Genomic DNA, 72,089 nt, shown 5'->3' with positions numbered 1-72,089 from the left:
CTAACCCACTGCTCTCTGTACTGCCCCTCTCTAACCCACTGCTCTCTGTACTGCCCCTCTCTAACCCACTGCTCTCTGTACTGCCTCTCTAACCCACTGCTCTCTGTACTGCCTCTCTCTAACCCACTCTAACCCACTGCTCTCTGTACTGCCCCTCTCTAACCCACTGCTCTCTGTACTGCCCCTCTCTAACCCACTGCTCTCTGTACTGCCCCTCTCTAACCCACTGCTCTCTGTACTGCCCCTCTCTAACCCACTGCTCTCTGTACTGCCTCTCTAACCCACTGCTCTCTGTACTGCCTCTCTCTAACCCACTCTAACCCACTGCTCTCTGTACTGCCCCTCTCTAACCCACTGCTCTCTGTACTGCCCCTCTCTAACCCACTGCTCTCTGTACTGCCCCTCTCTAACCCACTGCTCTCTGTACTGCCTCTCTCTAACCCACTGCTCTCTGTACTGCCCCTCTCTAACCCACTGCTCTCTGTACTGCCTCTCTAACCCACTGCTCTCTGTACTGCCCCTCTCCAACCCACTGCTCTCTGTACTGCCCCTCTCTAACCCACTGCTCTCTGTACTGCCCCTCTCTAACCCACTGCTCTCTGTACTGCCCCTCTCTAACCCACTGCTCTCTGTACTGCCCCTCTCTAACCCACTGCTCTCTGTACTGCCTCTCTCTAACCCACTGCTCTCTGTACTGCCCCTCTCTAACCCACTGCTCTCTGTACTGCCCCTCTCTAACCCACTGCTCTCTGTACTGCCCCTCTCTAACCCACTGCTCTCTGTACTGCCCCTCTCTAACCCACTGCTCTCTGTACTGCCCCTCTCTAACCCACTGCTCTCTGTACTGCCCCTCTCTAACCCACTCTAACCACTGCTGCTGTCCGGACCAGAACCAGAGGACCAGCGCCTCCAAGGAGACGAAGGACAGAGGACCAGAGAGACAGATATAGAAACCACAGAGACAGGGACAGAGGACCAGAGAGACAGAGATAGAAACCACAGAGACAGGGGACAGAGGACCAGAGAGACATAGATAGAAACCACAGAGGCAGGGGACAGAGGACCAGAGAGACAGATATAGAAACCACAGAGACAGGGGACAGAGGACCAGAGAGACAGATATAGAAACCACAGAGACAGGGACAAAGGACCAGAGAGACAGATATAGAAACCACAGAGGCAGGGGACAGAGGACCAGAGAGACAGAGATAGAAACCACAGAGACAGGGGACAGAGGACCAGAGAGACAGATATAGAAACCACAGAGACAGGGGACAGAGGACCAGAGAGACAGATATAGAAACCACAGAGGCAGGGGACAGAGGACCAGAGAGACCGATATAGAAACCACAGAGACAGGGACAGAGGTCCAGAGAGACAGATATAGAAACCACAGAGACAGGGGACAGAGGACCAGAGAGACAGATATAGAAACCACAGAGACAGGGACAGAGGACCAGAGAGACAGATATAGAAACCACAGAGGCAGGGGACAGAGGACCAGAGAGACAGATATAGAAACCACAGAGACAGGGGACAGAGGACCAGAGAGACAGATATAGAAACCACAGAGACAGGGACAGAGGTCCAGAGAGACAGATATAGAAACCACAGAGACAGGGGACAGAGGACCAGAGAGACAGATATAGAAACCACAGAGGCAGGGGACAGAGGACCAGAGAGACAGATATAGAAACCACAGAGGACCAGAGAGACAGATATAGAAACCACAGAGGCAGGGGACAGAGGACCAGAGAGACAGATATAGAAACCACAGAGACAGGGACAGAGGTCCAGAGAGACGGATATAGAAACCACAGAGACAGGGGACAGAGGACCAGAGAGACAGATATAGAAACCACAGAGACAGGGACAGAGGACCAGAGAGACAGATATAGAAACCACAGAGACAGGGGACAGAGGACCAGAGAGACAGATATAGAAACCACAGAGGCAGGGGACAGAGGACCAGAGAGACAGATATAGAAACCACAGAGGCAGGGGACAGAGGACCAGAGAGACAGATATAGAAACCACAGAGGCAGGGGACAGAGGACCAGAGAGACAGATATAGAAACCACAGAGGCAGGGGACAGAGGACCAGAGAGACAGATATAGAAACCACAGAGGCAGGGGACAGAGGACCAGAGAGACAGATATAGAAACCACAGAGACAGGGACAGAGGACCAGAGAGACAGATATAGAAACCACAGAGACAGGGACAGAGGACCAGAGAGACAGATATAGAAACCACAGAGACAGGGACAGAGGACCAGAGAGACAGAGATATAAACCACAGAGGCAGGGGACAGAGGACCAGAGAGACAGATATAGAAACCACAGAGACAGGGGACAGAGGACCAGAGAGACAGATATAGAAACCACAGAGGCAGGGGACAGAGGACCAGAGAGACAGATATAAAAACCACAGAGACAGGGACAGAGGACCAGAGAGACAGATATAGAAACCACAGAGGCAGGGGACAGAGGACCAGAGAGACAGATATAGAAACCACAGAGGCAGGGGACAGAGGACCAGAGAGACAGATATAGAAACCACAGAGACAGGGACAGAGGACCAGAGAGACAGATATAGAAACCACAGAGACAGGGACAGAGGACCAGAGAGACAGATATAGAAACCACAGAGACAGGGACAGAGGACCAGAGAGACAGAGATACAGTGAGGGAAAAAAGTATTTGATCCCCTGCTGATTTTGTACGTTTGCCCACTGACAAAGACGTGATCAGTCTATAATTTTAATGGTAGGTTTATTTTGAGAGACAGTGGGCAAACGTACAAAAAACTGTGAGAGACAGAAGAACAACAAAATCCAGAAAAACACATGTCAAAAATGTTATAAATTGATTTGCATTTTAATGAGGGAAATAAGTATTTGACCCCTCTGCAAAACATGACTTAGTACTTGGTGGCAAAACCCTTGTTGGCAATCACAGAGGTCAGACGTTTCTTGTAGTTGGCCACCAGGTTTGCACACATCTCAGGAGGGATTTTGTCCCACTACTCTTTGCAGATCTTCTCCAAGTCATTAAGGTTTCGAGGCTGACGTTTGGTAACTCGAACCTTCAGCTCCCTCCACAGATTTTCTATGGGATTAAGGTCTGGAGACTGGATAGGCCACTCCAGGACCTTAATGTGCTTCTTCTTGAGCCACTCCTTTGTTGCCTTGGCCGTGTGTTTTGGGTCATTGTCAAGCTGGAATACCCATCCACGACCGATTTTCAATGCCCTGGCTGAGGGAAGGAGGTTCTCAACCAAGATTTGACGGTACATGGCCCCGTCCATCATCCCTTTGATGCAGTGAAGTTGTCCTGTCCCCTTAGCAGAAAAACACCCCTAAAGCATAATGTTTCAACCTCCATGTTTGACGGTGGGGATGGTGTTCTTGGGGTCATAGGCAGTATTCCTCCTCCTCCAAACACGGCGAGTTGAGTTGAAGCCAAAGAGCTCGATTTTGGTCTCATCTGACCACAACACTTTCACCCAGTTCTCCTCTGAATCATTCAGATGTTCATTGGCAAACTTCAGACAGCCCTGTATATGTGCTTTCTTGAGCAGGGGGACCTTGCGGGCGCTGCAGGATTTCAGTCCTTCACGGCGTAGTGCGTTACCAATTGTTTTCTTGGTGACTATGGTCCCAGCTGCCTTGAGATCATTGACAATATCCTCCCGTATAGTTCTGGGCTGATTCCTCACCATTCTCATGATCATTGCAACTCCACAAGGTGAGATCTTGCATGGAGCCCCAGGCCGAGGGAGATTGACAGTTCTTTTGTGTTTCTTCCATTTGCGAATAATCGCACCAACTGTTGTCACCTTCTCACCAAGCTGCTTGGCGATGGTCTTGTAGCCCATTCCAGCCTTGTGTAGGTCTACAATCTTGTCCCTGACATTCTTGGAGAGCTCTTTGGTCTTGGCCATGGTGGAGAGTTTGGAATCTGATTGATTGATTGCTTCTGTGGACAGGTGTCTTTTATACAGGTAACAAGCTGAGATTAGGAGCACTCCCTTTAAGAGTGTGCTCCTAATCTCAGCTCGTTACCTGTATAAAAGACACCTGGGAGCCAGAAATCTTTCTGATTGAGGGGGGGTCAAATACTTATTTCCCTCATTAAAATGCAAATCAATTGATAAAAAATTTTGACATGCGTTTTTCTGGATTTTGTTGTTGTTATTCTGTCTCTCACTGTTCAAATAAACCTACCATTAAAATTATAGACTGATCATTTCTTTGTCAGTGGGCAAACGTACAAAATCAGCAGGGGATCAAATACTTATTTCCCTCACTGTAGAAACCACCATGGCCTCTTTTAAGAAATATTTTTCTTACGTCTGAAGGGCTCCACGCAATCAGCAGCCAAGGGAGTCACAGAGCAGGTATGGTATGGAACTGGAGCTGTTGGGTTCGTTAGACCTACTCTGACAATATACAGTGGGGGAAAAAAGGATTTAGTCAGCCACCAATTGTGCAAGTTCTCCCACTTAAAAAGATGAGAGAGGCCTGTAATTTTCATCATAGGTACACGTCAACTATGACAGACAAAATGAGAATTTTTTTCTCCAGAAAATCACATTGTAGGATTTTTAATGAATTTATTTGCAAATTATGGTGGGAAAAAAGTATTTGGTCAATAACAAAAGTTTCTCAACACTTTGTTATATACCCTTTGTTGGCAATGACACGGGTCAAATGTTTTCTGTAAGTCTTCACAAGGTTTTCACACACTGTTGCTGGTATTTCGGCCCATTCCTCCATGCAGATGTCCTCTAGAGCAGTGATGTTTTGGGGCTGTCGCTGGGCAACACGGACTTTCAACTCCCTCCAAAGATTTTCTATGGGGTTGAGATCTGGAGACTGGCTAGGCCACTCCAGGACCTTGAAATGCTTCTTATGAAGCCACTCCTTCGTTGCCCGGGCGGTGTGTTTGGGATCATTGTCATGCTGAAAGACCCAGCCACGTTTCATCTTCAATGCCCTTGCTGATGGAAGGAGGTTTTCACTCAAAATCTCACGATACATGGCCCCATTCATTCTTTCCTTTACACGGATCAGTCGTCCTGGTCCCTTTGCAGAAAAACAGCCCCAAAGCATGATGTTTCCACCCCCATGCTTCACAGTAGGTATGGTGTTCTTTGGATGCAACTCAGCATTCTTTGTCCTCCAAACACGACGAGTTGAGTTTTTACCAAAAATTTCTATTTTGGTTTCATCTGACCATATGACATTCTCCCAATCCTCTTCTGGATCATCCAAATGCACTCTAGCAAACTTCAGACGGGCCTGGACATGTACTGGCTTAAGCAGGGGGACACGTCTGGCACTGCAGGATTTGAGTCCCTGGCGGCGTAGTGTGTTACTGATGGTAGGCTTTGTTACTTTGGTCCCAGCTCTCTGCAGGTCATTCACCAGGTCCCCCCGTGTGGTTCTTGGATTTTTGCTCACCGTTCTTGTGATCATTTTGACCCCACGGGGTGAGATCTTGCGTGGAGCCCCAGATCGAGGGAGATTATCAGTGGTCTTGAATGTCTTCCATTTCCTAATAATTGCTCCCACAGTTGATTTCTTCAACCCAAGATGCTTACCTATTGCAGATTCAGTCTTCCCAGCCTGGTGCAGGTCTACAATTTTGTTTCTGGTGTCCTTTGACAGCTCTTTGGTCTTGGCCATAGTGGAGTTTGGAGTGTGACTGTTTGAGGTTGTGGACAGGTGTCTTTTATACTGATAACAAGTTCAAACAGGTGCCATTAATACAGGTAACGAATAGAGGACAGAGGAGCCTCTTAAAGAAGAAGTTACAGGTCTGTGAGAGCCAGAAATCTTGCTTGTTTGTAGGTGACCAAATACTTATTTTCCACCATAATTTGCAAATAAATTCATAAAAAATCCTACAATGTGATTTTCTGGAGAAAAAAAATCTCAATTTGTCTGTCATAGTTGACGTGTACCTATGGTGAAAATTACAGGCCTCTCTCATCTTTTTAAATGGGAGAACTTGCACAATTGGTGGCTGACTAAATACTTTTTTTCCCCACTGTAGTGTCAGAGAACTTAACTTTAGTAGTATCCATGTAGAAGGGATGTCAACTATCTCCTTCTGTTGTGCATGCCATTAGATAATTACCATTGCACACCCACCTCGTTAACTTGATGTATTTGCTTAATGTTTTTAGTTGATGTTTCAATCTGGAGGATAATTAAAAAACAAAAACACATGGTCCACACCCTGGATGTAGTGTTCAGACCATAACCTACCTCTAAATTTTAACAGGTTGGATAATATCCATAACCCTACCTCTAAAGTTCATTAACTGTTTCTCAAGTCAGTAAATGCAAATGTTACGTTATAATTGCCTTATAAAGTGTTGAAATCATCAGTATTTTATTCTGTGAAGTTGGAGTGGATTGCTTTTGAATATCATTCCTCCTCAGCCAGAAACTCCTAATTGATAAAGCAGTCTGTGAAAATCCTAATTGATACAGCAGTCTGTGAAAATCCTAATTGATACAGCAGTCTGTGAAAATCCTAATTGATACAGCAGTCTGTGAAAATCCTAATTGATACAGCAGTCTGTGAAAATCCTAAATGATACAGCAGTCTGTGAAAATCCTAATTGATACAGCAGTCTGTGAAAATCCTAATTGATACAGCAGTCTGTGAAAATCCTAATTGATACAGCAGTCTGTGAAAATCCTAATTGATACAGCAGTCAGTGAAAATCCTAATTGATACAGCACTATGTGAAAATCCTAAGTCTTACAGCTGTTTTGAGTGGAAAGAAGAATAATGATTTCCCCTAGCAAACTAAACCCCTAGCTAACTATACCCCTAGCTAACTAAATCCCTAGCTACCTAAACCCCTAGCTAACTAAACCCCTAGCTAACTAAACCCCTAGCTACCTAAACCCCTAGCTAACTAAACCCCTAGCTAACTAAACCATTAGCTAACTAAACCCCTAGCTAACTAAACCCCTAGCTAACTAAACCCCTAGCTACCTAAACCCCTAGCTAACTAAACCCCTAGCTAACTAAACCCCTAGCTACCTAAACCCCTAGCTAACTAAACCCCTAGCTAACTAAACCCCTAGCTACCTAAACCCCTGGACTGAACACAACACATTAACTACTTAGCTAATCTTCAGTATTGTTGAAGGAGAATGTTGGGTAACACTATTTGAAGCATAATGTCATAACTGCTTATAACACAGTCATAACCATGTCATGACAGCTGACATAATGTGTCATAACCTGTCATAACATTGTCATAACACCGGTATGTGTCATGAGAGTGCTTACTACGTAGTTAATGTGTTGTGTTCAGTCCAGGCAGCTCCGGAGGCTGTACAGCAGGTGGCAGAGTCCTCCAAGGAAACAGCTAACATAGGTACAGTATACACACACGTATGCACGGACAGACTTTTCTCAGTTTGAAAAACACGTTGAGGCATTGATGAGAGATCTGTTTACCTCTCTAACAATAGGAACATATTATTATACGTTTTTAGTATCCTGTATTATTTAACCAAGGTGTTTCCCTCTCTCTCTCTCTCTCTCTCTCTCTCTCTCTCTCTCTCTCTCTCTCTCTCTCTCTCTCTCTCTCTCTCTCTCTCTCTCTCTCTCTCTCTCTCTCTCTCTCTCTCTCTCTCTCTCTCTCTCTCTCTTTAGCGGCCACAGAGGCCAGCCGACAGACACGGTCATCGGAACGGCAGCAGACAAGACAACTGACACTTTCAAGGAGTTTGGACAGACGCTCGGGACTAAATGATCCCTCCAGCCTTTCCTTCACAGAGGGAAATCGTCAGAAGTGGCACCCTATCGTGCACTATCTTTGACCAGGGCCTATAGGGAACAGGGTGCTATTTAAGACACATCCTTAGTCTGGTAACAATGGGAGGATGAAGGGATCCGGTCATTCATCCAAATACATGAAAAATAAAAGAAAATACATTTTCTTCCACAACGCAGAACAAACATTCCACACTGAAAGATGGTCTTGGAATCGTTTCCCAACAGCTTCTTGTCCACCTGAAGTCACGTGATGATTTCTTTTTGTTTTCTAGTGTTTCATCATATTAGATTATTTCCAAAGTTAATAAAGACATGAGTTCTCTTGAATCAGAGATATTCAACTTTCACAGGAACACCACACAAAGACTCGCTACTGTACAGTAATGAACACAGCAAGATATCTACAGTAACACATACTCCACTCTACCAAACACATCAAACAGCGCCTTCAGAACATATTCACACCACTTGACTTATTCCATATTTTTGTTGTGTTACAGCCTGAAATTAAAATGGCTTAATTTGATATTGTGTGTCACTGGCCTACACACAATAGCCCATAATGTCAAAGTGGAAATATGTTTTCAGAATTCTTTACAAATTAAGTAAAAATGAAAACTTGAAATGTCTTGAGTCAATAGGTATTCAACCCCTTTGTTATGGCAAGCTTAAATGGGTTCAGGAGTAAAAAATGTGCTACGTTGCATGGATTTTCTAATGACATCTCTAACCCACACATAAAATTATCTGTAAGGTCCATCAGTCGAGCAGTGAATTTCAAACACAGATTCAACCACAAAGACCAGGGAGGTTTTCCAACGCCTCGTAAAGAAGGGCACCTATTGGTAGATGGGTCAAAATAAAGAGCAGACATTGAATATCCCTTTGACCACGGTGACGTTATTAATTACACTTTGGATGGTGTATCAATACACCCAGTCACTACGAAGATACAGGCATCCTTCCTAACTCAGTTGCCGTAGAGGAAGGAAACCGCTCAGGGATTTCATCATGAGGCTAAGGGTGACTTTAAAACAGTTACCGAGTTTAATGGCTGTGACAGGAGAAAACTGAGGATAGATCAACAACATTGTAGTTACTCCACAATACTAACCTAAATGACAGAATGAAAAGAAGGAAGCCTGAACAGAATAAAAGTATTCCAAAACATGCATCCTGTTTGCAACAAGGCACTAAAGTAAAATTGCTAAAAATGTGGTAAAGAAATGAACTTTATGTCCTGAATACAAAGTGTTATATTTGGGGCAAATCCAACACAACACATCACTGAGTACCACTCTTCATATTTTCAAGCATGGTGGTGGATGCATCATGTTATGGGTATGCTTGTCATTGGCAAGGACTAGGGAGTTTATTTTAGGATTTAATAAAACAGAATAGAGCTAAGCAGCGGCAAAATCCTAGAGGAAAACCTGGTTCAGTCTGCTTTCCAACAGACACTGGTAGACAAATTCACCTTTCAGCAGGACAATAACCTTAAACACAAGGCCAAATATACACTGGTGTTGCTTACCAAGATGACGTTGAATGTTCCTGAGTGGCATAAACTTGACTTAAATCGGCTTGAAAATCTATGGCAAAAACTTGAAAATTGCTGTCTAGCAATGATCAACAACCAACTTGACAGAGCTAGAAGATTTAAATAAATTAATAATGTGCAAAATATTTTACAATCCAGGTGTGTAAAGCTCTTAGAGAGTTTCCCAGAAAGACTCAGAGCTGTAATCGCTGCCAAAAAGGTGTGTGATGGAAATTTTAATGTTGGCGCTTTTCTATTCTATACATTTCTATGTTCTATTCATGTGCTGTTCTAATAAACTATTTATGTGTTCCTGCAAGTGACTGATTGGACGAATCCTCACTCATCAGTATCTGCAATTTGGCAGTACGCCCAGAACCTTGTTTTGAGAACGAAAGATATCCCAGCCCCAGCAGAGCTTTTGACAGACGTTCACTATGGTGCATTGAGTTGGTTGGAACACTCCAGCACGCTGACAATAAAAAATGATTCATTTAAGATTGACTTCGAGTGTCCCTGTGTAAGAATTTCCCCGACAGGTGATTCTAACATGTACTCAGGGGTGTGAATACTTATGTAAATTAGGTATTTATGTATTTCATTTCAATACATTTGTAAAAAAAACTAAATAAATAAGAAATTGTCATTTCCGCAGAAAAAAATAAATATTGAATCAATTTTGAATTCAGGCTTTAACACAACAAAATGTGGAATAAGTCAAGGGGTATTGTCACGCCCTGACTCAGGGGACTCTTATATGTTGAGTCAGGGTGGGAATATTCTATGTTGTGTTTTCTATGTTGCAGTCTAGGTGTTGTATTTCTATGTTTGGCCGGGTGTGATTCCCAATCAGAGGCAGCTGTCACTCGTTGTCTCTGATTGGGGATCATCCTTAGGCAGCCTATTGGCACTAGTGTGTTGTGGGATCTTGTTCTGTGTATAGGTTTGTTGTGTGTTCAACCTCAGTACTTCACGTTTCGTTTGTTTATTGTTTTGTCGTGTGTTTATCAGTTTAATAAACATGTACGCATTTCACGCTGCGCCTTGGTCTGACCCGTCCTTAAACGAACGTGACAGGTATGAATACTTTCTGAAGGCACTGTATCTCACTACATTAAACACTTCACTTTCTCCATTTATCATGCAAATAAACTGTTGACCATTAACAATTCAGATAGGGACACACACAGTAAATATATATATATATATATATACACACACTGCTCAAAAAAATTAAGGGAACACTTAAACAACACAATGTAACTCCAAGTCAATCACACTTCTGTGAAATCAAACTGTCCACTTAGGAAGCAACACTGATTGACAATAAATTTCACATGCTGTTGTGCAAATGGAATAGACAACAGGTGGAAATTATAGGCAATTAGCAAGACACCCCCAATAAAGAAGTGGTTCTGCAGGTGGTGACCACAGACCACTTCTCAGTTCCTATGCTTCCTGGCTGATGTTTTGGTCACTTTTGAATGCTGGCGGTGCTTTCACTCTAGTGGTAGCATGAGACGGAGTCTACAACCCACACAAGTGGCTCAGGTAGTGCAGCTCATCCAGGATGGCACATCAATGCGAGCTGTGGCAAGAAGGTTTGCTGTGTCTGTCAGCGTAGTGTCCAGAGAATGGAGGCGCTACCAGGAGACAGGCCAGTACATCAGGAGACGTGGAGGAGGCCGTAGGAGGGCAACAACCCAGCAGCAGGACCGCTACCTCCGCCTTTGTGCAAGGAGGAGCAGGAGGAGCACTGCCAGAGCCCTGCAAAATGACCTCCAGCAGGCCACAAATGTGCATGTGTCTGCTCAAACGGTCAGAAACAGACTCCATGAGGGTGGTATGAGGGCCCGACGTCCACAGGTGGGGGTTGTGCTTAAAGCCCAACACCGTGCAGGACGTTTGGCATTTGCCAGAGAACACCAAGATTGGCAAATTCGCCACTGGCGCCCTGTGCTCTTCACAGATTAAAGCAGGTTCACACTGAGCACATGTGACAGACGTGACAGAGTCTGGAGACGCCGTGGAGAACGTTCTGCTGCCTGCAACATCCTCCAGCATGACCGGTTTGGCGGTGGGTCAGTCATGGTGTGGGGTGGCATTTATTTGGGGGGCCGCCATGTGCTCGCCAGAGGTAGCCTGACTGCCATTAGGTACCGAGATGAGATCCTCAGACCCCTTGTGAGACCATATGCTGGTGCGGTTGGCCCTGGGTTCCTCCTAATGCAAGACAATGCTAGACCTCATGTGGCTGGAGTGTGTCAGCAGTTCCTGCAAGAGGAAGGCATTGATGCTATGGACTGGCCCGCCCGTTCCCCAGACCTGAATCCAATTGAGCACATCTGGGACATCATGTCTCGCTCCATCCACCAATGCCACGTTGCACCACAGACTGTCCAGGAGTTGGCGGATGCTTTAGTCCAGGTCTGGGAGGAGATACCTCAGGAGACCATCCGCCACCTCATCAGGAGCATGCCCAGGCGTTGTAGGGAGGTCATACAGGCACGTGGAGGCCACACACACTACTGAGCCTCATTTTGACTTGTTTTAAGGACATTACATCAAAGTTGGATCAGCCTGTAGTGTGGTTTTCCATTTTAATTTTGAGGGTGACTCCAAATCCAGACCTCCATGGGTTGATAAATTTGATTTCCATTGATAATTTTTGTGTGATTTTGTTGTCAGCACATTCAACTATGTAAAGAAAAAAAGTATTTAATAAGATCATTTCATTCATTCAGATCTAGGATGTGTTGTTTAAGTGTTCCCTTTATTTTTTTGAGCAGTGTACATATATATTTACTGTGTATGTCCCTATATACAGTATCATTCTGTGTAAGCTAAGGGGTATTTAACAGATGCACTATCGTCACTATCATCATCACTATGACACCAGTCTTTGGGCATCAGACTGTTGTTTATTTGAGCTCTCCTCAAACACACTCACCTCCCTCCTTCCCATCACAGCACCGGTTGCTAGGAAACAGAATTCAGAGTGCTGTGAGGCGGCCAGGGATTGGCTGAAGCCTTGGAAAGTGATAGTGTGGATTCTGCCTGTGGAACATTGGAACAAGGTGTTCTGGCCAAGCTTGTGGCTCCAAAGAAACGATGCTGCCGCCTACACGATGTATTGATGCCTGTAGAAATTGTAAAGCTTGGCTTAGTTTTTTATTGGTAAAGCTTAGCTAGTTTATCACGTGCATGTTTCCACATAAGAAATGCAGGATTTGTTGGTTTGCTGAAGGAAGGAACATTTTATTTGTCACATACTTCGTAGACAACAGGTGTAGACTTACAATGAAATGCTGACTGACGGGTCCTTTTCCAACTCAGCGTTAAAGATAAAAAGTAAAATAAAAAAGAAATAGTGACACAGTTACTAACCATAATGATATAAACAGGATGTAGAATATAACATGGATATATACAGGAAGTAGAAAATAACATGGCTATATACAGGGAGTAGAAAATAACATGGCTATATATACAGGAAGTAGAAAATAACATGGCTATATATACAGGAAGTAGAATATAACATGCTATATACAGGAAGTAGAATATAACATGGTTATATATAGGGAGTAGGGCGGCAGGTAGCTTAGTGGTTAAGAGCGTTGTGCCAGTAACCGAAAGGTCGCTGGTTCTAATCCCCAAGCCGACTAGTTGAAAAATCTGTTGATGTGCCCTTGAGCAAGGCACTTAACCCTAATTGCTCATGTAAGTCGCTCTGGATAAGAGCGTCTGCTAAATGACGTAAATGTAACGTAAATGGAGTAGAATATAACATGGTTATATACAGGAAGTAGAAAATAACATGGCTATATACAGGAAGTAGAAAATAATCCAAGATGGCGTAGTAGTGCGGTCGTGTGTTGTGTCCTCGTGTAAATAGCCAGTTTTTTTGTTTTTTATTTGTATATATTTCTCTATCTCCCTTTCCATTCTTTAACTAAATATACTTTCTTGCAACCCGCCTCGCCCAATGTGGAACGGATTCTATTATTTCTTCATACCTTTTATCAAGAACCCACGGCTGAAACTAGCCTGCTAGCCAGCTAACTAGCTACTTGCTATTAGCCACCGTTAGCGGTCTTCACCACTGTCCGTGGCCTGCACTACCTAGCAGCCAGCTCTAGCCTGGACAATTATCGGCCAGTCTGCACAGCGCGCTATCGACCCAGAGCATATCGGATTTTCTGCCGGAATCACTGGACCATCGCAACTAGCTAGCTGCAACCGAATGGCTGTTGTTGGCTAATCACCACCACTTCCCGACGTACCAGTTAGCCTTGAGCTAGCCTCGAGCCAGGCCCATCTCCCGTTATCTACCTCTCTGTCAACCGGACAGGACCTCCTAGTTTCGACATGCCTCCTGCCTACCTCCTGCCTACCTCCTACCAGCCTCCTTCCTGCCTCCTGTCTACCTCCTGCCAGCCTCCTGCCTACCTCCTGCCAGCCTCCTGCCTACCTCCTGCCAGCCTCCTGCCTACCTCCTGCCTGTCTACCTCCTGCCTACCTCCTGCCTGCCTTCCTGCCTGCCTCCTGCCTACCTCCTGCCAGCCTCCTGCCTGCCTTCCTGCCTGCCTCCTGCCTATCTCCTGCCTATCTCCTGCCTGCCTTCCTGCCTGCCTCCTGCCTACCTCCTGCCAGCCTCCTGCCTGCCTTCCTGCCTGCCTCCTGCCTTCCTGCCTGCCTCCTGCCTACCTCCTGCCTGCCTCCTGCCTACCTCCTGCCTGCCTTCCTGCCTGCCTCCTGCCTACCTCCTGCCAGCCTCCTGCCTGCCTTCCTGCCAGCCTCCTGCCTGCCTTCCTGCCTACCTCCTGCCAGCCTCCTGCCTACCTCCTGCCAGCCTCCTGCCTGCCTCCTGCCCACCTCCTGCCAGCCTCCTGCCAGCCTCCTGCCTGCCTTCCTGCCAGCCTCCTGCCTTCCTTCCTGCCTACCTCCTGCCAGCCTCCTGCCTACCTTCTGCCTGCCTCCTGCCTACCTCCTGCCTGCCTCCTGCCTACCTCCTGCCTACCTCCTGCCTGCCTCCTGCCTAACTCCTGCCAGCCTCCTGCCTGCCTCCTGCCTTCCTCCTGCCTGCCTCCTGCCTGCCTTCCTGCCTATCTCCTGCCAGCCTCCTGCCAGCCTCCTGGCTACCTCCTGCCTGCCTCCTGCCTGCCTCCTGCCTACCTCCTGCCTGCCTCCTGCCTACCTCCTGCCAGCCTCCTGCCTACCTCCTGCCTGCCTCCTGCCTACCTCCTGCCTGCCTCCTGCCCACCTCCTGCCAGCCTCCTGCCTGCCTCCTGCCTACCTCCTGCCTGCCTCCTGCCTACCTCCTGCCTGCCTCCTGCCAGCCTCCTGCCTGCCTCCTGCCTACCTCCTGCCTGCCTCCTCCCTACCTCCTGCCTGCCTCCTGCCTGCCTCCTGCCTACCTCCTGCCCACCTCCTGCCAGCCTCCTGCCAGCCTCCTGCCTACCTCCTGCCAGCCTTCCTGCCTGTCTGCCAAACACAGAAACAGAAACACAGAAACAGATCCTTCTGGAATCAGAAACTGTAGCTCTCTGCAATCAGAATCTATCAACAACACGCAGGAGGGTAGAGGGAGCGATACTTAGCTTGATTCATTGAGATGATATGTGGCTGTGATAGGAGACCGGTACTCCGGACCACGGGAAGAGTTCTCTCTCTGTTGGACTGCTGAGGTATGTATTATTAGAGGTAGGCGACTGAGATTCCACTGTGTTGTGTGTCCAGCATCATATTCCCGAGGATAGATGTTCATGCTCCTCTCATGTACATGTTGAGTGCTATTCTTATCTGTATTGACTCTTAAGGTCTGGGTTTTACGATATCTGAGTACGTTCCTTTGCATGTCTCAAAGAATGAGGAGGAGTTATGGAGGTTTATGAAATGTAGACGCCAATTAAGATTGGAATCATTTAGACGTCTACATTGTTCTTTGAAGATACAATAAGATTTGAAAGACATCATTCCTATAAAAAATGCATTTCTTCTCACCAAGTTCCAGCACATTGAGAAGAGCTGTATCTGACGATAATAAGTACACGTGTTTTAATGTTTGTCATTTAGAACAAGAAACACTCCAGATACTTTGTAAATTTGGTTGTCTCTGTAGCTTTGATACGGCTTGTTTGGCAGGAAATATTCCCACGTGTATATCATATCACAGATTAAATATTAAAAGGAATATCAGCATCATTTGGATTGACATTAATGGATTAGTGATACAACGTAGTATAGGGACTAGTTCTACATTGGTCAGTTAAACTCACACACCTGAGTAAGTAGTAGATCTTGGTTCTTCAACAAAGAAGAACGTTAGCTTTCTAGCCCTCATTTGATGTTGACACTATTTTGGTATCTTGATTCTCAGGCCGTAGAGCTGAAATGATATCATAACATTATGACTATAACTAGTGTTCCCAGAAGGAGGGAAACCAGGTACAACATACTATGGGGAGTCGCACTCTTGCGAATTCGATTGAAGGATCTACAATCAAGCTTGACAAGATGAAATCTGCGCCTCTCTGGAAGCCCCGCCTTCCACAGGTGATAAGCATGAGGCTCTGATTAATTTCCTCAATTTAATACCGCTCTTCACCGAGCCCAGGAACGGGCGGTGCGGGCCAAACAGGTGTTGTACCTCGTTTCCCCCCTTCAGGGAACAGTAGTTATAGTCATAACGTTACGTTCCCTTTCAGTCAGTCAACTTCGGTACAACATGCTATCGGGAAATATAATCACGCCCCAAGCCAACCCCAATGGATTCTAAATTAAACGGCCCACGGCAGGCCACCCAGACCTGACCCCGCCAGATGCTGCAGACCACCCAGACCTGACCCCGCCAGATGCTGCAGACCACCCAGACCTGACCCCGCCAGATGGCCAGTCTGGGTATTGCACACATGGAGCACTGCCTAGTGACTTTCCCCTGTCCCAGCCGTAAGCACACTGTGGGCTACACTAGGAACAGTGACAGCCAAGCGATAAAACCTCACAAATATCTCCTATAGTCAACCCTTTAAATAACACCCAAGACGCTGCCAGACCCCTTGGTGGAGTGGGCGTGTACACCGCTAGGTAACCCTTGCCCCTTGCTGTTATATGGGAGGGAGATAGCCTCCGCAATCCAGGGGGAGAGACACTGCTTAGAGAGCGTCCTGCCGCGAGCTGGATCAGTAAAACAGACAAAAAGTTGGTCACATGACCGGATATCCCAGGTCCGTTCAATGTACGTGCTTAAAGCTTGCGCCTGACACTGGGCATGTAACCTCTGTTGCTCTTCTGAAGCAAAAGGAGGAGGCGAAAAGGGAAATATCTCAAAAGCTAAGGACCTGTAGGACATAGCCTTGACTTTCGGGGTGAAGGCCGCATTTGGACGCAAAGTCACCTTAGAGTGTCGACCAGGGCGAACTGAGTACAGGAAGGCTGTATGGATAACGCGTGGAGGTCTCCAACACAATTAGCCAAGGCCAAGCCATGAGCAGGGAGGTTTTATAGGAAAGGATCTTCAGATCCACCAACCCCAGAGGCTCAAAGGGGCCCGCGCACACTGCCTCCAAAACCAGCGCCCAATGTGGTTTTGGAGCGGTTTAGAGACCGGTCTGAGACTACATCCACCTTTCAGGAACCACACCACCAGGGGGTGAGCACCAGGTGAGTCTCCGTCAATTCCCACATGACACGCTGAGACAGCGGGGCCATGTACACTTTTAAAGTGGAGAATGCTTGAACAGATCCTGTAGGAACATAAGGATGTCCCTCACAGAGCATTGAAAAGGAACAAGTCCTTTATCTTGGCACCAGAGCTCAAATGCTTGCCACTTTTACGCATACAGCCTCAGCCTCTCCCGGAGAGCGCCCTTGCAGACTGAATGGTAGGAATAACCATCAGATTGGCCCTTTAGGGGCCAGGCCCATGGGAACCAAATCTCTGGCCTCGCTTGCCAATTTTTTTTTACATTTTAGTCATTTAGCAGACGCTCTTATCCAGAGCGACTTACAGTTAGTGAGTGCATACATTATTATTTTTTCATACTGGCCCCCCGTGGGAATCGAACCCACAACCCTGGCGTTGCAAACGCCATGCTCTACATCCCTGCCGGCCATTCCCTCCCCTAACCTGGGCCAATTGTGCGCCACCCCATGGGTCTCCCGGTCGCGGCCGGCTACGACAGAGCCTGGATTCGAACCAGGATCTCTAGTGGCACAGCTAGCACTGCGATGCAGTGCCTTAGACCACTGCGCCACTCGGTCATCCCAGACCTGCCCATGACCTGCCCATGCACCTGGGACAACAGGTCCCTGTGCAATGGGAGTTTCCACTGGTCCCCAGCTAAAAAGCAAATTATGTCCATGAACCAAGGCTGCCTGGGCCAACAGGGAGCCACAAGAATCAGTGGTAAACCGTCAACAAGCCCTCCCGGCGCACCCTCTCCAACGTGGGCTGAATCAGAACCACTGGCGGAAACGTGCACAAAGCGTCCGTTCCCAACGGGGCACTCGGGTCCTTCATCGAGAAAAACAGACGACACTGCGCGTTTCCTTCGCAACGTGTAAAGAGTACATTGGCCCAGCTGAAAATGTCCCATACTTGGGAGAGCCTCCACTCCTGAGAGAGAGGGTCCCACCTGGATAAAAGATCTGCACCCGAGTTGAGGCAACCGGAGACATGCGTCACCCTTAGCGAAAGCATGTGAGCACTGCTCCCCAGCAATAGGGAGCAAGCAAAGATTGGGAGGGAGGGAGACAGTCTCTCCCTGTCTGTTGATGCACGCTACCACTGACATATTGTCGGTTCTGACCTGTACAAGCCGGTCCAACAAAGACAGGGGGAAGCGCCTGAGCGCCAGATACTCTGGGTAATTGACATGCAGTGCGTTCCGAACCAGTGTCCATACACCCCGAATCGATTTGCCTTCGTACACTGCACCCCACCCTGAGGGGGATGCGTCTGTCATGATCACCTTGCAGTACACAACAACAATAGCAGAGGGTCTCACCACTGGGCCAGGGCCTGTAGGCCTGACAGGGACACCCAACACAACCGGCTTAAGCTGCGAGTTGCATCTAGGTGAGTGGCTAGCACTCAGCGCTAGACGGGCCGCATCAACAATAGCCCCAGGGGAACGACTTCCATCACAGAATCCATCATCCCCAGTAGGCTACCGAAAAAACGCACTGTGTGACCCAGCTGAAATTTGGCTAACCAGAGCCGGAACCTAGCTCGACATCCAGAAATGAAATGCGCTGAGATGGAGTCAGACAGCTCTTTTTCTAGTTTCTTATGAAGCCTAGAGACTGAATACGAGACAGTAGCATGGATGTGTGTAACGCTGCTTGCCCCCTCGACTCCGCCACCACCAGCCAATCAGCTGTAATAGCCGGCGGCTCGTGAGCATTCTGAGTTTGTAGACTCTGAGATGCTTGCTGAGGTTACGTAGGTCTAGAATGGAATGCAAAGTTCCCTTCCCTTTTTGTAACCAGGAATACCGGCTTTACCAGCAGTCCCAGATCTTCAACATAGGAACCATTCATTCATTCACTCAGATTGCGTGCTTCTGGAGACGGGAGGATATTTCCTCCCTCTAATGGACACTGAGGCCTTGGGAACAGTCGACGTGATGACACTGCAGAAGCGTGGGGAATGCACAACAAATTGTAGCCTGACGTCACGGTGATCCAGGGAGACAACTGCGCATGCGTGCCATTGGTCGGTGCAGACAGCGAGACGCCCTGAAGGATTTGGCACGCCACCTTGTGGACTGGGAGAGATTGGGGCTTCTTCCATCCTGACCACCGTGTGTCTGAACATGGAGAAGGAACCAAACTCACACCCATGAACACTGTGGAACTCGGTTGGACTCTGGGTACACGGGTGCCCACCGAACCTAGCCGTCTTCTCTCTTTGTGTAGCCTCCCATAACCGGCAACCAACAGAGCGCACAGGAGCCGGGTTGGGCGCAGGCAGCCACCGCATACCCCACGCCCAGGCAGACAAGACATTTGCTCCGACCACATAATCCATCTCCGCTTCCTGCACCTCGGTCCCAGCCGAGGTACCGGCATCCAGGAAAGTAAAGTCGCCATCGGTAATTCCAATGCTACACGTCGTTTCCAGGGAGTTTGTACGCAGTACGTGGCAATGCGCACACGGACTGGTTCAAGTGAGGGCCGCCTGAGCGTGCTCCAAGCCGAGACAAACCACACATAGATGGTGAGTATCTTTCGGAGAAAGGTTATAACCGAATGACTGGGGGCATGATCTCGACCCCGAACCCGGCTTCGCCATCGTCGTCTCAGTTGTTTTCTTAGTCATCTTAATCATTGCAAATTGAAGAATAACTAATTGTTTGTGATTAGAGAACTTATGAGAACAAGTATAGCCTTCAGCAACACAATGTCCAGGTGGTGAGCGCGCTCTACCACTAGGGGACAGTTTAGTTGCTGCAACGTTTTCCAATTGTTTGTTTTAGTAGCGTGAATCGTTCCTGTTCACACCAAGGTGAAGAGCGGAATAACTGAAGGAATGAATCCGAGGCTCATGCTTATCACCTGTGGAAGGCGGGGCTTCCAGTGAGGCGCAGATTTCATTGTCCTTGTCAGGCGTGATTGTAGATACGAAGTCACAAGAGTGCGACTCCCCATAGTATGTTGTACCGAAGTTGACTGACTGAAAGGAACTTGAATCACATGCCTTAAAGCTGAAATGGTATCTTGAATTACTTGCCGTAGAGCTGAAATGGTATCTTGAATCACATGCCCTAAAGCTGAAATGGTATCTTGAATCACATGCCCTAAAGCTTAAATGGTATCTTGAATCACATGCCGTAGAGCTGAAATTATATCTTGATTTACATGCCTTAAAGAGCAACTGCCCCTAAAAATCAACTTCTCATTTAGAAAACAGCCTATGTGGCAGAAACATTTATTCTAGTCTCAGAATTGACTACAAAGTGTAAATAGAATAATTTTGGTCATATCTGTGTCACAACGTAAATGAAGGTTGGGTTTGTTTAAATTCTTTCCACAGCCGGCAGCACACAAGTAATAATCAATTCTGAGTGCAGCTGCACGCGACCCAATCGTAATGCCTGTGGTAAATTTGGGTTGACTTTGGATATCCTTAAGGACCATCGGTAAATTACACAACGTACATGGGACAATATGTTAAAATTCCAATAGCTCCAAATTTCAATGACTTAAAAACCTCAAACCAACTATAAATTGTAGAAATTCATATACAAATATTGCAAGCATTTAATGAGAAAACTAAAAGGTGTGCAACATGAAAATATTGTCTCATTTACATTGTGTAATTTATTGACGGTCCCTAACTAGCCCTGGATATAGGCTATCCAAAGTCAAACCAATTTTGCCACGATAGCACACCAGTTGGCTGAAGCTAATTGGCGAAATAATTTGGCTAACTATTTCCACCTGTGAACACACACAAGAGACAACCACGTTTTAATTCAGGGATTTATTAATTAACCAAATCTAAAATGAGGCCAAATCAGGAAGTTCAGCCGCCCTTTAAAGCTGAAATGGTATCTTGATTCAAATGCCGTAGAACTGAAATGGTATCTTGATTGACATGCCTTAGAGCTGAAATGGTATCTTGATTAAAATGCCGTAGAGCTGAAATGGTATCTTGATTGACATGCCTTAGAGCTGAAATGGTATCTTGATTCACATGCCTTAAAGCTGAAATGGTATCTTGATTCACATGCCTTAAAGCTGAAATGGTATCTTGATTTGAATGCCTTAATGCTGAAATGGTATCTTGATTTGCATACCTTAGAGCTGAAATGGTATCTTGATTCACATGCCTTAAAGCTGAAACGGTATCTTGATTTGAATGCCTTAATGCTGAAATGGTATCCATAGAGCATCACTGTACTACTGTAGATATTTCCTATATCACCCCTGTGTGCACAGGAACATCTGACATCACCACTGCCCTGAGGAGCCTCGTATGGACACCAGTCACCAGTCTGTCAATCAAGACTGCCAGCCAAAACCTCACATGCACACTATGATTGGTGTGGGGGTGGATGGGGAGTCGTTGGAGCACAGAGACACAACTATCATACCTATCACAGCTATTACAGCAGTGGACTCAGGTGATGTTGCAGTTCAGCTGGACTCGCACCCTGTGGTGGAAAACACTCATATTACAGGGCGTGCTGAGTTTGAAATGCCCACTGTTGTGATACTCCCCTCAGTACAGGACAATGCAACAGAGGAAAACTCCTTCTTAAAAACATCGAAACACAGAGGATACTCCCTGGAGAAGGAGGAGGGGAGAGAGAAAGTGGAGAAGAGAGAGAAAGAGGAGGAGAGAGGGAAAGAGAAAGAGGAGGAGAGAGGGAAAGAGAAAGAGGAGGAGAGAGGGAAAGAGAAAGAGATAGATGAAGAGATAAATAAAGAGAAAGAGAGAGTGAAAGAGGAGAAGAGTGAGAGACAACACATGCAGACCCAGGTTAGTTTGGAGGTGGTTCAGAACCATTCTATAGCCACCAGCCCCATGACCCCACCCCAGGGGGTCGGCGCCGACGCCTTCCTCTTCCCAGCAGCCTCTAGGAGTCTGGAGGTGGTTCAGTACCATTCTGTAGCCACCAGCCCAATGACCCCACCCCAGGGGGTCGGCGCCGACGCCTTCCTCTTCCCAGCAGCCTCTGGGAGTCTGAAGGTGGTTCAGAACCATTCTGTAGCCACCAGCCCCATGACCCCACCCCAGGGGGTCGGCGCCGACGCCTTCCTCTTCCCAGCAGCCTCTAGGAGTCTGGAGGTGGTTCAGCACCATTCTGTAGCCACCAGCCCCATGACCCCACCCCAGGGGGTCGGCGCCGACGCCTTCCTCTTCCCAGCAGCCTCTAGGAGTCTGGAGGTGGTTCAGTACCATTCTGTAGCCACCAATCCAATGACCCCACCCCAGGGCGTCGGCGCCGACGCCTTCCCGTTCACAGCAGTCTCTAGGAGTCTGGAGGTGCTTCAGTACCATTCTGTAGCCATCAGCCCCATGACCCCACTCCAGGGGATCGGCGCCGACGCCTTCCTCTTCCCAGCAGCCTCTAGGAGTCTGGAGGTGGTTCAGTACCTTTCTGTAGCCACCAGCCCCATGACCCCACCCCAGGGGGTCGGCGCCGACGCCTTCCTCTTCCCAGCAGCCTCTAGGAGTCTGGAGGTGGTTCAGAACCATTCTGTAGCCACCAGCCCCATGACCCCACCCCAGGGGGTCGGCGCCGACGCCTTCCTCTTCCCAGCAGCCTCTAGGAGTCTGGAGGTGGTTCAGTACCATTCTATAGCCACCAGCCCCATGACTCCACCCCAGGGGGTCGGCGCCGACGCCTTTCTCTTCCCAGCAGCCTCTAGGAGTCTGGAGGTGGTTCAGAACCATTCTGTAGCCACCAGTCCAATGACCCCACCCCAGGGGGTCGGCGCCGACGCCTTCCTCTTCCCAGCAGCCTCTAGGAGTCTGAAGGTGGTTCAGTACCATTCTGTAGCCATCAGCCCCATGACCCCACCCCAGGGGGCCGGCGCCGGCGCCTTTCTCTTCCCAGCAGCCTCTAGGAGTCTGAAGGTGGTTCAGAAACATTCTGTAGCCACCAGCCCCATGACCCCACCCCAGGGGGTCGGCGCCGACGCCTTCCTCTTCTTAGCAGCCTCTAGGAGTCTGGAGGTGGTTCAGTACCATTCTGTAGCCACCAGCCCAATGACCCCACCCCAGGGGGTCGGCGCCGACACCTTCCTCTTCCCAGCAGCCTCTAGGAGTCTGGAGGTGGTTCAGTACCATTCTGTAGCCACCAGCCCAATGACCCCACCCCAGGGGGTCGGCGCCGACACCTTTCTCTTCCCAGCATCCTCTAGGAGTCTGGAGGTGGTTCAGAACCATTCTGTAGCCACCAGCCCAATGACCCCACCCCAGGGGATCGGCGCCGACGCCTTTCTCTTCCCAGCATCCTCTAGGAGTCTGAAGGTGGTTCAGAACCATTCTGTAGCCACCAGCCCCATGACCCCACCCCAGGGGGTCGGCGCCGACACCTTCCTCTTCCCAGCAGCCTCTAGGAGTCTGGAGGTGGTTCAGTACCATTCTGTAGCCACCAGCCCAATGACCCCACCCCAGGGGGTCGGCGCCGACACCTTTCTCTTCCCAGCAGCCTCTAGGAGTCTGAAGGTGGTTCAGAACCATTCTGTAGCCACCAGCCCAATGACCCCACCCCAGGGGGTCGGCGCCGACGCCTTCCTCTTCCCAGCAGCCTCTAGGAGTCTGAAGGTGGTTCAGAACCATTCTGTAGCCACCAGCCCAATGACCCCACCCCAGGGGGTCGGCGCCGACGCCTTCCTCTTCCCAGCAGCCTCTAGGAGTCTGGAGGTGGTTCAGCACCATTCTGTAGCCACCAATCCAATGACCCCACCCCAGGGCGTCGGCGCCGACGCCTTCCCGTTCACTGCAGTCTCTAGGAGTCTGGAGGTGGTTCAGTACCATTCTGTAGCCATCAGCCCCATGACCCCACCCCAGGGGATCGGCGCCAACGCCTTCCTCTTCCCAGCAGCCTCTAGGAGTCTGGAGGTGGTTCAGAACCATTCTGTAGCCACCAGCCCAATGACCCCACCCCAGGGGGTCGGCGCCGACGCCTTTCTCTTCCCAGCAGCCTCTAGGAGTCTGAAGGTGGTTCAGAACCATTCTGTAGCCACCAGCCCCATGACTCCACCCCAGGGGGTCGGCGCCGCCACCTTTCTCTTCCCAGCAGCCTCTAGGAGTCTGGAGGTGGTTCAGTACCATTCTATAGCCATCAGCCCCATGACCCCACTCCAGGGGATCGGCGCCGACGCCTTTCTCTTCCCAGCAGCCTCTAGGAGTCTGAAGGTGGTTCAGAACCATTCTGTAGCCACCAGCCCCATGACCCCACCCCAGGGCGTCGGCGCCGACGCCTTTCTCTTCCCAGCATCCTCTAGGAGTCTGGAGGTGGTTCAGCATCATTCTGTAGCCACCAGCCCCATGACCCCACCCCAGGGGGCCGGCGCCGACGCCTTCCTCTTCCCAGCAGCCTCTAGGAGTCTGGAGGTGGTTCAGAACCATTCTATAGCCACCAGCCCCATGACCCCACCCCAGGGGATCGGCGCCGACGCCTTCCTCTTCCCAGCAGCCTCTAGGAGTCTGGAGGTGGTTCAGAACCATTCTGTAGCCACCAGCCCAATGACCCCACCCCAGGGGGTCGGCGCCTACACCTTCCTCTTCCCAGCAGCCTCTAGGAGTCTGAAGGTGGTTCAGAACCATTCTGTAGCCACCAGCCCAATGACCCCACCCCAGGGGATCGGCGCCGACACCTTTCTCTTCCCAGCATCCTCTAGGAGTCTAGAGGTGGTTCAGCACCATTCTGTAGCCACCAGCCCAATGACCCCACCCCAGGGGGTCGGCGCCGACGCCTTCCCGTTCACAGCAGTCTCTAGGAGTCTGAAGGTGGTTCAGTACCATTCTGTAGCCATCAGCCCCATGACCCCACTCCAGGGGATCGGCGCCGATGCCTTCCCGTTCCCAGCAGCCTCTAGGAGTCTGGAGGTGGTTCAGAACCATTCTGTAGCCACCAGCCCCATGACCCCACCCCAGGAGGCTGGCACTGGGAACTTCCTCTTCCCAGCAGCCCATTTGGGGCCAGGGGCGGAGACTAAAGATGCAGAGCTGCAGGAGGGGCACCAGGTTGAGTTCCGTTCTGTTGCGACTGCACCCATGACTTCAAAAAAAAACACCCCCACCGTCCCCGCTGCCTTCCCAGAGCTCAGCAGGACAGAAGGGGAGGACAGGAAGGAGGAGAGGAGAGAGAAAGAGGGGAGGGACGAGAGGGAAACTACAACTAAATGTGAGTCAGACCCTGTTGTAGTTACTCCTCGCGCTCCGAAAGAGGAGGTGGCTGAAGAGACAAAGTCTCAGTCCAACATGCCTCTAGATAGCTCCGCTTACTCAGACCCTCAGACTGAAAGACTCTGTCACAACCACGCTGATGAACCGGAACCAGTGTCGGTTAAAAGGAGAGGGCAACATGGGGCGACTGGGGACGCTGTCGATCAAGAGATCACCATTCTGGTGACCCATCATGACAGCATCAGAGTTGAGGAAGAAGAGGAGGAGGAGGAGGAGAGAAGGGAGGAGATGATGTCATTTATTCACTCCACTGAGTCTGAGGGATCTGAGGGGTCTGTGGAGGTAGACAACAGTGAGGGGGTGAAAGTCGTTCCTCCAGTGCCCCAAAACAGCCTGGACGATGGGAGGAGTGACGACACAGCTCAACCCAAAACCACAGGGACCGTCATGAACCTACGCTCACACGGAAACAGACCGGAAGATTCTCTCCCTCCTTCCGGTGAAGACATCCAAACAGGCACAAAGCAGATGACATCACCACAATCTCTGTCTAAAAACAAACACCCTGAACAAATAGGAGAGGAAGAGAAGCTCTGCTTTAGTGAGGAACAAACCAACCAGACAGAACAACGCAGCCTAGTGGACAGGAGTGGAACTCCCCAACACAACCAACAGTTCCAGTGCCCTCTAATTGGCCCTCCAGTCCCTGGCTCCCTGTTCCGGCAGCAGCAGCAGCAGACACAGGTTAGTTTGGAGGTGGTTCACTTCCCAGCATCCACTAGGAGGACGGGGGCGGAGATTAAGGACACTGAGCTGCAAGTGGGCCGGCGGGTGGAGTTCTGTTCTGTCTCCACGGCATCCATGACTCCAAAAACGTCTTGCGCCGCCCCCGCAGCCTTCCCAGAGCTCAGCGGGAGAGAGGGGGAGGAGAGGAAAGAGGAGAGGAAGGTAGAAGAGAAAAGGGTGGAGGAGAGAACGAACGAGAAGAAGGGGGAAACAGAGGAGAAAAACAAGGAGGTAAGAACAGAAGAGAAGGAGGGAAAGGAGGGTGAGGAGCAGACAAAGGAAGAGGAGAGGTTGGACGAGGCGGTGCAGGAGGATGGTTTGGACGAGGCGGTGCAGGAGGAAAGGTTGGACGAGGCGGTGCAGGAGGAGAGGTTGGACGAGGCGGTGCAGGAGGAAAGGTTGGACGAGGCGGTGCAGGAGGAAAGGTTGGACGAGGCGGTGCAGGAGGAAAGGTTGGACGAGGCGGTGCAGGAGGAGAGGTTGGACGAGGCGGTGCAGGAGGAGAGGTTGGACGAGGCGGTGCAGGAGGTGCAGTGGGACGAGAGGGGGATGACGTGGGAGGTGTATGGGGCGGTGGTAGAGGTAGCCGTCCTGGGCTCAGCCATACAGAAACACCTTAGGAAGCATCCCTCCCCTGCCCTGCCTCCCCCTCCTCCCCTCAACCCAGCCGCCATGCCCCTGCCCTCCACCCCTCCTCAAGCCTCTGGGGCCACCCATGGGTTGTCGGATAAGGGCTCGGCCAGGAAGAGAGGGGAGCAGGAGGGGAAGAGAGGCAGGCGCCGGAGGAACCCTTTCCGTTTGCTGTTGAAGAACATGCAGCAGCCCTACTGTCGCTCCAGATCTCATTCCACGGAGTGACACTGCAGGAACATCATCCAAAACCGCCTTTCTTCACCCACTGGACCGGAGGCGAACTACATTATCTCAATTCCCCTTCCTCTGCCACTGGACCGGAGGCGAACTACATTATCTCAATTCCCCTTCCTCTGCCACTGGACCGGAGGCTAACTACATTATCTCAATTCCCCTTCCTCTGCCACTGGACCGGAGGCGAACTACATTATCTCAATTCCCCTTCCTCTGCCACTGGACCGGAGGCGAACTACATTATCTCAATTCCCCTTCCTCTGCCACTGGACCGGAGGCGAACTACATTATCTCAATTCCCCTTCCTCTGCCACTGGACCGGAGGCTAACTACATTATCTCAATTCCCCTTCCTCTGCCACTGGACCGGAGGCGAACTACATTATCTCAATTCCCCTTCCTCTGCCACTGGACCGGAGGCGAACTACATTATCTCAATTCCCCTTCCTCTGCCACTGGACCGGAGGCGAACTACATTATCTCAATTCCCCTTCCTCTGCCACTGGACCGGAGGCGAACTACATTATCTCAATTCCCCTTCCTCTGCCACTGGACCGGAGGCGAACTACATTATCTAAATTCCCCTTCCTCTGCCACTGGACCGGAGGCTAACTACATTATCTAAATTCCCCTTCCTCTGCCACTGGACCGGAGGCTAACTGCAGGTAGTCTAGCAGCTAAGAGCATTGAGCCAGTAACTGAAAGGTTACTAGTTAGGCTGACAAGGTGAAAAAAATATGTTGTTCTTCCCTTGAGCAAGGCAGTTAACCCCCCCAGAACAACAGCTCCCCGGGCGCACCTCTCCGATTCAGAGGGGTTGGGTTAAAAGTGGAAGTCATGTTTCGGTTGGTCGTTGTGTGAAGTTGACGATATAAATAAATGTAATCCTTTCTATATTATCGCCATACCCCTTCCTTGACTTACTACATTTCCCACAGTACATCATCTCCACACCCTATACTCTGCTCCCTCGGCCACTGGACTGCAGTATCCTGTTGCATGTATCTTTACACCACCTCCCAAGCCACTGGACTGCAACTTTAATGCATTATCTCAGCCAAAATAGTTCAGACATGCCTATACTCTGTTAGCAGCCATACAGGCTGACTTTAACAGCCTGTTTGACTACAGGACTTCAGTCTAACTACATCCCAGCTAGCGCGTAACGTTCTGAGAACCCCTATTTTCTTAGAGCTTGGCGAGAGTGTGGTCGTCCTGTAGTTATTTTTTGCGCACAACCTTCCCACAACGTTCTGGGAATGGTGCAGGATAGTTGCTTGGCTTTGGAACATTCTCAGCACATAAAAAAAAACTGGACCAAAATACGTAATTTTCTTGGTGTTTCAGTTACTTTTTAACAGAACGTTTCCTAAAAGTTAAAACATGGTAACGTTTCATTTCAATTTTGGTAATGTTCTTGGAACAGTCTCCAACTGGTTTGACATTGGGAATTTTCTCAACTAGTTCAGAGAACGTTAAGAAACAATGTTATTTTGTGGGAATTTCAGTACATCAGCATAACGTTTTCTACAGTTTTTCCTCGTGGTTCTATTTAAAGTCATGTTCTCAAAATTGTTTCCGAGAACATTAAGAAAACTTTCCATGAAAAAAAAACACAAGAAAGCTTTAGTAACGTTCTGAGAATGTTCTAAGGATGTTATTGAAAAACATACATTCCGTTCTCAGAACGTTAAAGGGGAAACTACACCATTTTTCTAATTCATATTAATCATCTCCACCACCACTCCAACATCAACATATGTGAAAATGGCGTGTTTCTATGTTCTGTAGTAAAACAGATAGAGGAAGATAAGTGTTTCCAATGACATCATCGGTGTGCATCGTGTTGTTTTGACCAATTGTGAGTAGCCATTGCCTACTAATTGCCTACTAATTGTCTACTAATTGATTGATGTCATTGGAAACGCTTATCTTTCTCAATCTTTTTTAATACAAAACATAGAAAAGTGCCATTTTGGGGTGGTGCTGAAGATGATGAATATGAAGTTGAACAATTTTGCAATTTCCCTTTAAGAAAACTTTTCATAAAAACCACAAGAAAAAACTTCAGTAACGTTCAGTTCTCAGCATCAACAAAACTCTCTCTATCCTCTAAGCGTGTTCAGGTGTGTTGGCCACGCCCACTAAAGTGAACAGCTTCGCATGCGTAAAAAAAACATGGCCATCCTGGAGGCGCAGTGGACTAATTCTATGGATAGAGAACCGAAGATTATAGGTTGAAATCTCACCGACGCCGTGCCACAATAAAAAAGAAATGTATTTGCATGATTAATGCCTAAGGAAATGAATTTCTATTTGTGCTTGTCGTTCAAAATAGTTAACCCAAAATAAGCTAGCAGTGTTGTTAAAAGTTTATTGAAACATTCAGTGAACGTTTTAAGGAAGTTATTCAAAAACCTCCAAATAACCTATAATTTCCCTTTCAGATCGTTAATAAAACCTCAGAGGAAAACTTTAAAGGAAACCTAAAAAGAAATGTTCCCAGAACAGGCTACATTTTCACTTCTATTCTCAGAACATTTATAAGACTTTCAGTTTTACCGGTCAGGAAACATATCGCTTCGTTCCCACAACCAATGTGAAACCAAAAACATACGTTCCCACAACTTCCAAGGAACCAGATCTGCTAACTGGGATTATTTTATGACTACCACATGACCAAAAGACTTCAGTCATACCTGTACTCTGTTAGCAGCCATACAGGCTAACTTTACCAGCCTGTTTGACTATTGGACTTCAGTCTAACTACCTCAGGCTAATTCTCTCAGTCAATGGACAGCAGACTACCTACATTAAGGACTGTAGGTTAACTACATTATCTCTAAATTTAAGGACTTTGGGCCAACTTCAATCTTAGGGCTGCAAGGCAAGTTAACAATGTTATCACAGAGGACAAACAAAATTATCTCGATAATGAGACTAACAACATTATCACAGCCACAGGACTGACTACATTATTCTAATAATGAGACTAACAACATTACCATAGCCATTTTTTGTAATGCAGTTAAAAATAAAAAATCTAATACACCGCTCGCTATTTCTCTCTCACTTTTTTCACGTTTGTTAAATCTGGCAGCTGCAAGAGGAACTTCGTCATGGAAACATGACAACATGTCACTTCTTTTCAAGATTAAAAAAAAAACTTTCTTCTTTGGTTTTGAAAAATGTATGGGTAGACTTTTTTTTGCATGTTGTCTTTAACCTGTTTTCTTTATAGAGACCCTGAATGATGGTTGTTATGTTGTTTATTGTATTATTTATTTGTGTTATTGTGCAAATGTTACTTTTTGAAAAATATGTTCAATGGCAATTGTACAATCAAAGTAATTTTCAAAAGTATTAATTCCTACAGCTAAATGTATGCATTGCCAGCTACATTGATAATCACATTTTGTGATAGTTATCTTGTCGATTGTGATGTGAGACTATGTACCTTTTCATTTGTTTAAGTTAATGGTAATTCATCCCTTAAAGGAATAGTGTGAGATTCTAGTTAGCATGCTAACTGTTCTGGTTAGCAATGGCTCACGACAATAACCTCAACCTCCTTCAAACTGCACACAAAGACATAAAAATGGTGTCCACGAGTTCATCTGACTCTGGGTAAGTAAAAAAGGGCTTAATTGCCAGAATCTTGCACTATCCCTTTAAGAACCATAGACGTTAATATTTACATTTTAGTCATTTAGCAGACGCTCTTATCCAGAGCGACTTACAGTTAGTGAGTGCATACATTTTTTTTTTTTTTTCATGGCCCCCCGTGGGAATCGAACCCACAACCCTGGCGTTGCAAGCGCCATGCTCTATTAACTGAGCTACATGGGACAATACCATTGTTTCAAGAATGCATATTTGAAGAAAAACCCATTTTATTAGATGATTACACTTGCCTTCATTTTAATACATCTGATCCGAATATCTGAAATGATCAATTCAACACACTCCTCCACACCTGTATCGCTTTAGGGTTAGCCTCAGCTCTCACGCAACCCCACTTACACCCTCACTTAAACTCACAAACACCAGGCACCAATTACATGTTGAGTAGGAATATAGAGACGTGTTTAGAAGTTACTGCTTGAAGTTCCTACACTTGAAGGGTCGTACAAAAAAAAAAACACAGGAATCCAGATACAAATGCTTAGTTTCATTAGAACGGAAAACACGGAATGAAATTAAAATAAAAAAACATGACATCACAAAGCATAATGTATTCAAAATATCAATCAAATCTTTACATATTCCGAAAAAATAATAATAAAGTGATTCGCAACGAAAACATTTTATTTTTGCTTTTTATCCCAAAGTGTCATGTTTTTCACTGTCCCTTTAGGTTGATGTTGTTCAGCTAAAAACAATGGATTCATGAGGACATTGGCACTCTTGGCGAAAAGCTGGCTAGCTTGTGATTTACCGTAGCAGCCAATAGCAAGCCGGACGATTTAAGATCACTGTACTATGTGTTGTGATAAAATGGTTACGTATGGAAATATTCCCTCAATTTAATCAAATAGTAACATAAAAACGAGTGGATCAACACAAACAAAATATTTGATTGAGCTTGATTTAATCTCAAAAGCCAGATTGTCTATCTATCACAGAGTTCGTCATCATCCTTTTCCAGGACCCGCGTTCAGTGTCTTAGATCCCAAGATGGCCGTCACAGCTCAGCGGTACTGCCCCCCCAAAAAGATCAGTGATACTGACCCAAAATGGCCGTCACAGCTCAGTGAAACTGACCCAAGATGGCGGCCACTCACAGGTCTGTGGTGCTGAGTGAAGGGCTGGCGAAGGAGAAACTAGGGCTGTCGTTGTCTTTCTTCCTGCCGCGCTGGGCCAAGGCTTCACCTAGAGGCTCGCTGTAGGCGTTATCTGCTCCCCACTCCTCATCCTCCTCCTGGATCATCTACACAGGGGAGGAGACAGGCATGACCATCCAGAATAATGGTAATAACATAGTAATAATAATAATAATAATAACTATAACGTTACCATCATGGGCATTGTATCCTTGTCAGACATGACCATGTCCATGTTGTAGTCCAAGGAATTGAGGCTTGAATTTAAAAAGAAATGCACTAAATTAGAGTCATATACAAGGGAGGCCATGACGACGACATCTTCATTAATGTTAACAGTAATAACTCAATACTGTCCAATGGAGGACAACGATCAAAGAACATTACCAGTATAGACATGTTGTAACACTGTCTTGGTTGCGTGATAGGAAAGTGCTGGATTTAATGGTGATGCGTAAATACACGTGGATATGTCTGTGTCTCAGATGACACCCACATCTACACATGGCTCTGTAGTGTAGTGTAGTGTAGTGTAGAGTAGTGTAGTGTAGTGTAGAGTAGTGTAGAGTAGGGTAGAGTAGTGTAGGGTAGGGTAGGGTAAAGTAGTGTAGTGTAGTGTAGTGTAGTGTAGAGTAGTGTAGTGTAGTGTAGGGTAGGGTAGTGTAGAGTAGTGTAGTGTAGTGTAGAGTAGTGTAGAGTAGTGTAGGGTAGGGTAGAGTAGTGTAGAGTAGTGTAGTGTAGGGTAGGGTAGGGTAGGGTAGGGTAGAGTAGTGTAGAGTAGTGTAGAGTAGTGTAGAGTAGTGTAGTGTAGTGTAGAGTAGTGTAGTGTAGTGTAGTGTAGTGTAGTGTAGTGTAGAGTAGTGTAGTGTAGAGTAGTGTAGTGTAGTGTAGTGTAGAGTACAGTAGAGTAGAGTAGAGTAGTGTAGTGTAGTGTAGTGTAGTGTAGTGTAGAGTAGAGTAGAGTAGAGTAGAGTAGAGTAGAGTAGTGTAGTGTAGTGTAGTGTAGTGTAGAGTAGAGTAGAGTAGTGTAGTGTAGAGTAGTGTAGTGTAGTGTAGAGTAGTGTAGTGTAGAGTAGTGTAGAGTAGAGTAGAGTAGAGTAGAGTAGAGTAGAGTAGAGTAGTGTAGTGTAGTGTAGTGTAGTGTAGTGTAGGGTAGTGTAGTGTAGAGTAGTGTAGTGTAGAGTAGTGTAGTGTAGTGTAGTGTAGAGTAGTGTAGTGTAGTGTAGTGTAGAGTAGAGTAGAGTAGTGTAGTGTAGAGTAGTGTAGTGTAGAGTAGAGTAGAGTAGAGTAGTGTAGTGTAGTGTAGTGTAGTGTAGTGTAGTGTAGAGTAGTGTAGTGTAGTGTAGAGTAGAGTAGTGTAGTGTAGTGTAGAGTAGTGTAGTGTAGAGTAGTGTAGAGTAGTGTAGTGTAGTGTAGTGTAGAGTAGTGTAGTGTAGAGTAGAGTATTGTAGTGTAGAGTAGTGTAGTGTAGTGTAGTGTAGTGTAGTGGAGTGTAGTGTAGTGTAGTGTAGAGTAGTGTAGGGTAGGGTAGTGTAGTGTAGTGTAGAGTAGTGTAGTGTAGTGTAGTGTAGTGTAGAGTAGTGTAGTGTAGTGTAGAGTAGTGTAGTGTAGTGTAGAGTAGTGTAGTGTAGAGTAGTGTAGTGTAGTGTAGAGTAGTGTAGTGTAGAGTAGAGTATTGTAGTGTAGAGTAGAGTAGAGTAGTGTAGTGTAGTGTAGTGTAGTGTAGTGTAGTGTAGAGTAGTGTAGTGTAGTGTAGAGTAGTGTAGAGTAGTGTAGAGTAGTGTAGAGGAGAGTAGTGTAGAGTAGTGTAGTGTAGTGTAGTGTAGAGTAGTGTAGTGTAGAGTAGTGTAGAGTAGTGTAGGGTAGTGTAGTGTAGAGTAGTGTAGTGTAGTGTAGTGTAGAGTAGTGTAGTGTAGTGTAGTGTAGAGTAGTGTAGTGTAGAGTAGAGTAGAGTAGAGTAGTGTAGTGTAGTGTAGTGTAGAGTAGTGTAGTGTAGTGTAGTGTAGAGTAGTGTAGTGTAGAGTAGTGTAGAGTAGTGTAGTGTAGAGTAGTGTAGTGTAGAGTAGTGTAGTGTAGAGTAGTGTAGAGTAGTGTAGTGTAGAGTAGTGTAGAGTAGTGTAGGGTAGTGTAGTGTAGTGTAGAGTAGAGTAGTGTAGAGTAGTGTAGAGTAGTGTAGTGTAGTGTAGAGTAGTGTAGAGTAGTGTAGTGTAGAGTAGTGTAGTGTAGTGTAGTGTAGAGTAGTGTAGAGTAGAGTAGTGTAGTGTAGAGTAGTGTAGAGTAGAGTAGTGTAGTGTAGTGTAGAGTAGTGTAGAGTAGTGTAGTGTAGAGTAGTGTAGAGTAGTGTAGTGTAGTGTAGGGTAGTGTAGTGTAGGGTAGTGTAGAGTAGTGTAGTGTAGAGTAGAGTAGTGTAGTGTAGTGTAGTGTAGAGTAGTGTAGAGTAGTGTAGTGTAGTGTAGAGTAGTGTAGAGTAGTGTAGTGTAGTGTAGAGTAGTGTAGTGTAGAGTAGTGTAGTGTAGTGTAGAGTAGTGTAGTGTAGAGTAGTGTAGTGTAGTGTAGAGTAGTGTAGTGTAGTGTAGTGTAGAGTAGTGTAGTGTAGTGTAGAGTAGTGTAGTGTAGAGTAGTGTAGTGTAGAGTAGAGTAGTGTAGGGTAGTGTAGTGTAGTGTAGTGTAGAGTAGTGTAGTGTAGTGTAGAGTAGTGTAGTGTAGAGTAGTGTAGAGTAGTGTAGGGTAGTGTAGTGTAGTGTAGAGTAGTGTAGAGTAGTGTAGTGTAGTGTAGTGTAGAGTAGTGTAGTGTAGAGTAGTGTAGAGTAGTGTAGTGTAGTGTAGTGTAGAGTAGTGTAGTGTAGAGTAGTGTAGAGTAGTGTAGGGTAGTGTAGTGTAGTGTAGTGTAGAGTAGTGTAGAGTAGTGTAGTGTAGTGTAGTGTGGAGTAGTGTAGAGTAGAGTAGTGTAGTGTAGAGTAGTGTAGTGTAGAGTAGTGTAGTGTAGTGTAGTGTAGTGTAGTGTAGAGTAGTGTAGTGTAGTGTAGTGTAGAGTAGAGTAGTGTAGAGTAGAGCAGTGTAGAGTAGAGTAGTGTAGTGTAGTGTAGTGTAGAGTAGAGTAGTGTAGTGTAGAGTAGTGTAGTGTAGTGTAGTGTTCACATGGCTCTGTAGTGTAGTGTAGAGTAGTGTAGTGTAGTGTAGAGTAGTGTAGTGTAGTGTAGTGTAGTGTAGAGTAGAGTAGTGTAGTGTAGTGTAGAGTAGTGTAGTGTAGTGTAGAGTAGAGTAGTGTAGTGTAGTGTAGAGTAGAGTAGTGTAGTGTAGAGTAGTGTAGTGTAGTGTAGTGTTCACATGGCTCTGTAGTGTAGTGTAGAGTAGTGTAGTGTAGTGTATTGTAGAGTAGTGTAGTGTAGTGTAGTGTAGTATAGTGTAGAGTAGTGTAGTGTTCACATGGCTCTGTACTGTAGTGTTAAAATCAAATCAAATGTAATGGCCGTGAGCATCACTACTAGACCCATATTACCATCATCATCATGTGGTTTCTACCTGACTCTGTCTGCGTTAGATCCTTCCTCGTCGAAGCCCAGGTCTGTGGCTGTGTCGATGTTCAGGTTGAGCACAGGGTTAGCCCTAAACAAAAACCAAGGGTCAGAGACAACACTGTTAGCCCTAGACACACACCCAGGGTCAGAGACAACACTGTTACCCCTAGACACACACCCAGGGACAACACCGTTACCCCTAGACACACACCCAGGGTCAGAGACAACACTGTTACCCCTAGCCACACACCCAGGGTCAGAGACAACACTGTCCCCGTGCCCAAGAACTCTAAGATAACCTGCCTAAATGACTACCGACCCGTAGCACTGACGTCTGTAGCCATGAAGTGCTTTGAAAGACTGGTCATGGCTCACATCAACAGCATAATCCCAGAAACCCTAGACCCACTCCAATTTGCATACCGCCCCAACAGATCCACAGATGATGCAATCTCTATCGCACTCCACACTGCCCTTTCCCACCTGGACAAGAGGAACACCTACGTGAGAATGCTATTCATTGACTACAGCTCAGCATTCAACACCATAGTGCCCTCTAAGCTCATCACTAAGCTAAGGATCCTGGGACTAAACACCTCCCTCTGCAACTGGATCCTGGACTTCCTGACGGGCCGCCCCCAGGTGGTAAGGGTAGGTAACAACACATCTGCCACACTGATCCTCAACACGGGGGCCCCTCAGGGGTGCGTGCTCAGTCCCCTCCTGTACTCTCTGTTCACCCATGACTGCATGGCCAGGCACGACTCCAACACCATCATTAAGTTTGCCGACGACACAACAGTGGTAGGCCTGATCACCGACAACGATGAGACAGCCTATAGGGAGGAGGTCAGAGATCTGGCCGTGTGGTGCCAGGACAACAACCTCTCCCTCAACGTGACCAAGACAAAGGAGATGATTGTGGACTACAGGAAAAAAAAGAGGACTGAGCACGCCCCCATTCTCATCGACGGGGCTGTAGTGGAACAGGTTGAGAGCTTCAAGTTCCTTGGTGTCCACATCACCAACGAACTATCATGGTCCAAACACACCAAGACAGTCGTGAAGAGGGCACGACAAAGCCTATTCCCCCTCAGGAGACTAAAAAGATTTGGCATGGGTCCTCAGATCCTCAAAAAATTCTACAGCTGCACCATCGAGAGCATCCTGACTGGTTGCATCACCGCCTGGTATGGCAACTGCTTGGCCTCTGACCGCAAGGCACTGCAGAGGGTAGTGCGTACGGCCCAGTACATCACTGGGGCAAAGCTCCCTGCCATCCAGGACCTCTATACCAGGCGGTGTCAGAGGAAGGCCCTCAAAATTGTCAAAGACTCCAGCCACCCTAGTCATAGACTGTTCTCTCTGCTACCGCACGGCAAGCGGTACCGGAGTGCCAAGTCTAGGTCCAAAAGACTTCTCAACAGCTTCTACCCCCAAGCCATAAGACTCCTGAACAGCTAATCATGGCTACCCGGACTATTTGCACTGCCCCCCCACCCCATCCTTTTTACGCTGCTGCTACTCTGTTAAGTATTTATGCATAGTCACTTTAACTCTACCCACATGTACATATTACCTCAACTACCTCAACTAGCCGGTGCCCCCGCACATTGACTCTGCAACGGTACCCCCCTGTATATATAGCCTCCCTACTGTCACTTTATTTTACTGTATATATAGCCTCCCTACTGTCACTTTATTTTTACTTCTGCTCTTATTTTCTCAACACTTTTTTTGTTGTTGTTTTATTCTTACTTTTTTTGTTTAAAATAAATGCACTGTTGGTTAAGGGCTGTAAGTAAGCATTTCACTGTAATGTCTGCACCTGTTGTATTCGGCGCATGTGACCAATAAAATTTGATTTGATTTGATTTGTTAGCCCTAGACACACACCCAGGGTCAGAGACAACACTGTTACCCCTAGACACACACCCAGGGACAACACCGTTACCCCTAGACACACACCCAGGGTCAGAGACAACACTGTTACCCCTAGACACACACCCAGGGTCAGAGACAACACTGTTACCCCTAGACACACACCCAGGGTCAGAGACAACACTGTTACCCCTAGACACACACCCAGGGTCAGAGACAACACTGTTACCCCTAGACACACACCCAGGGTCAGAGACAACACTGTTACCCCTAGACACACACCCAGGGTCAGAGACAACACTGTTACCCCTAAACACACACCCAGGGTCAGAGGCAACACTGTTACCCCTAGACACACACCCAGGGTCAGAGACAACACTGTTACCCCTAGACACACACCCAGGGTCAGAGGCAACACTGTTACCCCTAGACACACACCCAGGGTCAGAGACAACACTGTTACCCCTAGACACACACCCAGGGTCAGAGACAACACTGTTACTCCTAGACACACACCCAGGGTCAGAGACAACACTGTTACCCCTAGACACACACCCAGGGTCAGAGGCAACACTGTTACCCCTAGACACACACCCAGGGTCAGAGACAACACTGTTACCCCTAGACACACACCCAGGGTCAGAGACAACACTGTTACCCCTAGACACACACCCAGGGTCAGAGACAACACTGTTACCCCTAGACACACACCCAGGGTCAGAGGCAACACTGTTACCCCTAGACACACACCCAGGGTCAGAGACAACACTGTGAGGCTACCCTACTTCCCTAATACATTGGCAATTCTAACATGTGAAATGACTTGATAACCTGGTTTTCAATACATTTGAAATGTGCTATGTACTAAAAACTAAACATGCACTAAAAATGCACTCCCAACTAGCTTTTCAGGTTTTTGTGAAAGCAAAGACAGGGTGGAATGCATTTTTTTACATGTTAAATTACATTTGTGTTACAATTAAAATACAGTGCCTTCAGAAAGTATTCAGACCCCTTGACCTTTTCCAAATTTTGTTACGTTACAGCCTTATTCTAAAATGGATTAAATTGTTTTTTCCCCATTATCAATCTACATACAATACCCCATAATGACAAAGCAAAAACAGATTTCTATCAATTTCACCAAATTTATAAAAAAATGAAAAACGGAAATATTACATTTACATAAGTATTCAGACCGTTTACTCAGTACGTTGTTGAAGCACCTTTGGCAGCGATTACAGCTTTGAGTCTTCTTGGCACACCTGTATTTGGGGAGTTTCTCCCATTCTTCTCTGCAGATCCTCTCAAGCTCTGTGAAGTTGGATGGGGAGCGTCGCTGCACAGCTATTTTCAGGTCTCTCCAGAGATGTTCGATCGGATTCAAGTCCGGGCTCTGGCTGGGCCACTCAAGGACATTCAGAGACTTGTCCCGATGCCACTCCTGCGTTGTCTTGGCTGTGTGCTTACGGTCGTTGTCCTGTTGGAAGGTGAACCTTCGCCCCAGTCTGAGGTCCTGAGCACTCTGGAGCAGGTTTTCATCAAGGATCTCTCTGTACTTTGCTCCGTTCATCTTTCCCCCGATCCTGACTAGTCTCCCAGTCCCTGCCGCTGAAAAACATCCCCACAGCATGATGCTGCCACCACCATGCTTCACCGTAGGGATGGTGCCAGGTTTCCTCCAGACGTGACGATTGGCATTCAGGCCAAATCTTGGTTTCATCAGACCAGAGAATCTTGTTTCTCATGGTCTGAGTCCTTTAGATGCCTTTTGGCAAAATCCAAGTGGGCTGTCATGTGCCTTTTACTGAGGAGTGGCTTCCGTCTGGCCACTCTACCACAAAGGCCTGATTGGTGGAGTGCTGCAGAGATGGTTATCTTTCTGGAATGTTCTCCGATCTCCACAGAGGAACTCTGGAGCTCTGTCAGAGTGACCATTGGGTTCTTGGTCACCTCCCTGACCAAGGCCCTTCTCCCCCGATTGCTCAGTTTGGCCGGGCGGCCAGCTCTAGGAATAGTCTTGGTGGTTCCAAACTTCTTCCATTTAATAATGATGGAGGCCACTTTGTTCTTGGGGACCTTCAATGATGCACAATTTTGTTTTTGGTACCCTTCCCCAGATCTGTGCCTCGACACAATCCTGTCTCTGAGCTCTACGGATAATTCCTTCGACCTCATGGCTTGGTTTTTGCTCTGACATGCACTGTCATCTGTGGGACCTTATATAGACAGGTGTGTGCCTTTCCAAATCATGTCCAATCAATTGAATTTACCACAGGTGGACTCCAATCAAGTTGTAGAAACATCTCAAGGATGATTAATGGAAACAGGACGAACCTGAGCTCAATTTCGAGTCTCAAAGCCAAAGGTTCTGTAACTAAGGTATTTCATTTGTTATTTTTAATACATTTAAAAAACTGTTTTTGCTTTGTCATTATGGGGTATTGTGTGCAGATCGATGAGGAAAATGTTTTATTTAGGTGCTTCAACAACGTACTGAGTAAAGGGTCTGAATACTTATGTAAATGTGATATTTCAGTTTTGCAAACATTTCTAAAAACCTGTTTTTGCTTTGTGATTATGGGGTATTGTGTATAGATTGATGAGGGGGGAAAAAACTATTTTATCAATTTTAGAATAAGGCTGTAACGTAACAAAATGTGGGAAAAAGTCAAGGGGTCTGTTTACTTTCCGACTGCATTGTGTGCTATTGTGTAATTATTGGATGCACCCTATGGGTCTCGGGTCAAAACTAGTGCACTATGTAAGGAATAGGGTGCCATTTGGGATGCAGTCTATGTGTGGAGGACAGGACTCACCCCTCCATGGTGTACTTGTTGGTTCCAGGCACGACAGGCCCACTCTTCTGATCTCCACCAGTCACCACCTTGGCTGCTGAGTTCATGGCTTTAGCTGCCTTCAGCTTCGTTCTGTAGCTGTAAAATGTTACCATCCATTGGTTAGTTACCCATGCTTACTAACCCATACTAGTTACCCATACTAACTAACCCATACTAGTTACCCATACTAACTAACCTATACTAGTTACCCATACTAACTAACCTATATTAGTTACCCATACTAACTAACCCACACTAACTAACCCATAATAGTTACCCATACTAACTAACCGGTAGCCTTCCACAAGCTTCCCAAAATAAGTTGGTTACATTTTGGCCCATTCCTCCTGACAGAGCTTGTGTAACTGAGTCAGGTTTGTAGGCCTCCTTGCTCGCACACGCTTTTTCAGTTCTGCCCACACATTTTCTATAGGATTGAGGTCAGGGCTTTGTGATGGCCACTCCAATACCTTGACTTTGTTGTCCTTAAGCCATTTTGCCACAACGTTGGAAGTATGCTTTGGGTCATTGTCCATTTGGAAGACCCATTTGCGACCAAACTTTAACTTCCTGACTGATGTCTTGAGATGTTGCTTCAATATATCCACCTAATTTTCCTTCCTCATGATGCCATCTATTTTGTGAAGTGCACCAGTCCCTCCTGCAGCAAAGCACCCCCACAGCATGATGCTGCCACCCCCGTGCTTCACGGTTGAAATGGTGTTCTTCGGCTTGCAAGCGACCCCTTTTTCCTCCAAACATAACAATGGTCATTATGGCCAAACAGTTATATTTTTGTTTCATCAGACCAGAGGGAATTTCTCAAAAAAGTACGATCTTTGCCCCCATGTGCAGTTGCAAACCGTAGTCTGGCTTTTTTATGGCGGTTTTGGAGCAGTGGCTTCTTCCTTGCTGAGCGGCCATTCAGGTTATGTCGATATAGGACTCGTTTTACTGTGGATATAGATATTTTTGTACCTGTTTCCTCCAGCATCTTCACAAGGTCCTTTGCTGTTGTTCTGGGATTGATTTGCACTTTTCGCACCAAAGTACGTTCATCTCTAGGAGACAGAACGCGTCTCCTTCCTGAGCGGTGTGACGGCTGCGTGGTCCCATGGTGTTTATACTTGCGTACTATTGTTTGTACAGATGAACGTGGTACCTTCAGGCGTTTGGTAATTGCGCCCAAGGATGAACCACACTTGTGGAGGTCTGCAATTGTTTTTCTGAGGTCTTGGCTGATTTCTTTTGATTTTCCCATGATGTCAAGCAAAAAGGCACTTAGTTTGAAGGTAGGCCTTGAAATATATCCACAGGTACACCTCCAATTGACTCAAATGATGTCAATTAGCCTATCAGAAGCTTCTAAAGCCATTACATCATTTTCTGGAATTTTCCAAGCTGTTTAAAGGCACAGTCAACTTAGTGTATGTAAACTTCTGACCCACTGGAATTGTGATACAGTGAATTATAAGTGAAATAATCTGTCTGTAAACAATTGTTGGAAAAATGACTTGTGTCATGTACAAAGTAGATGTCCTAACCGACTTGCCAAAACTTTAGTTTGGTTGAAAAACAAGTGGTTGAAAAACAAGTTTTAATGACTCCAACCTAAGTGTATGTAAACTTCCGACTTCAACTGTATCTGTATTCCCAGTCATGTAAAATCCATTGATGATTGCCTAATGAATTTATTTCAATTGACTGATTTCCTTATGAGAACTTTAACGCAGTAAAATCTTTGAAATTGTTGCACGTTGCATTTATATTTTTGTTCTGTGTATATAATAATATATGCAATCTAGCAGACACTATTATCCAAAGCAGTCATGCGTGCATACATTTTTTACATATGGGTGGTCCTGGGAATTGAACCTAATATCCTGGCATTGCAAGAGCCGGGCTCTACCAACTGAGCTACAGAGGACCACATGAAGCACAATGCCTTGAGCTGCTTTTGATAGTGTTCTGAAGAAGATTGATCATAAATTGTAATCGCTCCGAATTTCTTAAGAACTTCTCAGATTTCTTCTTCGGACCATAATGGAGAGGATGAGGGGATGGCCGTTTTACGGGCTTTTAACCAATCGTGCTGCTCTGTGTGTTTTTTTTTTTGTTTGTAACTTTTTTTGTACATAATGTTTTCTGCCACCGTCTCTTATGACCGAAAAGAGCTTCTGGACATCAGAACAGCGATTACTCACCTCAGACTGGACAAATATGTTTTATTTAACGAATTGGAGGTGAAAGATTTACAGCTCCTACCGGACCGGGCCCAAATCCCTGTCATTCGCATGAAGTGGAGACGCAGATACAGGTGGAGCAGATCCGGGTGCTTGGTGAGAATTCGTCAGTGAGTGGATAATCCGCCTTTAACATCCGTCCTACTGGCGAACGTACAATCACCGGAGAATAAACTGGATGAGCTCCTTTCGAGACTATCCTACCAACGGGACATTAAAAACTGTAATATATTATGTTTCACCGAGTCGTGGCTGAACGAGGACATGGATAATATACAGTTGGCTGGGTTTTCCGTGCATCGGCAGGACAGAACAGCTACCTCCGGTAAGACGAGGGGTGGTGGTCTGTGTCTATTTGTCAAGAACAGCTGGTGCGCAATCTCTAATATTAAGGAAGTCTCTAGGTTTTGCTCGCCTGAGGTAGAGTACCTCATGATAAGCTGTAGACCACACTATTTACCAAGAGAGTTTTCATCTATATTTTACGTAGCTGTCTATTGACCACCACTAACCGATGCTGGCACTAAGACCGCACTCAACGAGCTGTATAAGGCCATAAGCAAACAGGAAACTGCTCATCCAGGTGTGGCCCTCCTAGTGGCCGGGGACTTTAATGAAAACTTACATCCGTTTTACCTAATTTCTACCAGAATGTCACATGCTCAAAATGGCCAGAAACTCTGCCTAGAAGGTCAGCATCCCGGAGTCGCCTCTTCACTGTTGACGTTGAGACTGGTGTTTTGGGGGTACTATTTAATGAAGCTGCCAGTTGAGGACCTGTGAGGCCAGAAACAAACTTTCTTCTGAAACTCGTCAGTCTATTCTTATTCTGAGAAATAAAGGCTATTAGTTTGAGAAACAGGCGCCTCACAGGTCCTCAACTGGCAGCTTCATTAAATAGTACCCCCAAAACACCAGTCTCAACGTCAACAGTGAAGAGGCGACTCCGGGATGCTGACCTTCTAGGCAGAGTTGCAAAGAAAATGCCATATCTCAGACTGCCCATCTTAATCTTTTCTTATTATTGCCCAGTCTGAGATATGGCTTCTTCTTTGCAACTCTGCCTAGAAGGTCAGCATCCCGGAGTCTCCACTTCACTGTTGACCTTGAGACTGGTGTTTTGCGGGTACTATTTAATGAAGCTGCCAGTTGAGGACCTGTGAGGCGCCTGTTTCTCAAACTAGACACTCTAATGTATTTGTCCTCTTGCTCAGTTGTGCACCTGGGCCTCCCACTCCTCTTTCTATTATAGCCTCATTACTACCTGGTACCCCCTGTATATAACCTCATTACTACCTGGTACCCCCTGTATATAGCCTCATTACTACCTGGTACCCCCTGTATATAGCCTCATTACTACCTGGTACCCCCTGTATATAGCCTCATTACTACCTGGTACTTCCTGTATATAGCCTCATTACTACCTGGTACTTCCTGTATATAGCCTCATTACTACCTGGTACCCCCTGTATATAGCCTCATTACTACCTGGTACTTCCTGTATATAGCCTCATTACTACCTGGTACCCCCTGTATATAGCCTCATTACTACCTGGTACTTCCTGTATATAGCCTCATTACTACCTGGTACTTCCTGTATATAGCCTCATTATCGTTATTTTCCTGTGCTACTTTTTATTGTTTCATATTTTTTGACTTACTTAAAATAAAATCTGCACTGTTGGTTAAGTAAGCATTTCACTGTTGTATTCGGCGCATGTGAAAAATAAAATTGTATTTGATTTAGTGAATCGTTAAGTATCAAACATGTCAGAATGCTGATCTAGGATAAGGTCCCCCCAGTCCATATCATTATAATCTAAAGGACTAAACTAATCCTAGATAAGCACTCTTGAGATGTTTGATACATACGTGCCCAGGACTCAGCTTACCTCCTGCGGGTGCAGACGAGAGATGTTGTCATGACAGCCAGGACGATGATGAGGCCCGCCACCAGCCCCAACAGAACGAACAGTACTGGATCCACCTTCTTCTCTGTCACCACAGTCCCCCCCTGCAACACCACACAGAGTTCAGAGTAGGTTACGGTAACTTTCCCCAAATTCCCTGGTTTTCCAGAAATCATTGTAGGAGGATTCCAGAATTCTTGCTTATTGCCTCCTGATTCCGGGAATCTTCCAATAAGGATTTCTGGAAAACCTGGACATTTTAAGGAAAGTTACCAGAATTTTGCAACCCTAGCTCAGGGGAACATTCCTATAGTGGCCCAAAGTCAGATCGTACTGTAAGAGATCTTTACTGCATAGGTGGTCCTCTGTAGCTCAATTGGTAGAGCATGGCGCTTGTAACGCCAGGGTAGTGGGTTCGATCCCCGGGACCACCCATACGTAAAAATGTATGCACACATGACTGTAAGTCGCTTTGGATAAAAGCGTCTGCTAAATGGCATATTATATTATTATTATTTATTACAAATATAGCATAAAAATAGCATAACATAATAAACTACAGACATTTTTTAAAAATGTATTCATGTATAAATTTAACCATTCATGTGGAAGTCCCTATAGCAGGGATCATCAACTAGATTCAGGTGCGGGCCGATTTGTTCTTGAGCAGATGGTCGAGGGGACAAGGAACATAATTACAAATCATTTGTAGACTGCAAATTGACCGCAAGAAGCCCAAACAGATATAATGTTTGACTAAAACATTAATCATTTCAAACCTTTCTTATATTTGTATATGATCACGTGTCTCTATTATGTGTGGAAATACTTGGGAACAGATTTCCCCCAATTAAAAATCACTTGGAGCGGATTTCCTGGTGTTTTAACAATTTATTTAAAATGTCTAACAATGAAAATGCACCCAAAAATGTTTTATGTTGCTCAGAAAACATGGGGGGGGGGGGGGAACCCTGCCCTATAGGAATCCAATTCCCTATGTAGTGCACTACTTTTCACCAGAGCCCTGGTCAAAAATAGTGTACAACATCAGGAATAGGGTGTCATTTTGGACACAGTCCAAGAGGAATATTATTTAGCATGTCCAAGGCATATAGAGTCCCAGAGCCAGGGTGTGACATTAGCATGTCCAAGGCATATAGAGTCCCAGAGCCAGGGTGTGACATTAGCATGTCCATGGCATATAGAGTCCCAGAGCCAGGGTGTGACATTAGCATGTCCATGGCATATAGAGTCCCAGAGCCAGGGTGTGACATTAGCATGTCCAAGGCATATAGAGTCCCAGAGCCAGGGTGTGACATTAGCATGTCCAAGGCATATAGAGTCCCAGAGCCAGGGTGTGACATTAGCATGTCCATGGCATATAGAGTCCCAGAGCCAGGGTGTGACATTAGCATGTCCATGGCATATAGAGTCCCAGAGCCAGGGTGTGACATTAGCATGTCCATGGCATATAGAGTCCCAGAGCCAGGGTGTGACATTAGCATGTCCAAGGCCGGGTTGGAGACAATTCAAATTCAATTCAGTGAGTTCGGGAGACTACTTGAGATTCTAAATCCAATAAATTAAAAGTGACATTTGTTTATTGAAATAGATGTGTATTGTATGTGTATGGTAATGTCCAAGCATGAGGGAATAGTTTAATAATAGTTTCCTATAGTAAACTTACTATATTTTTCAGGCCATATTCAATCTGTAATTTGAACCGTTCATCACTATTGGACAGAATAGTCTCTGCAGAGGCAGAGTCGAGGGCCGTTCCGTTGGCATTCACAAAGTACACCTCCATCACAGTATTGACAGTCTCCCTGCAAAAGAATGAAGGATATTTTTTTCTTTCTTAATTTTCCACATTTTTTAAAATTATGTATTTCTTAACTACTTGAGCAGTGACAAGGATCTACAGATCACACACACACATACACACACACACAGAATGGTGCCGAAGTGAACGGTGCTCCATTCATTTACTGTAGCAATGGGAGCACCACCTGGAGGCCTTCATCAACAGAAAGAAGAAGAAGTATGTTGGTATGTAAGCAGTCAGGGCTGGGGTCAATTACATTTCAATTCCAGTCAATTTTCAGGAAGTACACTGAAATTCCAATTCTAATTCTCTGCAATGCTTTTCAATTAGGAACATTTGGAATTTGAATTTTGGTTTACTTTCGGGAATTGACTGGAATTGAAATGGAATTGACCCCAGCCCCCCCCTGGTAGTCATGTGATATTTTTACCTGGTTTCCAGACTGTCTTTGCCAGCCCTAACCTTTACCACTTCCACTTTCGTCTGTGTTGCCGCTGTGAGAAGCCTGCAAGGAAACATTTACGAAGTTAATTAATTAATTTATTACCCACGCTGTGGTTAGAACACTTGTAAACAGCCATGGCCAACATAATCTCAATCTGAAAGTCTTCCTATAGGAACTTCCACATGAATGGTTAAACGTATAAATGAATAAATATAAATACATGTCTGTAGTTTATTACGTTACTACATTTTTATGCTACGTTTTGTAATATAGTGAATATATGCAGTAAAAGATCTCTTACAGTACGATCTGACTTTGGGCCGCTTTAACTTCTTCCACTGTTCTTGAAAATAAAAGCTCCACTTTTAAGCTCCTGTCAACTGTGAAAATCTGGAAAGGGGAATGTGAAACAAAGTGTTACTCAGACAGACAGACAGACAGGCAGGCAGGCAGACATGGATGAATTACAGTAAGTTTTACACCTACCTCCAGTTTGGTTTCGGAGAAGAGTTTCGGTTCTTCAGTGTTAGTTGCCCCAACTGTCACCAGATACTTTCCTTTTACATCGATATTTAGCACTTCATTGTTCCTACAACGTTGAAAGACATGTTATTTTTCTGTAAGTCATTTTCAATGTGTCTACTGCATCCATTGCAATAGTGTCAATTTAACAGCGTAAAACCTAACAAACAATGTTTACTTTTTGTCGCACAGTGGCTATTAATTATAGTGAAATCAAAAATTAAAATATGACTTGCCGGACAGCATTTATACTCACTGAATATTTCCGACGTATTTATCGTCTTCCTGTGTGGTGACAACTCGTAACACTCTATCCACGTTGGTCGTTTTATTGTTGACGGCGTCCCAGAATTGTACAGTTGTTATCGAAAATGTCATTTGCCTATTTTTCCCGGAATCACGGTCTGTGGCCTATCAAAGGGAAAAAAGGAAGACTGGAATTCATAATAACTCATATCACAGCAAGACGGCAAGTTAAATGTATTAAAACGCTACACTTTATATTAGATTAACATTTTCTTGTTGTTGATTTCTGCACAGCAAGAAGCTGTCCCACTGTGTGTAATGACGTCGTATTGCTAAGTCTACCTTTTAAGCTACATTGTGAGATTCGAAAACAAAGGAAATGTCCGCCCCGCCATTGTTTTGCTATACCTTATCAAATAGAAAATAACTGATGTTGTCCATTTTACACAGTTATACTCACAGTGACACTGGCGATTACTGAGCCTACAGAGGCACTCTCTGACACCACAACTGTAGAGGTGGGGTAAGAACACTGTTAAGTCAATCTGTAGCTATATGGATTAATATCATAAAGTAAATTAATTATCACATATAAAAAATACGATGTTTGGATATTCAGATTTACCATACAACGTGCCGAATGTTTAGAAACATATTTACCATAGAAGGACTCTGTTGTGTCGAAGGCAGGGGCGTTGTCATTGATGTCTTCAATGTTTATCACAATAATCCCTGAAATGAATTTTTTATTGTTAGAATACATTGAAATATGTTAAAGTTACAAACGTAGATATTAACGATAGTAATAGTTACAGAATAGGGTTGCACATTTCTGGTAACTTTCCCAAAATTCCCAGGTTTTCCAGATATCTCAGTTGCAGGATTCATGGAGTTCCTGCTTATTCCCTCCTGTTCCCGGGAATCTTTCAACCTGGGAATTTTACAGCCCTAGACCAAAACAGAAGTATCTGACCAAACCCAGTTGAACCAACCTGGTGTTGCGCTGTTGTTCTCCCCTTTCTGGGTGAACACATCCACCACCTGGGCCTCCAGCTCAACCTGGTCACACATCTCATAGTCGATCACAAAGTCCTTGTTGAGCATGATCTCCCCTGTGGGCTCCAGGTTGAACCAGTCTTCTGAGCAGGGGCCCAGGGAGCCATTACAGCGGCACCTACTGGAGACCAGCTGGTAGACCAGAGATTGAGTACTGTCCAGGTCCACCGCCTCGAACTTTCCCACGCCTTTAGTGATAGTGGTGTTCTCCTTTACGAGCAGCGGGCCGACGGGCTTGAACTGGGGCCTCTCATCATTCACATCCAACACAGTCACCTCCACAGTTACGGTGTCCTTCATCGATCCCAGGTCCATGGCCTCCACTTTCAGACTGAAGGTATTGACGCTGCTTTCGTAGTCTAGCTCGATGTCCGGGTCGACCGTGATGTTACCGATGTAACCGTCGGGTTGGTCGTTGAAGGTTCGGATGATGAATTGTCCGAAGCTTCCGCTGACGATGCTGAAGGAGATGCGGTTGTGGTCGATGGTTTTGTCTAAATCCACTGCCTGGACGGAGCCCACGAATTCAGCTGTTGGAGACAGACAGAAAGAGACGGCCTTAGGTTTTTGAATTCATGATTAGCTAGATGTTTTGATAGATTATTAAACCTTTATTATCAACCAAGCATAGAACAAATTCCTATTCACAATGACGGCATGGCAATTGGTCAGAGGCATGTTTTTTGGGGAGAAAGCTGTTTGAGGCGATGATAAATGTTTTTCTGAGGAGAAGGGGGACTAAACCACATCCTCCCTGGACTTTTAATCAGGGTAATGGCGGCAAAATGTCTGATTTCAACAAAAAGAAACATGCTTACCTTTCTTCCCCTCCTCCACTGAGAATTTGTAAGACGTTTTTCTAAACTTCGGTTTGTTGTCGTTGATGTCCTAGGTTGGAATGTAGAAGGTGAGTGAAGCTTTACAATTTACAAAGCATGTTCATGAGGTTGACAAAGATACAAGGAACGAAATCCTTCCTCTTACTTCCGATCACCTCTAGAAGACACACTTACACATTAAAAACTGCACCAATCAATCTGTCTAAAGGTCTATCCAGTCTAAAAACAGATACAAGGTCTGGGTCCATATGCATAAAGCTTCTCCGATTAAGAATGCTGATCTAGGATCAGTTAGCCTTCTAAATCAAAATCAAATCAAAAAACCTAATCAACTTTTATTGGTCGCACACACATATTTAGCAGATGTTATTGTGGGTGTAGTGAAATGCTTGTGTTCCTAGCTCCAACAGTTCCTAGCTCCTGCAGTAATATCTAACAATTCAAAACAATACAATAAAAATCTAAAAGTACAAGAGCGGAATTAAGAAATATATAATATTAGGAAGAGCAATATCGGACACCGGAGTATAAATGCAGTATATATATATATATATATACAGTTGAAGTCGGAAGTTTACATACACCTTAGCCAAATACATTTAAACTCAGTTTTTCACAATTCCTGACATTTAATCCTAGTAAACATTCCCTGTCTTAGGTCAGTTAGGATCACCACTTTATTTTAAGAATGTGAAATGTCAGAATAATAGTAGAGAGAATGATTTATTTCAGCTTTTATTTCTTTCATCACATTCCCAGTGGGTCAGAAGTTTACATACACTCAATTAGTATTTGGTAGCATTGCCTTTAAATTGTTTAACTTGGGTCAAACGTTTTGTGTAGCCTTCCACAAGCTTCCCACAATAAATTGGGTGAATTTTGGGCCATTCCTCCTGACAGAGCTGGTGTAACTGAGTCAGGTTTGTAGGCCTCCTTGATCGCACACACTTTTTCAGTTCTGCCCACAAATGTTCTATAGGATTGAGGTCAGGGCTTTGTGATGGCCACTCCAATACCTTGACTTTGTTGTCCTTAAGCCATTTTGCCACAACCTTGGAAGTATGCTTGAGGTCATTGTCCATTTTGAAGACCCATTTGCGACCAAGCTTTAACTTCCTGACTGATGTCTTGAGATGTTGCTTCAATATATCCACATCATTTTCCTTCCTCATGATGCCATCTATTTTGTGAAGTGCACCAGTCCCTCCTGCAGCAAAGCACCCCCACAGCATGATGCTGCCACCCCTGTGCATCACGGTTGGGATGGTGTTCTTCGGCTTGCAAGCCCCCCCCTTTTTCCTCCAAACATGACGATAGTCATTATGGCCAAACAGTTCTATTTTTGTTTCATCAGACCAAAGGACATTTCTCCAAAAAGTACGATCGTTGTCCCCATGTGCAGTTGCAAACCGTAGTCTGGCTTTTTTATGGCAGTTTTGGAGCAGTGGCTTCTTCCTTGCTGAGCGGCCTTTCAGGTTATGTCGATATAGGACTCGTTTTACTGTGGATATAGCTACTTTTGTACCTGTTTCCTCCAGCATCTTCACAAGGTCCTTTGCTGTTGTTCTGGGATTGATTTGCACTTTTCGCACCAAAGTACATTCATCTCTAAGAGACAGAACGCGTCTCCTTCCTGAGCGGTATAATAATAATAATATAATATGCCATTTAGCAGACGCTTTTATCCAAAGCGACTTACAGTCATGCGTGCATACATATTTTTTTTTGTGTATGGGTGGTCCCGGGGATTGAACCCTCTACCTTAGCGTTACAAGCACTGTGCTCTACCAGCTGAGCTACAGAGGACCCATGCGTGGTCCCATGGTGTTTATACTTGCGTACCATTGTTTGTAAAGATGAACGTGGTACCTTCAGGTGTTTGAAAATTGCTCCCAAGGATGAACCAGACTTGCGGAGGTCTACCATTTTCTTTCTGAGGTCTTGGCTGATTTCATGGATGGGTTTCCCTTTGTAATCCGTGATTGTCTGGAGTCCCTGCCACATACGTCTCATGTCTGCGCCGCTGAATTGTGACTCGACTTTGTCTCTGTACTGACGTTTTGCCTGTTTGACTGCCTTATGGAGGGCATAACTGGACTGTTTGTATTCAACCATATTCCCAGTCACATTGCCGTGGTTAGATGTGATGGTTTGCGCTTTCAGTTTTGAATGAATGCTGCCATCTATCCACATTTTTGGTTTGGGTAGGATTTAATCGTCACAGTGGGAACAACATCCCCTATACACTTCCTGATGAACTCAGTCACCGTATCAGTATATACATCAATGTCATTCTCAGAGGCAACCCGGAATATATCCCAGTCCGCATGATCAAAACAATCTTGAAGCATGGATTCCGATTGGTCAGACCGGCGATGAATAGACCTTAGCACGTGTACTTCCTGTTTGAAGAGAGGAGCAGAATGGAGTCGTGATCTGATTTGCCAAAGGGAGGGCGGGGGAGGGCCTTGTAGCCATCCCGGAAGGGAGAGTAACAATGGTAGAGAGTTTTTGAAGCTGAAGTACTACAGGCAATGTATTGACAGAACTTCGGCATCGTTTTCCTTAGATTTGCTTTGTTAAAATCCCCTGCTACAATAAATGCGGCCTCAGGATATGTGGTTTCCAGTTTGCACAAACCAAGTGTAGTTCCTTGTGGGCCGTTGTGGTATCGGCTTGAGGGGGAATATACACGGCTCTCTTGGGAGGGAATGCGGATGGCATTTGATTGTGAGGTATTCTAGGTCGGGTGAACAAAAGGACTTGACTTCCTGTACGTTACCACAATCACACAATGAGTAGTTAGTCATGAAACATACACCTCTGCCTTTCTTCTTCCCGGAGAGTTTTTTATTTTTGTTTATTTTAAAGTCATTTAGCAGACGCTCTTATCCAGAGCAATTAGGGTTAAGTGCCTTGCTCAAGGGCACGTCGACAGATTTTTCACCTAGTCGGCTCGGGGATTAGAACCAGCGACCTTTCGGTTACTGGCACAACGCTCTTACCCACTAAGCTACCTGCCGTCCATAACCCCATGACATTAATTCAGTGAACTGGAGCTACTACTGGAGCTCCTTGTCTGTCATATCTTCATCATCATCCTCCTCCTCCTCATCATCAGAGTCATCTTCTACCTCCTCTTCATCACTGGATGTGTCGATGTCGTCCTCCAGGTCTTCATCCTCGGAGTCTGATGTTCTGCCCTTCTTTGCCATCCTTCCCTGCTCTGGGTTGTCGAGGATTTTCAATTTATTTGGGTTTTGCTCCAAGTACTTTGCCTGTTCCTTTGGGAACATGGTATTAAACCAGCTGTGTAGCTCTACTTGGTACTCCCTGGTCCTCTCCTGGGCCATTATCTGGTAGCATTCCTTTTCCTTCTGGGGCAGCTTCTTCCACAGTGGGCTGACCACGGACATGCACTCCCTGGAGCTGAGGTGGCTCGACTCGGCTCTCAGCTCCGCCATCTTCTCGCTGTAGAACATTGTGTGACCCCACTCAGGTGGTTTTCTTGGGCTCGCCTTGAAACTTAATTTTCATCCCTTTTTGGGCAGCCAACGTTGAGGTCTGCACGCTTTTCCTGTTCTCCACTAGGATGCGCTGCCGCTCCTTATCTGTCACAGTACACAAAAATCAGTTCATGTTGACCTCGTATTCTTTCTGCACGAGTTCTTTATTCCTCTCTGCACGATGTACTGAGAACCCAGCTGGCTGTATGGACGGGGTAGTATATCCGGAGAGAGCCATGATTCCGTGAAAGTGTGTTCCAGTCCCTTATGTCTCTCTGGAAGGAGATCCTCGCCCTGAGCTTGTCTACTTTATTGTCCAGGGTCTGAAAATTAGCGAGTAATATACTTGGAAGTAGTGGATGGTGTGCACGCCTCCTGAATCAGACTAGAAGTCCACTCCGAATACCTCTTCTCCGCTGGTGGCATCTTGGAGCAGCCTCAGGGATAAGTTCAATTGCCCTGGGGAGGGTACGAACGAATGATCCAATTCAGAAAAGTCGTATTCCTGGTCGTAATGCTGGTGAGTTACCGCCGCTCTGATATCCAGAAGTTATTTCCGGCTGTATGTAATAATGCAAAAAAAAAAAAAACGTTTTGGGCTAATAATGTAAGAAATATCAAACAAATTAAAAAATAAATGCAATGTTGCTTCGGACCTAGCAACAGAGCTGCCAAGGGAACCTGATCCAATATTAACATTCCTACTCTGAGACACTTTGTGAATACGGGCCCAGAAATATGACATGGGGTTTTGGTACCAATACACCTGTTCACTTGTTCCGTTCAAAGGTTTGTGAGGGATGGACGGTGATCCTACCTCCACATTGATGACGACTGGCACCCAGGTGGACAGTGGTGGGCTGCCTTTGTCAGTTGCTGTCACGTTTAACTTAACCTGCCCATTATCCTCGTCCTGCATGGCCTCTCTGTCTAGCGGGCCATTGTTCTCCAACCAGCCTGTGGTGGGGTCAATGGTGAAGTTGGCACTGTAGTCACTGGTCACTATTCCGTACTCGATCTCGCTGTTGGGTGGCTCATCTCTGTCAGTAGCCTGAAAAAAACGAGAAGAAGGAAGAAAATCATCAACAACTAGAAGCAGCACAGAGGTCTATCTAGGTAGCAAAATTCTGGTAACTTTCCCCAAATTCCTAGGTTTTCCAGAAATCCCAGTTGGAAGATACCTGGAATTCAGTACGGAATAAGCAGGAAATCTGGAATCCTCTGACCTGGATTTTTAGAAAACCTGGGAATATATTTGGAAAGTTACTGGAATTTTGCTGGTCTACGGGTCTGCCATAGAGCAACATAGGGGTCAGCTGTAGAGCAGTATTAACCCTTTGGTTACTGCGTGTAGAGCAGGGTTCTCAAACTCATTCCATGGAGGGCCCCAGTGGCTGCTGGTTGTTGTTGTGTCCAATGAAGACCTAGACCACCAGGTGAGGGGACTTCCTAACTAATCACTGACCTTAATGGATAAATGAAGTACAAGGAAGGAGTGAAAACCCTGCAAACTCTCAGCCCTCCATGGAATGAGTTGGACACCTGTGGTGTGGAGCAGGGGTTTTCTAACATCTCCTCGGGGACCCCCAGGCGTTCCATGTTTTTATTTATTTATACAAGGGTCAATTAAAGAACAATTTCTTTTTTTACAATGCTTATTCCACACTTGGATTCAACTTGTCAACTAATCATCAAGTCCTTGATTAGGTGAATCAGTTGAGCTAGTTCAGGGCTACAACAAAATTATAAAACGTCTAGGGGTCCCTGAGGAGAGGTTTGGAAATCCACTTGTATAGAGACGCAGATACTGACCTGTACTTGAATTCTCAGGTTTGAGCCCTCTTTCACAAAGTCGATGTAGGATTCTCTGTTGAACTGTGGCGTCTGGTCGTTGATGTCTGTCAGTGTGATTTGTAACACGGTGGTCCCCGTGTTGTTGGCCTGGTCTCTTGCTTGCAGAGTTGCAGAATGCAGGGAGATGACCTCGCGGTCAATCAGTTTGCTGTTTGTCACAAAGATGCGCCCTGTCTTTGCATCCACATCGAAGTACTTTAGTCTGAAAACCAGAAATCCCTTTTCGTATTTAGTTCTCATGTATTGGGTCTCGTTTCAACAAACTTTGCCACCCCAATGTCAGACAACATCAAAGTTGATATACTGTATATTGTTAATGTTGTATGTTGTATGAAAGCCTATTATAAAGGAAACTACATTAATGAAGAATCATAAAGACATAAGAAAACCCTGGAATTCATTACAATACAACATACAGTATAATGGAATGCAGTGTACATACATGCTGTCTGGAAGAAGTCTGTATCTGATGCTGTCTTCATCCATAGTATCGGGATCGGTTGCCTGGGGGTGGGGGGGGGAGTAGAGTTTTGTGTTTGTACTTCCAATACATTTAGCAGCAACAATCAAAACAGAGGCAAGAACACAATCAAAGGCCGAATCACATTTTTTTACAAGAGTGTTTGATTTTACATAGCAGTGTGTCCTGGGTTGAGTGACTTAACACTGGATACTTTTTTTTTTTTTTTATTTATTTTTTTTATGTCATTTAGCAGACGCTCTTATCCAGAGCGACTTACAGGAGCAATTAGGGTTAAGTGCCTTGCTCAAGGGCACATCGACAGATTTTTCACCTAGTCGGCTCGGGGATTAGAACCAGCGACCTTTCGGTTACTGGCACAACGCTCTTACCCACTAAGCTACCTGCCGCCCTACTATACTTCAACACACCGTTCAAATCAAACACGGTGCGCATTGCACATTGGTTAAATTCCAGCCAGACTGGTAACAATAACATGGACCTACTGTTATCGTGTCCACAGTGGTTCCATTAGCACTGTGCTCATCAACCTCGAGGTCGTAGGTTTCTTTGGGGAACGTGGGGCTGTTGTCATTAACGTCTTTGATCTGAATGGTGACTGTGGCCGTGGAACAGCAGTCTACCGTGTTGGAGGCATCCTCGGCGATAATCTGCACAGGAAAAACAACCACGACTCACCTCACGTTTAAACACACGCTTTCGGACAGAGTTAGAATGTTGGTTCTTTGTGGTGAATATCAATAAGTAAACCTCGGGTTAAAAAGCTGTGCACTATTTGGTGAAGAGGGTGCCATTTGAGACAGTGTTGGTTTTTGAAAATGGTGATATGATCGTCAAAACAATATTTTTTTGGGGTACAATGTATTGTTGATCATGCGGTATCATTGTTCACGTTCTGCAGCTTGGCAACCGGCCCGTTAGAGACCGTTAAATGTCTCTCACGTGTCCGAAGTTCACCTGGCTATACCGTGTGAAGGGTGCAGTGCTACCTCCTTCCACATCAGTAATCACCCTGTGTGCAATGGATCCTATAATGTGTTTGCCGTCTTAACTACACAAAACCTGTTTCAGCAAAGCTAGGATAATTCTGGCATTGGACACACTCCAAACCACTTAGTTTGTCTGGTTGAATTCTTCAATCAACTTGTCACACATCTTCTTTGAAAATGTTGTCAAATGTATTTGAATGATTATGATGACCTGGTGATTCTTGATGATTTGACTGTTTGTCTATGGTTTCAGTCAGTCAAAATATAGTGAAGACGTTTGCCACATTATGTGGACATAGTACCCTACTTTTGACCCGGTCCTTATTGGGTGGAAAGTAGTGCACTAAATAGGGAATAGGTTGCCATTTGGGACACATAAAGTTTTACTTCTTACCTGGACAACCATTGATGTCTTCGTCTCGTAGTCCACAGCCTGGGAGTTCTTGACCATGATCTGAACTAGGCTTTCTGAGTAGGCAATCTGTGGCGACACACTGAACGCATCCTTGTCTGGTCCGGCAAGGCTTAGTACGAATTTTCCATTGTCTCCCTACATCAGAATACAGATGTTGACCGATTTTCTGGCATGAGTAAACTCAGGTCCCACATGACTTTGATGTTTAAAAAATAAATACAAATGTGTGATTAGGGTTGCAAAATTCTGGTAACTTTTTTAAAAAATCCTAGGTTTTCCAGTAATCCTTGTTGGAGGATTCCAGATTTTGTTATTCATTACTCCTTTTCCCCTCCTAATTCCGGGAATCTTCCAACCAATAGTTCCAGAAAATTCCAAAATGTTGCAACCCTATTTGTTATAAAGGGCTCTGACCTGATCCAGATCTTTGGCTTTGATGTTGAGGCCGTCGACTGGAACACCCATGGAGGAGTGCTCAAAGATGTTGGCCGTGAAGCTGCTGGCCTCCACGCAGGGATCGGTGGGATTCACGCCGCAGCTATAAAATTTAGGCTTGTTGTCGTTGATGTCACCGATGGTAATCCGCACCTCAGTAGTGGTGTGGGCTTGGGTCCCCAGGACACTTGGATTCTTCTCCGTTGCCTGGAATTGTAGTTTTATTAACAGTAGGTCAGCTCGAAAATGAAATATTGTCTTTCGGATAATTACTTTTGGAAATGCTGTAAAGGATTAAGCAATAAAAGCATACCGTCACTTCAAGGACGACGACGAAATTGATATCCATCAAAGCCTCTCGGTCGATATCACCTTTGACAGATATGATTCCATCACTGGCTGTGATCTCAAACAGGTCATTGGTACCTGCAAAATAAAAAAACATATTATCAGAGTTCAATCTTCATCCTAATTCCAACAATTTAAAAAATATTTTTATTCCTTTATCTTTTCAAGAGTTTTCAGCACAACGGCGATGGACTGATGTTTCCCGCTAACAACCTGAAATGAGCAGATGTTCAGAGAGATGTAGTTTTGCTCACCTTCAATGCTGTAGGTGATGAAATCATTGATTCCTGTGTCCTGATCAATTGCTTGCACTTTAAACACAGACTGGCCCTGAAATGAAAGAGAGACAGTAGAGTCCAGTGAAAGGCTGACGTCAACAAAGGCTTTTGTCCCCTGTTTGCCACCCCAAAAGTTGTAAATGTCCCTGTTTCAAAAGTAGTGCACCAAATAAGGAAAAGGGTGCCATTTGGGACCTTAACGTTTACAATTGTTTATCTATTTAGGAAGATGTGTGTGTACTGGAATACGGCACCTAGCTGCTGTGTACAACAACACTAAACTAATAAAAAAGGACTTAGCTGTTGGTCGAAACGCACGATGGGAACATCGTTTCACATTCTCAGGCGGTTGAACTATGTACTAAAGGGAAAGTGCCAATTTTGGCAACACCTGACTCACCACTGGAGAATGCTCATTGACAGTGGTCGCGTAAGGAGTGCTTAGAAACTGTGGATCCAGGTCTGGGATGTCCACTACGGTGATGAAGGCAAAGGCAGTGTTGGACTGATAAACAGTTCCTTCATTATACACAGGGCCTCCACCATCCTGTGAGGGGAAACACAAATCACAAACAGAAAACCAAATTTAATAGGCCAGTTTCTCAGATTAAAGCCCACAACTGGACCAAAAAGCATGATCAATTCCAGAAAGGACTTGTTTTTATAGGAATCCAGAAAACCACTTCCAGTAAGTGACTAGTGAAGATACAGTGATAGAGAAGTGTTGAGATGGGCTAGTGAATAGAGAAGTGTTGAGATGGGCTAGTGAATAGAGAAGTGTTGAGATGGGCTAGTGAATAGAGAAGTGTCGAGATGGGCTAGTGAATAGAGAAGTGTTGAGATGGGCTAGTGAATAGAGAAGTGTTGAGATGGGCTAGTGAATAGAGAAGTGTTGAGATGGGCTAGTGAATAGAGAAGTGCTGAGATGGGCTAGTGAATAGAGAAGTGTTGAGATGGGCTAGTGAATAGAGAAGTGTTGAGATGGGCTAGTGAATAGAGAAGTGTTGAGATGGGCTAGTGAATAGAGAAGTGTTGAGATGGGCTAGTGAATAGAGAAGTGTCGAGATGGGCTATTGAATAGAGAAGTGTTGAGATGGGCTAGTGAATAGAGAAGTGTTGAGATGGGCTAGTGAATAGAGAAGTGTTGAGATGGGCTAGTGAATAGAGAAGTGTTGAGATGGGCTAGTGAATAGAGAAGTGCTGAGATGGGCTAGTGAATAGAGAAGTGTTGAGATGGGCTAGTGAATAGAGAAGTGTTGAGATGGGCTAGTGAATAGAGAAGTGTTGAGATGGGCTAGTGAATAGAGAAGTGTTGAGATGGGCTAGTGAATAGAGAAGTGTTGAGATGGGCTAGTGAATAGAGAAGTGTTGAGATGGGCTAGTGAATAGAGAAGTGTCGAGATGGGCTAGTGAATAGAGAAGTGTCGAGATGGGCTAGTGAATAGAGAAGTGTCGAGATGGGCTAGTGAATAGAGAAGTGTTGAGATGGGCTAGTGAATAGAGAAGTGTTGAGATGGGCTATTGAATAGAGAAGTGTTGAAATGGGCTAGTGAATAGAGAAGTGTTGAGATGGGCTAGTGAATAGAGAAGTGTTGAGATGGGCTAGTGAATAGAGAAGTGTTGAGATGGGCTACTTACTGTTGCATTGATCTTCAACCGATAGAAAGTGCTCAAACTGGTAAAACTCAGTGTTTTAATCAGTTTGACTTCGCCATTATACTCATTGATAGAAAAATGATTTAGTCCATCATTTGGACTAGCCTAGAAATGAGGAGAGGGTTGGGTTTAAATAAATGTAGTCGATATAACAATCTTAAGCCATATTGTCTGTTCTAATTTGCCCCAATGTCTGTTGAGAAGGGATTGCATTATTATCTGCTACGTGACTAATGTTGGGGATGTAACGCGGTCCCCCCGTTCACTGTTTATGTTTTGAGTCAGGTTCACTTATGTATCAATACAGAAAATCTCCTTTGTGTCCAAAAGCAATACTTACCTCATCAATCCTGTACTTTACAACACCAGCAAGTCCAGCATCTACGTCTTTGGCAGATACTTGAAACAGAAGAGTGTCCAAGGCGGTATTCTAATAACAAAAAACAGACAGAGGGAGGCAAGGACGTTGGAGGCAAAATAGTACTTTTTTCATCACCATTTAGAAAAGTACCCTTTTCAAAAGCAGAGCGCAATGATTGTCTCCTGACTACACACACTAGCAACGGACCCGGTTAGATGTAGATTTTCCGTACTAAGTCTTATAGGATCAAGTGAGAATGAAATCACTGAGGATTACCAGCAAACTACATACAGAATTAACTGTAGGCTAAAAGCTCACTGCTATCAGTAGGCCTGTAGCACCTTTAAATGGGCAGTGCAGTCAAACACCTAATTTTCCTTTTATGTACAGTGCATTCGGAAAGTATTCAGACCCCTTTACTTTTTCCACATTTTGCTACGTTACAGCCTTATTCTATTTAATTTATATATTTTTTGTATTATTAATCTATACACAGTACCCAATAAAAATAAATAAAAAATTACATAAGTATTCAGCCCCTTTACTCAGTACTTTGTTGAAGCACCTTTGGCAGCAATTACAGACTCAAGTCTTCTTGGGTATGATGCTACAAGCTTGGCACACCTGTATTTGGGGAGTTTCTCCCATTCTTCTCTGCAGATCCTCTCAAGCTCTGTCAGGTTGGATGGGGAGCGTTGCTGCACAGCTATTTTCAGGTCTCTCCAGAGATGTTCGATCGGGTTCAAGTCCGGGCTCTGGCTGGGCCACTCAAGGACATTCAGAGACTTGTCCCGAAGCCACTCCTGCGTTGTCTTGGCTGTGTGCTTAGGGTCGTTGTCCTGTTGGAAGGTGAACCTTCGCCCCAGTCTGAGGTCCTGAGCGCTCTGGAGCAGGTTTTCATCAAGGATCTCTCTGTGCTTTGCTCCGTTCATCTTTCTCTCGATCCTGACTAGTCTCCCAGTCCCTGCCGCTTAAAAACATCCCCACAGCATGATACTGCCACCACCATGCTTCACCGTAGGGATGGTGCCAGGTTTCCTCCAGACGTGATGCTTGGCACTCAGGCTTGGTTTCATCAGACCAGAGAATCTTGTTTCTCATGGTCTGAGAGTCTTTAGGGAAGGGTACCAAAACATTTATGCAGCATTGAAAGTCCCCAAGAACACAGTGGCCTCCATCATTCTTAAATGGAAGAAGTTTGGAACCACCAAGACTCTTCCTAGAGCTGGCCGCCTGGCCAAACTGAGCAATCGGGAGAGAAGGGCCTTGGTAAGGGAGGTTACCAAGAACCCGATGGTCACTCTGACAGAGCTCCAGAGTAACTCTGTGGAGATGGGAGAACCTTCCAGAAGGACAACCATCTCTGCAGCACTCCACCAATCAGGTCTTTATGGTAGAGTGGCCAGGCGGAAGCCACTCCTCAGTAAAAGTCACATGACAGCCCGCTTGGAGTTTGCCAAAAGGCACCTAAAGGACTCAGACCATGAGAAACAAGATTCTCTGGTCTGATGAAACCAAGATTGAACTCTTTGGCCTGAATGACAAGCGTCATGTCTGGAGGAAACCTGGCACCATCCCTACTGTGAAGCATGGTGGTGGCAGCATCATGCTGTTGGGATGTTTTTAAGCGGCAGGGACTGGGAGACTAGTCAGGATCGAGAGAAAGATGAACGGAGCAAAGCACAGAGAGATCCTTGATGAAAACCTGCTCCAGAGCGCTCAGGACCTCAGACTGGGGCGAAGGTTCACCTTCCAACAGGACAACGACCCTAAGCACACAGCCAAGACAACCTGACAGAGCTTGAGAGGATCTGCAGAGAACAATGGCAGAAACTCCCCAAATACAGGTGTCCAAGCTTGTAGCGTCATACCCAAGAAGACTCAAGGCTGTAATCGCTGCCAAAGGTGCTTCAACAAAGTACTGAGTAAAGGTTCTGAAAACGTATGTAAATATGATATTTCCGTTTTTTATTTGTATAAATGTGCAAACATTTTAAAAACCAGTTGTTGCTTTGTCATTATGGGGTATTGTGTGTAGATTGATGAGAGAAAAATATAAATTTAATCAATTTTAGAACAAGGCTGTAACGTAACAAAATGTGGAAAAAGTCAAGGGGCCTGAATACTTTCCGAATGCACTGTATATATATATATATATATATATATATTATATATTTCCACACTACGTCAAAATAACACTTTAAAATTAAAAATGATGATAATGCCCTTTTAGTGTAAGAACTTTTTAAAGAAACAAAAACGCCTGTAATTTCAGCCTGTTCTGGTGGGATGGAGTTATTGGCCCACAGCATCATTATTCTGACCAATGACCAGTCGTTTCTGATCTGATCATATTTGATTTGATAAATGTAACCTACAACCTACAGCCAAGGGATAAGAATACTTTCTGTAAATAATATGAAAATAATATAAATACATTTCAAAAAACGTTATTTAAGTATAAATTACCAAAGTTTCTATAGATTTCCCAAATTACCTGATAGTTTACCAACATTTCTGAAAATGTGGGTAACTTTGTAAATTAGTTTTGAAACCATAGTCAGTTGAGATGATTTCACAGGCTCATGAAGTTGCCCACAATTTCTTAGTTATGGCTGGAAATTAATTGAATCTGCCATATAAATGAAATTCTTATTAAAGGAATGTAAAATTAGTAATTGTACTTACTTCTTTGACATTTTCGTTGTAAGGTGCATTTACAAATATGGGTCGGTTATCATTCGCATCTGTTATGATTATCTGAATTACACCGGGAACCTAAAAAAGACGACATGATATATTGTTATAAAACATGTATCAATGTGTTTAAAAACAATAAAAGAAATCTATAAAAGTATAGTTTAATTTTTTTTAAAGTTTGGTATTTTATTAGGATCCCCATTAGCTGTTGCAAAAGCAGCAGCTACTCTTCCTGGGGTCCACACAAAACACGAAACATGACATAATACAGAACATTAATAGACAAGAACAGCTCAAGGACAGAACTACATAAAACAATTTTAAAGGCACACGTAGCCTACATATCAATACATAGACACAAACTATCTAGGTCAAATAGGGGAGAGGTGTTGTGCCGTGAGGTGTTGCTTTATCTGTTTTCTGAAACCAGGTTTGATGTTTATTTGAGCAATATGAGATGGAACGGAGCTTTCTGGAATTTGTTCTGGATGTGTGGACTGGGAAAAGAGTTAGAGGCTTTACTGTGAACTTACTGTATAAACACCGTCAGAAACCACAACGCCGATAGAGAATACACCATTGCCCTAAACAAATATAAGCTAATCAATTAGAGATTCAGGTTAGGCAAAATAAAGGCTAAAATACTGAAATATTGAAATGGCTGAAATAATACTTAAACACTGAAATGGCTGAAAAAATACTGAAATACTCAAATGGCAGATAATACTAAAATGGCTGGAATAATACTAAAATAGCTGAAACAATACTCCAAATACTGAAATGGCTGAAACAATCCTGAAATAATAAAATGGCTGAAACAATCCTGAAATACTCAAATGGGAGACGAGGACCTACATCATCTCTCTCCAAGGGGTTCTGGATGGTTACTCTCCCTGTGTTTGGGTCGACATTAAAGTAGGTTGATTTTGTCCCTTCAATCTTGTATGTAAGTGGGTCAGAATCAGGATCAGATGCTTCTATTTGAAAGGCAAACTCATCTGAAGGGAGAGGGTGTTGGGTTGACAAAATGTGAGTCAAAAACCAGTATGTGGCAAAGAGCATGCATGAATTGACATACTATTTTGTTATAAAAAAAACTTTCATATTACTGAGTACAATTAACACATACTTATTGGAGTATCTTCCACTACTTCGGCATGAGTTGTTAAAATGCTCGGGATTCGGTTTTGGCTTTGAGCTGTAGAAAAAGCAGAGACAGTTTCATCAGAAATAAATGACGAGTAATCATATCAAGTCCAAAGCAAAATGGGTCCTACTTCACAATAATATTGATAACATTGAGTTTAAACTTCCTCGCTGTATCTGTGAAATTGCCATTAAACATACAGTATCAATGTATGAATAGACATCACATTATTAGACGTAAAGTTTAATGCGGTTAAATAGACAGTGCAACAGGAGTCCTGGGTCTCTAACCACATCCTATTCACTATATAGGGTACTACTTTTGACCAGGGCTCGTATTCCCTGTGGGGTTAAAATAAATGCTCTACTTAGGGGATAAGGTGCCATTTGGGATGCAGAGAGGATGTGTTTAGAGACCCAGGTAGGTACTCACCTCCAGCGAAGAGGATCACAAGACACAGCAGCAGCAGACTGCCCTCCATCCTTCGCAGGCCTGCTAACTCAGACTACACACAAAACACCATAGAATGACATATTATATGTAAAAACACCATAGAATGACATATTATATGTCAAAACACCATAGAATGACATATTATATGTCAAAACACCATAGAATGACATATTATATGTAAAAACACCATAGAATGACATATTATATGTCAAAACACCATAGAATGACATATTAGCACACAAAACACCATAGAATGACATATTAGCACACAAAACACCATAGAATGACATATTAGCACACAAAACACCATAGAATGACATATTAGAACACAAAACACCATAGAATTGCATATTAGAACTCAACATGGCTGACCCTGTAAAACAACATATTTCCCTGCACCTATGTTGTGTAAGTGACATTTTCTTATTATTAGAACTCAAAATACCATTGAAGTACATTTTAGAACTCAAAATACCATAGAAGTACATTTTAGAACTCAAAATACCATTGAAGTACATTTTAGACCTCAAAATACCATTGAAGTACATTTTAGAACTCAAAATACCATTGAAGTACATTTTAGAACTCAAAACACCATAGAAGTACATTTTAGACCTGAAAACACCTTCTCAGTCAATCAGGAGAACAAGTATTTGATACACTGATGATTTTGCAGGTTTTCCTACTTACAAAGCATGTAGAGGTCTGTAATTTTTATCATAGGTACACTTCAACTGTGAGAGATGGAATCTAAAACAAAAATCCAGAAAATCACATTGTATGATTTTTAAGTAATTCATTTGCATTTTATTGCATGACATAAGTATTTGATCACCTACCAACCAGTAAGAATTCCGGCTCTCACAGACCTGTTAGTTTTTCTTTAAGAAGCCCTCCTGTTCTCCACTCATTACCTGTATTAACTGCACCTGTTTGAACTCGTTACCTGTATAAAACACACCTGTCCACACACTCAATCAAACAGACTCCAACCTCTCCACAATGGCCAAGACCAGAGAGCTGTGTAAGGACATCAGGGATAAAATTGTAGACCTGCACAAGGCTGGGATGGGCTACAGGACAATAGGCAAGCAGCTTGGTGAGAAGGCAACAACTGTTGGCGCAATTATTAGAAAATGGAAGAAGTTCAAGATGACGGTCAATCACCCTCGGTCTGGGGCTCCATGCAAGATCTCACCTCGTGGGGCATCAATGATCATGAGGAAGGTGAGGGATCAGCCCAGAACTACATGACAGGACCTGGTCAATGACCTGAAGAGAGCTGGGACCACAGTCTCAAAGAAAACCATTAGTAACACACTATGCCGTCATGGATTAAAATCCTGCAGCGCACGCAAGGTCCCCCTGCTCAAGCCAGCGCATGTCCAGGCCCGTCTGAAGTTTGCCAATGACCATCTGGATGATCCAGAGGAGGAATGGGAGAAGGTCATGTGGTCTGATGAGACAAAAATAGAGCTTTTTGGTCTAAACTCCACTTGCCGTGTTTGGAGGAAGAAGAAGGATGAGTACAACCCCAAGAACACCATCCCAACCGTGAAGCATGGAGGTGGAAACATCATTCTTTGGGGATGCTTTTCTGCAAAGGGGACAGGACGACTGCACCGTATTGAGGGTTGGATGGATGGGGCCATGTATCGCGAGATCTTGGCCAACAACCTCCTTCCCTCAGTAAGAGCATTGAAGATGGGTCGTGGCTGGGTCTTCCAGCATGACAACGACCCGAAACACACAGCCAGGGCAACTAAGGAGTGGCTCCGTAAGAAGCATCTCAAGGTCCTGGAGTGGCCTAGCCAGTCTCCAGACCAGAACCCAATAGAAAATCTTTGGAGGGAGCTGAAAGTCCGTATTGCCCAGCAACAGCCCCGAAACCTGAAGGATCTGGAGAAGGTCTGTATGGAGAAGTGGGCCAAAATCCCTGCTGCAGTGTGTGCAAACCTGGTCAAGACCTACAGGAAACGTATGATCTCTGTAATTGCAAACAAAGGTTTATGTACCAAATATTAAGTTCTGCTTTTCTGATGTATCAAATACTTATGTCATGCAATAAAATGCAAATGAATTACTTAAAAATCATACAATGTGATTTTCTGGATTTTTGTTTTAGATTCCGTCTCTCACAGTTGAAGTGTACCTATGATAAAAATGACAGACCTCTACATGCTTTGTAAGTAGGAAAACCTGCAAAATCGGCAGTGTATCAAATACTTGTTCTCCCCACTGTAGGTATCGGTGGCTGTATTTACATAGCAACACTAACATTTTAGTCATTTAGCAGACACTTATCCAGAGTGACATACAGGAGCAATTAAGGTTATGTGCTTTGCTCAAGGATACATCAACAGATTTTTTCACCTAGATTTTTCACCTAATGCTCTTAACTGCTAAGCAACCTGTCACCTCTAATAACTCAAATCTGATTTTCCTTCTATAGCCAGTATTTTTTTCTGACTGTCCACAGTCAGTTTTACATGTGACCCATATCCGATTTGTGCATTCACACTGATGTAGACTCTGAAGTAGCACACAGATGCATTGCTCAGTTTCCTGTTACTGTTCCTTTACATTTTGGGGTGGTTGTCATGGTAATGCCAGGTCATGTGCCCGCCCCCCCAACAACAACAAAAAACACATCAGAGCAAACAAATCTGATCTGAGAATCCAGACAGAGGTCACATATGGAGGATGGGGTTTGTATCAGGATTCAGATTCACATATGGAGGTGGTATAAATCTGAAGTTATTTTTGCTGTTTACACATTAGGGAAAATATCAGATAGGTATCAGGTATGCAAATAATTGCCAAAAATCTGAATTGGGCTGACTGTGTGGCCTCCAGCAATACTGTAGGTATTATCAGAGCCAGTTGTCAGTGGTTTTAGTGGAGCTTGGGATCTCCCTGCCCCCCAGCAAGCAAATCAAATGTCCTGCAACTTGTTGTGATATTGATAACCACCAGAACCAATCAATAAAATGTCACAATAAGGTGCAGGGAGAACCCCAGCTTCACTAAAATCATTAACAACTACGTGCCATTTTGTTAAATAAATGTTGTAAATATTTGGTTTTAATATCGTCACCTCTTGAAGAGCATAGTCAGAACTACACATTTCCGATTGTTGCACATTTATCTCCATCGTCAGAGTTATACAGCAAGTGGGCCTAACTGCATGCTTATCATGATCAGTAAACATCAATTGATCATGTATTTTCAGATACGTGGTGGTAGCCTATCCATTTGGCATGTAGCTAGCTAGCTAGCTAAGCGAACAACGTGTAATTTAGCTTGCTTCATCATAGATTAGGTTTTTGGAAAGAGCTCGACATCGGCAAGTCCTCGTCCTAGTAAAGTTGTCTGTCTGACTACTGTCCTCACCACTGTAGATGGCAAGCAAATCAAACAATATTTGGATATAGACATCTAGTTTATCCCCTTGTTAACTAGCCATATTGACGCGATCTGTTATTAGCTAGCTAGCCAATTTGACGTGGTCCATCAATAAATATAGCCTATTATGTCTGTAAGCAGCATTCATGATTAACTATGTTGAAAAGGGGATAATGTTAGCTAACTTCGCTAGGTAGTCCTACAGTGCCTTCAGAAAGTATTCACACCTAGGGATGTGGCGGTCATTAAACTTTGTCAGCCGGTGATTGTCAAGCAAATAACTGTTGGTCTCACGGTAATTGACCGTTAATTAACATAAACACATTTAGCATCTCCTGGCTTCCACACATAGCCTACAAGCCACTGATGCAGACCTTTGGAACATCTACATGTTAAAAAGTCTAATAAATCCATGTAATATAGCCTACACAATCACAATAAATCCATTTTTATTTTAGACAGGTCTAAAGAAACATGATATGAAGAAAATGTAGTCTATTTCAGATGAACAGAATAGCATACTCTGAGTTGTCCTTATGTTAGATCCTGATCTGGCTATGCCAAATGGCTGTGGGATACACTAGTTCATTTAGCAGACACAAGATTTGCTTAGAATTCCATGGCATTATTTTATATTATTTTATAGTATGAAGAATAGAATTGAACATAGCTGAATAAAATAGAAAGGATATTTTCTCCAAACAATTTGAGGGAGTGCGCACATGCGGCTATTCTGTGTTGAGCGGTTAACAAAGAAACAGGTCCTCCTATATGTTTAATTTAGAGTTATTTATGCACTTAAGTTGTGATTACAAACATTGGGCTATACGTTTTGATTTTTAATACATTCTAAGGCTGCATGATGCGACTCTAATGAAGATTTGAAAAAAGTTGCATGAAAGGCATGAGCTCTGCTTTGTTTTTTGCTCAGGCTGTACACACTTCATCAGTCTCTCATTCACAATTTGACAAGCACTTGATGTTTTTAAATATTTTTATATTTTTAATTCTTAATTTTTATATACATTTTCTGGCGGCATTCCCTTTATGTGGCTGTGGTCGTTGTGCCCTCGGGCTGCATATCATAATTATAATTCCCTTCTCCCGGCTGCGTGCTCCGAAGCACCTCTCACTCACATGGCTCTCTCAGATAGCAAAATTCTTATTAGCAAATCACACGTGATTGGGTCCTTCTCACAGGCTACAAGTGAAGACAGACACATCGGGGACACAACTGCACGCGTCCTTAGCCAATTCTGAGGTGTATATTGAAGATGTTGGAAGAACTGTCCACATTAAAAAAATATTTGTAAGCCAACAAGATGAGTAGGCCTAACGAACAGCAGAAGCATTAGCCTATGTCAATCTACTATCCTCTATAGTACAAAAGTTGACCTATTCTATTCTGTACGAGAAATAAATACTCCAAATATAGTCTGGGACAGTTGTGGGATGCGATAGATCACAAAATAATACAACCACTAGCATAAAAAAAATAGGTTTTAAGCAATGAGGCTGACGCAACAGATCAGAACGTTTAGCTTAAAATGTTGATAAACTATTAGGCTATTTCTTCACATTATAAGCGCAACAATGTGCACATGGCAGTAGGCTATAAGTGCGAACGTTCCAAAATGCAATCAATTAGCAGGAAAACACCATTCTCAAAAGTGACCGCAAATGCGATTATGCATGTAATGCTTTTATTATAAAGGTACATTTTTATGGTGAAAATTATCTTCCCCAAACTTGAAACTCAACCGCTGCGTATGTATGCCAGTTAGGCTCTAAACCGCTTGTAAAGCAGATTCACGTGCTTAATTTTAAGAAGTTATTTGGCCGCTTTAGTTGTGATACAAACCTTATCAAAACATATAGGCCTATGGGCTAGGCTACATGAGGTGTGCAACGATGATTTGAAAAAGTCACAGAAAAAGGCATGCTCTGTTTCTCGCCTTACTGCACACAAGCTGGGCATCATTCACTAGTGATACTATGTCATTCACTAGTGATACTATGTCATTCACTAGTGATACTATGTCATTCACTAGTGATACTATGTCATTCACTAGTGATACTATGTCATTCACTAGTGATACTATGTCATTCACAAGTGATACTATATCATTCACAAGTGATACTATGTCATTCACAAGTGATACTATGTCATTCACTAGTGATACTATGTCATTCACTAGTGATACTATGTCATTCACTAGTGATACTATGTCATTCACTAGTGATACTATGTCATTCACTAGTGATACTATGTCATTCACTAGTGATACTATGTCATTCACTAGTGATACTATGTCATTCACAAGTGATACTATATCATTCACAAGTGATACTATGTCATTCACAAGTGATACTATGTCATTCACTAGTGATACTATGTCATTCACTAGTGATACTATGTCATTCACTAGTGATACTATGTCATTCACTAGTGATACTATGTCATTCACTAATGATACTATGTCATTCACAAGTGATACTATATCATTCACAAGTGATACTATGTTTACATTTACATTTTACATTTTAGTCATTTAGCAGACGCTCTTATCCAGAGCGACTTACATTCGCTCTGTCATTCACTAGTGATACTATATCATTCACAAGTGATACTATGTCATTCACAAGTGATACTATGTCATTCACTAGTGATACTATATCATTCACAAGTGATACTATGTCATTCACTAGTGATACTATGTCATTCACAAGTGATACTATGTCATTCACAAGTGATACTATGTCATTCACTAGTGATACTATGTCATTCACTAGTGATACTATGTCATTCACTAGTGATACTATGTCATTCACTAGTGATACTATGTCATTCACTAGTGATACTATGTCATTCACAAGTGATACTATGTCATTCACTAGTGATACTATGTCATTCACTAGTGATACTATGTCATTCACTAGTGATACTATGTCATTCACTAGTGATACTATGTCATTCCCTAGTGATACTATGTCATTCACTAGTGATACTATGTCATTCACTAGTGATACTATGTCATTCACTAGTGATACTATGTCATTCACTAGTGATACTATGTCATTCACTAGTGATACTATGTCATTCACTAGTGATAGGCTAATATTGTCACCTATCAGATTACTCTTGATTGAATCTTGTCTTTACATACACTAAATAACTGAAATTAGTTTTGATTTAGAACGGACCGTTATCATGCACCTGTATTCGAAACAGGGGCAGGTGAAAACCAATACATGTCATCTATGCACTTAAATTGCGAAGGGAGCATGCTTTTTTTCCTGTGGTTAATGTTCATGCCAGCCAGGTAGGCTATACTCCTGTTGTAAAGAGAAGCAATGTGCTTCATATTAGGAAAGTTGAGAAATAAATATAGTAGGCCTAGCCTATAGAAAGCTGATATACTCAATACTAAACTAAAAGTTGTATTGATAACATTTACATTACATTTAAGTCATTTAGCAGATGCTCTTATCCAGAGCGACTTACAGTTTTTAGTGAGTGCATACATTATTATATATATATTTTTCATACCCCCCGTGGGAATCGAACCCGCAACACTGGCGTTGCAAACGCCATGCTCTACCAACTGAGCTACATCCCTGCTGGCCATTCCCTCCCCTACCCTAGACGACGCTGGGCCAATTGTGCGCCGCCCCATGGGTCTCCCGGTCACGGCCGGCTACGACAGAGCCTGGATTCGAACTAGGATATCTGCCTTAGACCACTGCGCCACTCGGGAGATAACGACATATACTCAATACTAAACTAAAAGTTGTATTGATAACGACCTATACTCAATACTAAACTAAAAGTTGTATTGATAACGACCTATACTCAGTACTAAACTAAAAGTTGTATTGATAACGACCTATACTCAATACTAAACTAAAAGTTGTATTGATAACGACCTATACTCAGTACTAAACTAAAAGTTGTATTGATAACGACCTATACTCAATACTAAACTAAAAGTGGTTTTAAAGTTACATTCTATTAATAAGACATTATTGAATTATTTTTGGAAGAAACAGTTAATAACATAAAAGGGAAATAGGCTAATTAACAACCAAAATGTGTCTTACTCAAATGTGTTTGACTTACTTACTGTAAGGAACTGACACAATACGATTGATATTCCATCCAACACATATAAAACTGAGAGCCAACAGATAAGCCTGGTAATACATCATATCTGAGAGTCTTTAATTGCAGGCATTCAAATAAGGCTGGTCATTACAGGAACAGGAGTCAATGTTTAACCAGAGAGATGTATCATACGCATGTTCTGTTTCCTGTTATAAATTCAGATGTGAAAACAACGCTTTGCATACATGAGTCATCGCTTATTGTAAATCAATAAACTTACATGTTTATAGTATAAGTACAGATGTGTGATTTACATGTTAAAAACGGCCCAAATTGTTATTCTATGTTTATGCAGTATTTCTGCATATGCCTGGGTCAAAACATATCAGTTGCTCTTATTTAAACTCCTATGTGTAATAAGACAAATTGCTTAATTTGTTCTTCTCCAAGAGGAGAGGAGTGTATCAACAATGATGTTAAAATATAACGATTATGTTTATCTACTGTATCACAAAACAATCCTACTTTCCACCACATCTGTAGAGATGATGACCAGAACATCACTCTTCCACTAAAACCCTAATGACCCCTACTCACATTACTCTGAACATTACTCTTCCACTAAAACCCTAATGACCCCTACTCACATTACTCTTCCTGTCACGTCTACTCTCGCTCCCCCTCTCAGGCGCTCGAGGTCGCCAGTTGACTGTTCATCACGCACACCTGCCACCTTCGTTACGCGCACCCGCTCCGTATTATGAGACTCACCTGGACTCCATCACCTTCCTGATCACCTCCCCTATATCTGTCACTCCCTTTGGTTCCTTCCCCAGGCGTTATTGATTCTGTTCCAGTGTTTCATGTCTGTACGCTACTCGTGTTTCTTGTTTTTTTTCCATGTTTCATTCATTATTAAATTCACTCTCTGTACT

General features: G+C 44.6%; 1 protein-coding gene across 1 annotated transcript; it reads right to left on the bottom strand.

The window, feature by feature from the left end:
* Nucleotides 1-30,751: 30,751 nt before the first annotated feature.
* Nucleotides 30,752-63,691, bottom strand: LOC311114368 (cadherin-related family member 2-like). The gene is made up of 30 exons (XM_084189626.1): nucleotides 63,624-63,691; nucleotides 63,174-63,242; nucleotides 62,900-63,042; nucleotides 62,578-62,628; nucleotides 62,033-62,122; nucleotides 59,324-59,413; nucleotides 58,966-59,088; nucleotides 57,728-57,874; nucleotides 57,304-57,379; nucleotides 57,015-57,127; nucleotides 56,681-56,908; nucleotides 56,246-56,401; nucleotides 55,348-55,512; nucleotides 54,824-54,885; nucleotides 54,340-54,583; nucleotides 53,345-53,578; nucleotides 49,001-49,070; nucleotides 48,119-48,712; nucleotides 47,787-47,858; nucleotides 47,587-47,636; nucleotides 47,137-47,291; nucleotides 46,845-46,947; nucleotides 46,660-46,748; nucleotides 46,344-46,418; nucleotides 45,776-45,914; nucleotides 44,071-44,192; nucleotides 39,915-40,031; nucleotides 35,219-35,302; nucleotides 31,890-31,953; nucleotides 30,752-31,803 (listed from the first exon to the last, which is right to left on the bottom strand). The coding sequence occupies exons 1-30, from the start codon at nucleotides 63,670-63,672 to the stop codon at nucleotides 31,654-31,656; spliced, it is 3,924 nt and encodes a 1,307-aa protein (XP_084045752.1). The 5' UTR covers nucleotides 63,673-63,691; the 3' UTR covers nucleotides 30,752-31,653.
* Between the last annotated feature and the right edge of the window lie 8,398 nt (nucleotides 63,692-72,089).

Source organism: Coregonus lavaretus, assembly GCF_964263955.1.
Source record: "Coregonus lavaretus genome assembly, contig: HAP1_SCAFFOLD_759, whole genome shotgun sequence".
NCBI classification, from domain to species: Eukaryota; Metazoa; Chordata; class Actinopteri; order Salmoniformes; family Salmonidae; genus Coregonus; species Coregonus lavaretus.
Note: the sequence above shows the minus strand (reverse complement) of the source record. Positions and strands in the feature narration are given on the sequence as shown.

Coding starts and splice junctions, on each gene's coding strand:
- LOC311114368 (XM_084189626.1), bottom strand. CDS start 63,672: ATGGAGGGCAGTCTGCTGCTGCTGTGTCTTGTGATCCTCTTCGCTGGA. Junction 54,886..55,347: donor CCACTGTGGACACGATAACA/GTAGGTCCATGT, acceptor CCCCACCCCCAG/GCAACCGATCCCGATACTAT. Junction 47,292..47,586: donor CAGTAATCGCCAGTGTCACT/GTGAGTATAACT, acceptor TCCCTTTGATAG/GCCACAGACCGTGATTCCGG.